This window comes from Cupressus sempervirens, chromosome 1 (genome assembly GCF_028749045.1).
Source record: "Cupressus sempervirens isolate cs-2001-9-10 chromosome 1, ASM2874904v1, whole genome shotgun sequence".
Taxonomy (NCBI): domain Eukaryota; kingdom Viridiplantae; phylum Streptophyta; class Pinopsida; order Cupressales; family Cupressaceae; genus Cupressus; species Cupressus sempervirens.
Genome location: NC_143118.1, coordinates 398,639,495 through 398,711,583, shown reverse-complemented (window position 1 = coordinate 398,711,583; position 72,089 = coordinate 398,639,495).

Genomic DNA, 72,089 nt, shown 5'->3' with positions numbered 1-72,089 from the left:
TTCTTCAACTACTATTTTCTTTTCTTCCTTTACTTTCTTTTTCATCTCATCTTCAAGAAATTTCTACTTGGCCTCTTCTATTTTTTTTCTCTTCTTCAAGTAACCTCTTCTCCTCTTCAATTTGTCTCAATTTATCTCCAATGTCATTGGTGTGAGGTTCATTTGTTTAAAATATTCAAATGTATTTTTATCATCAATGTTAATGGTAATATTGGTCTAATCTATTTGCATTATATCACTGCTCACTGACACTTCCGAGGTTTTGGGTGTTGCTGAAGATGTTGCTTTAGACTCTGTCATCATCTAACTTATAGCTGTTGTAGTCTTACTTCTTATCTTATCTTTTTCACCCACCATAAATAGAAATGGTCTTGATTTTTTTCTTAAGTAAGGTGCAATATTGTTTAACAATCTCTTAACTTCTTCTTTGTCATCAGTCTTTCATATTGTTCTCAACATAGACTTCCAAAGTTCTATGTCCTCTTGTCTAGCTAGTGCCTTCTTTTCTATTATTCTATCAGAGACCTTCTGGTTGACTATGCCCTCAATAAACTTTAAGTTTTAGATTATTGACTATAATGTATCTCATAGTAGATATATCAATTTGATCTTTCTCAAAGTTGTACAAATCATAGAATTTGTTCATCTAAACAAAGTTGCCTTCATTAGCAATAGTTGAGTTTATCTTCTCTATCTTTGGCTTCCAGGGTTGTCAAGATTTTCCTGTTGACTTCTTAGAAGTTGTTACTTTCTCTATCTATTTGAATTATTGTTCTTCTTCTTTTTCTTCATTAGATTCAATAATTTTCAACAATGTCTTTTGTCTCTTTCTTGGTCTAGTGGCTTATTGCTTGACCCTTTTAGTCTTTGTGGTCACAACTTCCACTAATCTCTCTAATTTTCTATTTGGTTCACTTGCCTAAATATTTGACACCGGTGCATAAGGAATTTTCTATTCCAAAGATGTCTTTGCAATAGATACTAACAAATTGTGTATATTTAGTATACCTTTCTTCGTGGTTTGCCTAACTGCTTGTGACTCACTCTCAATCATACCAGCCTTTGATAAATATTTCTTCATTATAGTTGAAATCTTCTTGTGAGATGCCTTAGACTCCAAGGATGCCTGATGAGCTAATTGAGTAATCTTGTCATAAGTTCCAAATCTATATTTAGCTTGGTCCTCTTATTTCAACAATAAATCAATATATCCAACTATTGTTTCATCACTCAATTCATAACCTAAGGGATCAATAAATGTTTCCTGAGGTTCTAATATTTGAATATAAGTAAAATCTATATCAACTATAACACAAATATCTTCCTTAAATCTATCTACAATCATAGGTACAATTCTAAATCTTTGCCTCATTTCATTCTGAAATGTTTTCATTATCAAGTTTCCACTATGCAATATCTTATCTACTAGATGTCTTCTACACACTTCTATGGTTTTCTCCATTGTACATCTCTCACTACTCATAATCTCTATGACTGATAAATATGGAAATCTTTTAATCACATGAAAAAATATGTGATTAATTAGTGACTGAAATCTAAACACACAATTCTTAGTCCTTTTGATCTTCTCTAGGTTCTCAAGAAGTTGCATTCTTAGTATTTCACTAACATTGACTTGTTCCTTCTCAATACATATATTTTAGGCTACATAGATGAATCTAGCTAATAATTCATCAATTTTTGAACTTGCACATATAGAGTAGGCAATGATTCTACTCAAGAATCTTCCATCATCTTACTTAATGGTGTTGATCACCATGGCCTTTCCATTATATACTACCTTTGTGTAGCTCTCAAGTTTCTTCATAACCAATGATTCTACTCAGGAATCTTACATCATCTTGCTTAATGGTGCTGATCACCATGGCCTTTCCATTATATATTGCCTTTGTGTAGCTCTCAACTTTCTTCTTAACCATTTTCTGGCCTATAGGTACACTACCTTGTTTACAAAGACTAGTTACCTTATGAATAAAGTCGGTTGAGATATCAACTACACTATCTTGCATCCATAGTTTCCAATCATGTATTCTACTTAGTATGATCTGTGTCCAATTCTTGGTAGAGATGATATTTGAATAGGTCTAGTTCCTTCAAGTGTTCAAATTCAGGTTTCACATTCATATTGTGATTAAAGATTAATTCCATATCCTTGTTCATATACTCACTCCCAATAAATTCAAACTTACTAGTAAGATAAATTTCTACGTCTTCCATATATACTAGATTGTTTGGAGTAATAGATAATGTTGAGTTAGGGTTTCCTTCTACGGGTTTTATGGAAAAAAACCTTCAATTTTGGTCTCTCATCATTCTCAACATTATAAACTACTGGGATATCCATGCTTCTATCAAATATAAATCTATATCGAATAAATTCTACCAAAAAATGATAAAATACCTCTTTTTAAAATAGGATTTGCTTTGAAATCACCTTGACAAGTCATTTTTGAGTGCTTTATGGTTCTGATGTATTCATAATGAACTAGTAATCGAGTTTCTACTCCATTTATTCTATCAACTTGAACTTGCATCAATTGCATACATTGCAAACACAAAAAAATTGTCAATCACATTTTGAAATCAAATAACTACTCAAGATATACTATCTAATCATTAGATGCTACTTGAGGTTTACTATAGCTCCCTCTCATCATGAAAATACTCCACAAAACTTCACTTCATGAAATTCTCTACAAAAACATAGTTTTCATCTTTTTCTACAGAATCAACTTTCTCTATGATAACAATAACTCTTAATTCATTTGTAACTAGTTTAAATAAGCTCCAAAATATAAGTGAGCTTAGGTACCTTCTAAAGTTATCTTGATACACCTTTTCCCAACTTCACTATCTCTAGTTTGATCTTTGAATGAAGTTTTTAAATTCTAGTATTGTAAACAAGCTTAATTCAACTTAGTTGAATCAAACTTGAGAATTGGCTTTTATCTTCCTATCTTATCATCTTCTAGCTTTTCTTCTGAGATGTATTATCCTTTTACAAATACCTCATTGAGTCCTTCTCAAAGTTCACTAACTACATTTCTTTGTTCCTCATTGTCTTTCTCAATTCCAAAGTTCCTCTCATGGCTCCTTCTATCATTTTTGACATTCCTTTCATCATTTCTTCTATTTATGAAGTTTCTTCCATAGTTCCTTCTATCTCTAAATTTTTTGTCCATTCTACAATACTTTGTTTTATGTCCAAAGTCATTACATAACTAACATACTAGAGTTCTACTTCTAGGACTCTACTAATCATCAAGTGCATGATAGTTTCAAGCTATGTGTCCAAAGTTGTTACACTTATAACACACTGTCTATCTTCTTTCCTCATAAGGGCTTCCTTCTTTTGATGTCCTTTCATTATATCTTCTTCTATCTGTAGGGTTAGTACTTCTAGACATTCTACTATTCCTTTTATCATTATCATATTTAGATTTCCTAAAATCAATTGCTTTATGACCCATACCATGACAATTATAATAATAAAAGTCCTTAACATGATTAAATAATTTATTTGTACAATCTCTTTTCATATGACCTATTTCATTACATGAAAAACACTTACCTCTAAATTCATACTTGGTTTCCTTAGAAGATTCCACTTGCTTTGGTTCATCCAATATTTCAACTTCCTTGTCTTCTTTAGGTTTATTAGAAGATTGACTGGATTTAATCTTATCATCAAATTTATTTTTTCCTTTTGGATCTGATCTAATCTCAAGTTTCTTTGCAGACATGTTAATTAGATAACCAAGACTAGTCTTATCATAAGTAGGTCTTTGTATTGACATTGAATCATCAAGATTTTATCTTCTAGAATAAAGCTTCTCAAGTTGTTGCTTGCACTAAGTTAATTCACCTTTCACAATAGCATTGTATTTGTAAAGTTCTTCATGATCTTGTTTCAACGTCTCAAGCTTAGATGTTTTTTTTGCTAGACTTGCCCTAAGATTTGAATTCTTAGTATTCAAATCATATTCAACTTTTCTAGGATCATTCCTCAAAGTTAACTTCATATTTGTAATTTTCAATTCATGCTTCAAGATCTTGTATTTTGTCTTCAACTTTGAATAATCATCATTACTAGTTTTAGATTTAGTAGATTCGAGCTTGCATTTGAGATGTTCAATCTTTTCTTTCAATTATCCAATGTATACTTTAGAGTTTTTATATTTGTCCTTTAGCTTATCTCTTTCTTTAGTAAGGAGATCAATTTGTTCAAGTGCCTCTTCAAGATTCTTCATCAATTGTCCCATATCCATAGGGATCTTGCTCAAGCTATTAAGACTCTTCTGAGTAATTGTGCTATGATACCAAATGTTAGAAATAGGGATTACTGAAGGGGGCGGGTGAATCATTAATCTATAAACTTTAGTTGTCAATTGGATATTATTTCTTACTTTAAACCATACATAAAAAAGTAATAAAGTAATGTTGAATAGTAATAGTAACCATGCACAAGGATAACTCATAACACCATTTTTTTTAACTACAGAAACCATAGCCAAGGGAAAACCCCAGTGGGGATGATACCCACTAGATAATATATTGATATATAAGTTCATTGTTAGAGGATAGATCTTATTAGTAGTCAATGAGAAAATTGAGTATAGAGAGTCCATGTTAGGAGACTTCAAATCCCTATTAGGAGATTCCAACCTTGTTAGGAGTTGTAGTACAATGTATGCAAGATGAGCCCACTACCCAAACATGCAATGTCAGTTAAAAGAAGAGCTCACTACTCAAACATGTAATTAGACTTCTAGAATATAGATTCTTTTTTAGTTCGATCTCATATCACAAAATATCTTCACAAAATTCTCATATATTGTTTTCACAAAAGTTTGCACACAATTGCTCAATGCAATTTCTCCAAGATAGCATGCACATCTTATCACAAGATGTCCTTTGCATAAATACTATGCCTTTTCATAAATTTCTGCTAGGTTGGATAAGACCATGATACACTTTTCCAACTTAGAGTAAACATCTAGGATGTTGGCCCTAATTGGACAAGTAATTATTTTGTAAACAAAATAATTTCTTTCCTTTAATTCCACTATCATGTTTCACTTCTAACACAAATATCTACTTTTGTGTAGTCTATATTGACCTCTCAAGCTATACACATCATCATCAACATGTATACTATCTCCATCTAATGTCGCTAGTCATAATATGACATTAGCAACAAGTTACAAACAAAATAATACACTTTTTTTTGAATTTTTCTTCCCGCCTGGCTCCCTGTGCCTGGCTTTAGCTTTGGCTTCAGCCCCTAGCTTCGACCAAGCTCCTACAGCTGGCTTCAACTTCTGCTTCTACCCTGGCTTCATTCTAGTTTTGGCTTTGGCTTTGGCCCCTGGCTTCATTTTGTCTAATGTGCCTTGCTCCTTCACCTGGATTTGACTTCAGACTCAGCCTCTGTGCCTAGGCTCGGGTTGGGCCTAAGTTCTGCTCTTGGGTCTGGATTTGGCTTCCTGTTTGGCTTTTTTGCCCAGCTTGTCCTGTTCTGTCTCCTGCATTGGGTTTTTTATGGCTACTTCAGTTTCTTCTCCTATTTTTGGCTTTGCGGCGATCGCTTTTGTTGATCGTTCAAGGGTTGCACCTAGAGTTGTGGGTGGTTCAGCCATTTCCTATGCTGATGTGGCTGCATTTGAGGCTGGTATTGGTGGTTGGTCAGTGCAGCCTGGGTTTCGTGATTCAGGGTTTTGTGCTGCTATGTCGATTGTGGTATGTAAACCAAAAAAGCTTCTTCTAAAATCTTCTTTAGTTGATAAGATTTCTATTAATTTGGATGATTTATTGGCTGCTACTGCTATCTTTCACTTTAAGGGTTTCTAGCCCTCTCTTTCGAATTTGCATGCATGGATATCCCGTGTTTGGGAACCATTCATTTCGAAGAGTGCCTAGATTTACCCTATGGCAAGGGGTTTTTTTGTTGTGAAATTTGATACTGCAGATGACAGAAATGCCATTCTTAGCAATAATTTCTCTTTGGATGGGAAGTTTCCCTTGATGGCAAAAATTTGGCACAAGGATTTCAACCCTTCAACTGAAACTTTTAATAAGACCCCTGTTTGGGTAAGGCTGCTGAACCTTCCCCTTTCTCTTTGGCTAGAACCTTTCTGGTTGGAGGTGGGGAATGTGCTTGGAGACTTTGTGAAATCTGATTCAGATACTGACGGCTTGTATCGATCAACTTTTGCTCGCATTCTTGTTGAGATCGACATTTCTAAGGGACTCTCTGATATGATTTTGGTGGATTCTCCTCTTGGTTCTTGGAATATTCTTCTAGACTATGAGGGTATCCCCTTTCATTGCAGGAATTGCCACTTGATTGGTCACCTGGCTTCCAGGTGCTCTTCAGGTAAATCTAGACAGAAATTGTCCCCTTCTTGGTGGAAGGGGGTCTCAGATGACCACTAAATGTATGTGAAGGCTATTGTGAACTCTTCTCAGTTTCCTTCTTCTCTTGGTATCTTGAAGATGGTTCCTCCTTCTTCCCCTTCCATGGTGACTGCTAGCCAGTCTTTGGCTTCTGTTCTTGCTCTTGGTTTTCCTACTGCTATCCATATTTCTGGGGTGGATTCTGCTTCTATTTCACTTCTGTCCCCCTCTAGCTCCTCCAATGGTGACAGAAGGTCCATCTCTAGACCCAGTTTCTAGATTGGACTCTGCTCCTGTCTCTGTTGATCTGCCCTTTCATGAATTCTTGTCTATGGATCCACTTTTGGCTCCCTCAGTTGTGGTTGCTGGTCTTTCTTCTGGTGTTTCCAATGTAGTTCCTCCTGTGATACCTTTGTTGGGTGCCACTATTCTGTCTCAGGTTTCTGCTATCACTTCTACTTCTTCGTCCTTTTCCCTAGCCTTTGGGGTTTTAGGTTCTGGCTATGATGGTGCTGATTTTTGGTGGCAAAAGGCTGCTAGTTTGGTGGAGGATGGATGGACTACAGTAAAAGGAAAAAAAGGAAAGCCACCCATTCCCTCTTTTGACATGGCACTGAGGTCTAACTTGAAGGGCTCAAAAGGGAAAGTCTGATTCACCTGGCTTTTGGCCAGTTGATCCTTGGCTCTTTTGGCCTTTTGCTCTTGGCAGTGTGTTTCATTTTGGGGTTTTAGGAGCCCGATAAAAACCTATTGTTGTGGTTGGTATTGTCTTGTTTTTGTTTTACCACAATGGTCACCTCTCGTTTGTTGACTCATATAGGGTTTTAGGCACCCTTCAAAACCTGGTTGTGTGGCTGATGTGTACTGTTTTATTTGTGATGCCACTCTGGTCACTTCTATTTTGTGACCCATTCTTCCTTAGGACTGTAGTTTTTTTGGTTTGGGATTCATTGAAAAATCTTGATTTGTAAAGGGTTTCAGGGTCCCTTCAAAGCTTGTTTATCTTATCAAAAACAAAAAAATACACTGTTGTATACCAAATTCATACTTAAATAATTTTCTAAGTACCAAAAGTTAAGTAACTTTATTTTTTAGGGTTTTTGTAAGAATGTACATCATGTTTTGCCATAAATGACAAAAATTACATATCTCCATTAGCCAATTGTCAACACATCTAAACATCATCCATTCATTCTTTCATCCATTAATAAAACATCCATCTACTTTCCTCCTTCCTTTTCTTTTTTCCTTCCTCTTGATGGGGTAATGACAAAGTTTTTTTTCTTGATTCTTTTCTTCAAGAGCTCCATATCTTAGAATTAGTATTAAATTAAAAAATGTAAAGATTAATAAAATATTATATATATCAAGTGGCTTTGTCACTGTTTTCTAAAAAAAAAAATTAATTAATTATGCTATTGCATACATTCATTAACACATAAGATTCATTAACATTAATTAACATGCATGTTGTAAATATTCAAGACTATGCTAGATTACTAAGAGGGGAGGGGTGAATCAGTAACCTCGAAATCTTTATCAATTATAGATCTTAATTGCAATATTCCAAATAACATTTAGTTCATCATATCTAATCTAATTGCATGCATGAGAAATTTAAAACATAAAAGAATTCATAACATTTGAACACAATAATTTTGTGACCCAAAAACCTTCCAAATAGAAAGTAAAATTGGGTTGGGGATGATACCCACAAGCTTTAGTGCTGGGGCATAAAGTTGGTTGGTTAAGGCTTACATTGATCACTTTTGATGATCTCTCTTGTTAGGAGCAATTAGGACTACTAGGTCCACTTTGTGAAAGGATTTACAAACATATAATGAAGTATGCACTTAGTAAAGATATTTATTAAAGACTATTAGGTCTACCTTGTTAAAGTATTTGAACTGGATTACCTGTTAGGGTGAAAAAATAGATCTCTAACTTGCAATTGGATTTGCTAATAGAGATTCCTTGATGTACTAATCACCTTCTATGATAGATATGTCTTTTTTGCTCCTTGAACTATTGTAGCCTTTGTAATTTTCTTTTTTTCTCTTCTAATTATTACATTACATTCCATGTATCTTACTTCTCATATTTGCATACACTCATACTCATACATTGGATGTGATCTAAAACATTACTTATATATCAATCCAATAAAACAATTACAAAGTTAGCTAACAATACAAGTTAACACAAATATTACAATGTCATCCCATATGAAGACACTTATGTTCTAAATACTAACTCGGTGAGGTTCTAATACTCGACATCCACTATCATTACTTGGCATTGTCATGCACTCGATAGAAGTAGAAGCTTGGTCCATACTAATCACCTTCAAGTAGTCTTGAACTCGAATTGTATTGGTGACTCATTAGATACTATGCAACTTGACAAACACTGAATTACTAGTTTACCTTGACTTCACTCAGTAAACACTAACTTTGCATATGGATTGGTTAACACTAGCTTCACATCACATAAGTTGCTAGCTCGATAGAAATTGCAAAGCTTGGTAACCACTAAAGTGCTCGAGTTGAACTGCTAGACTTCACACTACCTTATTCTGCTTGGTTTGAATTGTTGCACTTCAAACTAACTAAGTTCCCTTGGTAACTACTAGAATGCTCGATGACCACTAGGAATTAGTCCAAAAGACTTGATAGCAACTGTAGAACTCGATGGCTATTGAATTACATGGAAAACACTATAGATAGTTCAATAAGCTCGGTAGCCATACAAAATCTAAATAAATGTTGTCACTAATAAAAAACTTGACTGATATGTCAATAATCTCCCCCTTTGGCATTAGTGACAAAAACACTTATTAGCCAAAATTTATATACATCACCTTGTGATACTAGCTTGGTAGAATATACTATTTTGAGATTTTTCAAAATTTATCGTTGTAAGATATATATAGAGTATATCTACATCATAGCATATATCTCCCCCATACTATGTGATCCATTATGTAGCTTGTTATATATATTTTCTCCCTTTGTATGATTCTCCCCCATACATAGTATTTCTCCTCTATATGTCTCTCCCCCTTTTTGACAACAATGCCAAAGAAAAACTTCTCTATTGCAGATCACATGATAGAACTCTCTGTAGAAGTTCAAATTGCTCTATATATATGGAAGATTTTGCAGGAGAATTGGGATAAAACTCTAGCACTTATTCTTAGGGTACATTCAATTGTTGGAAATATTCAAGACTATGCTAGGTTATTGAGATGGGAGGGGTGAATCATTAACCTCAAAATCTTTATTAATTATGTTGGTAAATAGATTTGTCACAATAGAATTTGTCCAACAAAGTGTGTGGCAAACCATTCACAATAGTTGGATAGGCCCTTGGTATGCGACCTTCCTCTACGTTTAGAGGGGCAACTCCCTCGTATGATATAATTTTTAAAGGGTTTTCAAATAAAGAATCTAAAACTTGAAAGATCAAGAGAAAGCCATTTAGGATGAATGCACCACACACCCTCACAACCTTCTTGGGTAAACAAGAATGATAACAAAGGTGATCAAGAACTATGCTTGAAAGCAACCAATATTACCAAACACATTCATTATTCATAAACACTTGCACAATACCATGAGAATGTCTACTACAATGGATAACAATTTTGATTTTAGAATAAGAAACCCAAAGAACATCTCATTTCATTTCCTTGCACCAAGAAGATAAAAGAGATTTTTTTGATTTCAGAGATAAAAAGTGTACATACTTTCCAAAATTTATCTCTAGATCAAAATTTTAGCATAGTGTTCCCTTATTTTTAAAACCAAAAATTCCCCATTTACAAAGCCAATAGGTGTCCTTATATAGACATAGAGGTTAATAACTACCACTTCGTGGTTAATAACGACCTCCAAAATATGTGATTTTGGGAGGTTAATTAACCTTAAGAAAATTAACCTATACAAGGAAACTTGCAAAAACAAAACTTTAGCTAGAGTTCCTAAAGATGTTTACATATACAATCATTGATTCTTCTAGCTACTAACTTTGTCTATCTGGACACAATTGATCTATCTCAAAAAGCTCTGTAAGCATCTAGGATGATCATCATGGATTCATAGTTCAAAATGAACACATTTTCCATCCTGAGTTTGGTTGTGAAGTATCTATCTTGAATTTCTTCTGACTCTTGTCGATAGGCTAAAATGTTATAATCTCCTAGAGTGACTGCAACTAGGCGGAGCTTCATCATAGTTTTAGCATCTGATATACGGTTCTCTATTTCTAAATGAATCTGAACACTGAAAGAATCAAGGAGAAACTGAAAATCAACATGCTTAAGGTCACTTTCTAGCACCCCACCTGTGATAGTAGAGATTAATTCATCTGTACCTTTTATTTTCAGCTGCCCTAAAGAAGCTATTAGCTTTTCAAACTCAGTGATCCCTTTGCAGATGTTTATCACCTTCCTATGTTGGCATTATGTCAAACAAGTCAAGGGCAATCTCACTCCTCACTTGCATTCCTCATCACATATCCATGAATTTGAAAATGCTATTAGTGAAGTACAAATGTTAGTAAAAATGCTTCATAGATTTACAAGCAAATTTAACCCAACTTAATATTATTGTAGTCCATTTGTCTACTATAGAAGCAAAACAAATTACTCATTTCCTGGAGTTAGAGAAGTTGTCTAAGAATTTTGTGGAAGTTTTATTAGATGTCTAGGAATGGCTAAGTGTGATATAGAGTTATCAAGATAGCTATTTGAGTGGTTTGAAGAAAAGCAATGCTACTGCAACCTTGGTTTCCAAAGTCAAGGAAAACATCAATGATCTCACTGTGATGATTAGCGATGCTCTAGTTGTTTGTTTGCATTCTTAAAGAGCACAAACATATTTGAGTAACTTATCCCATTTGAAGTTTTAGTGAAGCACAAATGTTATATGCTTTCTTGTTCAAACACTCGAGCTAGACGTTCTCCATTTATATTGCAGATTGTGCCTACTCATGTGGAAAGGAGCAGACATTTCTCTCTATAGGCCATAGCAGTGATCATTGTCTTATTTTGGGGGACCTCAGATAGCGCTATTTATCATGATCTTTGGCACACGAGATTAATCCAAAACTTGTAACTTTGGGATTGTAACCACTATCAAGTAGTGAAGATTTCACATCTATATGATCAATGGGTATTGATGCAACAAGATGCAAGTATGATAAAGCCTCTGGAGTTTCAATAGCAATGCCGAGTTGTGTTTCCTAGTGAAAGTGGTGCTCATATTTGTCTCTATGAAGATGATCAAATAGAGTTTCATTTGAAATGTATTCATAAACTAATAAGGGAACTGGTGTCTCCATGCAACATCCAAACAATTTGATATTTTCAAGCACAATTCTGATATAGTTAAGCCACTTGCTTTAGCACTTCTATGGATTGAAGGCTCATATAGCTTATACACTAAGAGCTATCTTTACTGTGAGTGTGTTATCATCATAGAAAGGTAGCAAACAAGATATTCCTCCTCTTTGATAATGCCATCAAATCAAAACTGCAACTTTGTTTTAAAAGTTACATGTGACACAAGTTAATAACTACCTCATAGAGGTTAAGAAATACATGTTTTTGGAGAGGTTAATTAACCTACTCCAAAATGTGTGTTTTGAAAGTTATCATTAACCTATTTGAGAGGTTAAGAAAAATGCATTTTTGGAGAGGTTAATGGTTAATGATAAACTTGAAAAAGCGTATTTTGGGTCTCTCCACTAACCTGCAATAACTTGAGGCTCAAAAGTAAGATTTTAAAAATCTCAAGTGTTGTGCGGAGCTAGGAATGAGTCGGAGACATGAAGATCTAGAAAATCACTAATATTTAGAGATAAAATGACCAATTTAAAGCTTAAAACAAGGCAAGTTTCAAAAATTAACCGTGACTTATAAAATTGAAACAATTTTATAACCAAGCAAAAAATTACAAATCTTAATTGTAATATTCCAAATAACATTTAGTTCACCATATCTGATCCATTTGCATGCATGAGAAACTAAAAACATAAAAGAATTCATAACACTTGAACACAATAATTTGGTGACCCAAAAAATTTCCAAATAGAAAGTAAAACTGGGGTGGGGATGATACCCACAAACTTTAGTGCTGCAACATAAAGTTGGCTAGTTAAGGCTTACATTGATCACTTTTGATGATCTTCCCTATTAGGAGCAATTAGGATTGCTAGGTCCACCTTGTGAAAGGATTTACAAACATACAATGAAATATGCACTCAGTAAAGAGATTTATGAAAGACTATTAGGTCTACCTTGTTAAAGAATTTGAACTAGATCACCTATTAGGATGAAATAGTAGATCTTTATCTTGCAACTAGATTTGATAATATAGATTCCTTGATGTATTGATCACATTCTATGATAGATATGCCTTTGCTACTCCTTAAACTGTTGTAGCCTTTGTAATTCAATTTTCTACTCTTCTGATTATGACATTACATTCCATGCATCTTACTTCTCATATTCACATACACTCATACTCATATAGTGGTTGTGATATAAAACATTACTTATATATCAATCCAATAAAACAATTACAAAGTCGGCTAATAATACAAGTTAACATGAATATTACAAAGTTGGCCCATATGAAGACACTTGGGTTCTGAAGACTGACTCAGTGAGGTTTTGATACTCAACATCCACTGTCATTACTCAGCATCATCATGCACTCGATAGAAGTAGAAACTTGGTCCATACTAATCACCTTCAGGTAGTCTTGAACTCAATCTACACTAGTGACTCATTAGATACTATGCAACTCGACAAACACTAAATTACTAGTTTACCTTGACTTCACTTGGTAAACACTAACTTTGCATATGGTTCAATTAACACTATCTCTGCATCACATGAATTGCTAGCTCGGTAGAAAATGCAAAGCTTGGTAACCACTAAAGTGCTCGAGTTGAACTACTAGAGTTCACATGCCTGATTCTACTCAGTTTGAATGGCTACACTTCACACTAACTAAATTCCCTTGGTAACTACTAGAATGCTCAATGGCCACTAGGAATTAGTCCAAAAGACTCGGTAGCAACTGTAGAACTCGGTGGCTATTAAATTGCATGGAAAACACTATAGACTATTCAATAAGCTTGGTAGCCATACTAAAGCTAAATAAGTATTGTTAGTAATAAAAAAACTTGACTAATATGTCAACAATGCAATGATCATAAACATTCATTAACATATTATATAATTCATGAACATTCATTAAAACATAAAAAAGTCAATTCAAACATAAAAATCAATCATTATCTATTAACTTACACATCATATAACAACCATTTTTTGTTCTTCTTTGAGGTTTTTTTAGAATAGCACCTATAATCTATAAGAGGAACACCCATGTCATCAAATTCATGTCTCCTCTCAGTAATTCTTTCATGCTATGCTCATGACCTATGTTGTACATAGCAAGTCCTTTTCTCATGATGCAAAGAGGGGTCCTTTGCAATAACAAATAAAAGGGTTAAATTAAGAACATTTTAATACTATTGTTATAACCATTTGGCTACTTTAAAGAACATGTCATGGAACTCTTTACCTAATCTAGCCACATCATCTTTCCTGGTTCCCTTAACCTTAATGTGGTAATCATGAATAGTGACATATATGTCCTCTGTAGCTACAATACAAAATGTTACATTAATCCAAATATGACCCAAAATAGTTAAATTTTTGTTAAGTACACCAATTTCAACTTAATATGTTTACTTGTATTAATATATAAAAATCAATTACCAAATGTATACCTTGACCTTTGTGATACACATCCGAACCAACAACTTCCTCATGTTCAGATAGTGTACCAAGATTCCCACCAGGCTACATTCCAATGCCATGGCCATTGTTTTATTTATTTTTGATTGGTAAATGGCCTAATAATCATTAATTGTATTAATTAAAATTTAAAAAAAAAATATAGTATCTTCATTCAAATAGACACTGGTAGGAAAGAATGGAGAAGAAAACCTCCATTCTTTCTCGGGACCATAGTCTTTTATTATTACATGTTTAAAAGGGGAATACCCTAGTCTAAAAAATATTATTATTTTATTTATTTTTATTTACATTTGAACTGATAAGATTCACATTTGAATGTTGCTGAAAATATATATCTTTATAAAGGACACCTTTGCATTTCAAAGGCTTAGGAGGAAAAGACAAAGACCATATGATCTTCATTTCCTTGCAACCACTATTCTACTACAGTCCTGGATAATGAGATTACACCTTCCTTACCTGATGATAAATAATGAAACTCAAATATAACATTATTTCTATTTAAAAAATAAAAACATCAATTTAGTTAACCTTGTTTTCCTGATTGGATTTCCTTATATCTAATATGGGTAGCTTTATGATACAAATTTCTTGATATATTATAGAGTTGTTTGTATTCAAAAACCTAATTAACCTTTCTCATATGATCCACCTATGCTTAATATTTTATTTCTTAGACTATTTAGATTATTATTTAATACTCTTTCTGATTTTTGTCATCCCTCATTAACCAGTTGAGATTACAAAGACTATCTGTAAAACTAAGTTTTTCTTATTACTGGCGAATGACACAAAGGACATCAAAACAAGATTGGGCTCAAAACAAGAAGATAATCTATATAGATGCCTTTGATCTTAAAACATATGAAATAATCTATTTGTTAAAACTCTTTAACATTTTACTTTGAGATTATCTCCTTTCTTAAATTTAGTTTTGATAGATTCAATGCTTAACATTGAATGCTTATATTTTGATACTTATACCCATTATACCCAAATCTTAGTGACCAAATCTTATAGGATTGATTCATATTATGATTCTCAAAACTATACAAGGGTTCATTATATATATCTAAATGATAATTACCAATACAAGAAAAATAATCCATAAAAATTCAAAAATTGAAAGTACACAAAAAGTTTACTATATTGATATATGAGGAAATATATACAATCCTTCGAGGGATACAAAAGACAAAAACTATACAGGGAGACAAGCTTGTAAGATTTTGAAATTTGCAAAATGAGAAACCTTATCTATGGAGGAAGTGTAAGGCCCCTTCCCTAGTACCTTATTAAAAATCTTAATAACAGGAATAACATTAGATCTAGGAGGAATAAATGAGATAAGATGTTCTGTTCTATCTATTGTGAATATTAGTTTGTTACCACACACCTATTAGAACAATGGTAAGAAGTCTTGGAATCTAAGTATGCCTTGATTTATAATGAACCTAAAATCTTATAAGGGCTGATGTATATTGTAGTCCTTGTTGTGCTAAGTATCATGTTCAAATATCATTAGGTTGATAAGTTAAGACCCTATGGAATAAAAACTTGAGGTACCATAACTTAGAAGACTATGTCAATGGGTTCTTGATATTTAATGGCCTATTAGGATAATCAAATTGAATGGCTAGTATGGAAAGAGGAATTAACACCTACCCTTGTGGGTACTAACAATAGTTATAGACAAATTTTTTTATCAATTTAGATAAGGCCTACTTGGTAGAGCTCGACATGATGTAGATATAATAAGTCAAATGTCATACATATAGTATTGGGTGGATAGGTTACAATGAAGGATGTTTAACATGAAGATATAACATATTGACTAACAGTTATGATGGGTTTACCTAGTGATTGATTTTGAACCTATGTAGACATTATTATGAAAAAAACCTGATTTCCTGACACTAATGACTTTATAGGGACATATGCCTTATAATGTAATATCTCATTATGATAATGTGATACTATTAGCAATCAAACTATATTTAAGTGAATCAAAGGATATTAGTTGTGGTGTTTACATTTTAATGATTTTGACCTAAAATATGTGTTCAAAACTAATTTTCATGTTGAATGACTTAATAGTATAGATTCAACATTTCATCATTATGATAGGATATGGATTATGATGTGGTTTAGAATGTTAGTTGATCATTTAATGTTGATATGCACATTTTGATATTTTAAATGCTTTATATGAAAATGATTAGAAAATGAAAATTGATTATTATGAAATTGCCATGCACTTATATACATGTATTTTATATGATTTTATTTTCATCGAGCTATTGATGTTCAAGTTAGTGTGCAGGAAATTAAACCATGGAAATCTTTGGGGGAAGTAAGGTCCAAACATATGTGAACATGGTTTAGCCAGGGCGAATCTTTGGAAGATTCAAAAGCCTCGTTGTGATGTATTTTATTTCGTAAATTTAAGCTTATTTTCATGTGGAATGTTAAATCTCAAAAAATGTATTAGGGACATGTCATGATGATGTGGAATGTACTTATATGTGTCACTTGACATTTGTGGATTTTGTGTTAATGACATGTCATTTAGTGTTTTAATCATGGTGGCAATTTACCCTAAAGCTAATTATCCTATTAATGAGTAAGTAAACCCACTTGACAAGGGGTAGGATGGGTCACAATCAAGAAAATTCGAATTTGGACTTGGCTAGGGTTTTGAGGGGTCATTAGATGGTCCCAAGGTGCCTTTTATGATAAAATAAGTTACCCATATGATAGTATATTAAGTTAGGGACCTAATTTTGACCATGTGAATGCCTAGATAGCCTAGGGGGGCCCTTTACCCATGCATTCTTCCATCAATTTTAATTTGGAGTTATCACATGTGTTTTCTCCTATGTTCCCACTAAGTCAATTATAGAAAATTAAAGGGAGACAAGTATGTAAGAAGAAGTGGCTTGGTGTCTTTTCTAAAATAGTTAGTGGGAAGGTCTTATTAGAGAGCCATGGTCAAATTGGTAGGTTGTTCACCCACTCTCTAAGTTTAGAGACAGTTAGGGTTTTGGAGGGAGGCTAAGGGAGCTCTTCATCAATTGTCATTACCATTAGCTTGGACCAAGGTAGGTGTTCAAACCATGACCATTTTGTTTTAGTATTGCATAATGAATCTACAAGTAAGGAATGTTGTTATGCAATCATGAATTGTTGTTAAAATCTTTGTGTTGTGTTGTGATTGTGTAATGAGTTTCATGCATTCTCTTGGATTTCTTCCTTGATCTCTTGGTTTTTTTTTTGAATGTTGAATTTGTTCATGGGTGTGAGGAATTCACTCACACTTTTGGGAAGGGAAGAGAAGTCCAAGGTGAAGGGCATATTTGGGCTTGAAATATAGTTGAGGACATTTCTATCAGCTCCATTGTATGCCATTTTCATTCATATCTTGCTTTGGGGGTGATAAGGGATAAATGGTGGAGAAAGGAAGTTAATGAAGTATGGGTTTCAAGGGCACCATAGTTGTTGGTAGTATGTTTTGGAGGATGTTTGTGGAAGCCCCAAAAGGGCATGAAAGTTTTTTATGGTAGATATGCTATGATATGGCAAACCTCCTTTTGAAAAGCACACCTTCACCCTATGTTCAAGGTTCCATTGCTGAACCATTGTGAAATACCTTGGGATGGGATTGTTAAGTGGGGTAATGTGATGTTCTTGCATTTGTAAGATTGGAATGAAACTTGGTTTGGATCTTGTTTCCCCTACTAAGTGGGTGGCTTTATAGAAGCCTTGGATGGGAGGTCAGCCTCCATGGTTCCTAGTTTGTGTGTTCTTGCAGGTTTTGTGAAGATGACTCCTTGAAGATATTAGGGTTTTTAGCTTGACAATATTGAAAGATTCAAGTGTGTAGAGAGACCAACCTCCTCATATTATCAAAAAGAAAAATGTTGTGATGTAAAGTCCCTATTGTTTTTTCCATTGTGATGTAAAAAGAAATTCTCTTATTGTTGTATCTTGTTGAAATTTTGTAAGGCAGAGTTGGAAATTTGTATTAAGTTGATTATGGAAGGAAATATTCAGTTGTGAGTTTCACATCACAAGCATTGAAGTGATATGAAGGAGTTATGTAATAAGCCTCTTCTTCATATGCTGATTGTAAAATAATTGATATAATGCAATGCCCTACAAGGGATCCAAAAGAATTAACCTAAAGTTTTATTAAGTTTGCCAAACAAATTTTTTTTTTTAAACATGAAAGATAAACCATTCATATCAAACACATAGTAGTAGAAGCAATAACATACAATCAACTATAAGCATACATAACATGTTGCATTCCTTAAGGATCCCAAGACGTTGAGTCACATTTGATCTAATTAATACTAAGTCTAGCCACAACCACATCCACATGAATGAATAAATAGAAAGTCCAATGTCCATATTACACATTTGTTCTGAATGCCTCTTGGCAATTAAATTTGGAATGCTCAATCATCCACTGTACATGTCACAGGGTACAAAAGGCTTAAAAGAATATACATGTATAAAAATAAAGATACATCATCCTCATCGAATCTATGATACAAGTGCAATAAAGTAAATGAAACCAATAACATACATGATACATCCATTAATCAATAAATATATAACAACCATCATAAAAGATAACCATCAATCATAAACACAACACATAATTATCTAAATGCATGATTCCTCCCAATCGTAAATATCATCATTAGACCATCATGGGCCCTAGCCATCCCTCTGTGTGTAACATCTCAAATCACTGAAGAGATCATCGGTATTATCAAAGTAGGAATGTCACTCCTAAAACATACTACATATGCAAAAAGAAATCTAATCATACAAAGTAAAGCATAAGATAAGTAAACAACATCATCTATCATATGCTAATCATCAATATAAGGATACGTGTCCACCATCATAATCCATGAACATAATGAAGATAGATGCCAATAAAGAATGCATCAACCATGGTGTCTCAGATGGATCTCAAATGGTAAGAGTGAAAATACACTACCACCCGACCGTATGGGACCTAAATGGCCAACTCCCACCATGCTGAGGAGATGGTCTCAAGTCCCAAACAAGATATCAAATCACATAACACAAGAGAAAAAATCACATAACACAAGTACTCTTTAAGTACAGGAATCCTAAAAGTATACTAACTCAAAGGTTCCAACCTAAATCGACATCTAATCCCAAAGGCACAACAATGACATGTAGGAATCCTACTATGTAAGCAAGAAAGTTTCATCACATAGATCATGCTAGAGTTACCCTAGTAGTCTCTCAATAGACCCCGGCCCCCTAGTGATCTCTATGTGGCCACTAGTATCCTCTCATATTGACGAGGCATACTACGGAATGTAAGGTTGCAACTAAGCGTTCTCTCTACTCCCTTCCTAGTTTGTACTAGCACCCAAGGCATGGGCAAGAACATACAATTATCTTATTAGGTTCATTTAATCCCCATTTAGTGTAAATGTTTTCACTTATTAATAAAACTTACAATGAGTTGGCTTGGTAGCCACTTAGGGCCTCAGCCCCCATTGTCAGCCACTTCTCGACACTACAAGTAGATAACCTACCCTAAGCTCATGGAATCATAAATCTTAAAATCACCACATTCCTATACAAGCGACTAGAAAAATACCAAAATATAATCCATAATAAAAGCATCAAATCTCCATAAGCAACTAAAAAGCATCCATTAATAATCATGACCACAATAGTTCTCTATTGGCAACTGAAGGTATCACTAATAATCACAATATCCATTGGTTCTCAACAAGCAACCAAAAAGTATCTCAAAGTAATACTGATCAAAGACTCCAAAAATGGTCGAGTCAAGACATGTCACAAAATGACATCATCAAGATCAAAACAAACACTTCAGTCCCATTAAGGTGATTAGAAAGTAATCCAAGTATAACTGATCGTTGACTCAAAAATGGTTAGGTCAGTATCTCAAATACATACACCTCATCCAAACAAACATCTCGTAGAGCATACCATCACATTACCATGGTTGGGTTTTAAAAAGAATCGAGACCAAATAAGGTCAACATGCCATCACATCTCATAACCCCCGAGCCTATGGTAGACATCCCATAATTGGCCAACAATCTAATCAACCCCAAAATCCCAAATAGCATAAAGACATAAGATACAAATAAGTGTTTTAGTTTTCTTACGCAATCACAAGTAGTATGGGTAAGTATCCATAAGTAAACACATATGATATTAAACCATCGAACTAATCATCATCGACAACTGAAATCACTGAATAATCATCATGCATGAAATATAGAGTACCACATGATCTCATCATAAACTGAAATTTGAAGCAATCATATCAATTTAAACTCCATTGCATAACTTAATGACCAATTAAATTTAATTGATCAACATAACTATATTAATAACTCAATGACTATCAGATTCACTAAAGTTCTTGTTTTCAAATAGAGACCAACATGTGTCTATATCGAGTATAATGATTATTAGAGTTTGTTATCAATTGAAAAAAAACTCTCTTTTACCTTATAGATATCTCGTACATAAAACTAAGTAAATTAATGTTTAACCCCCAAAATAATTTGAAATCAATCTTTCTTAAAGCAACTAAGACCGAATGTTTGAATAACTTAAATCACTAGGATTATAATTAATATTCTCCTAATGATTTAATTTTGATCATGATTTAAAATGAATAATTTTCTTTTAAATACTCTTCTCTAATTTTGACCACAATTAAAATCCATATAAATTGATTTTTAACTCATTACAATACTACAATTATTAACTATTCTCAATTATATTTAATTTAATAACTATTTATACTATCATTCATTAATAATTTCTTAACAATTGTTAACAAATAATAATTATATAATTATATAATTATTAATTAATCTTATTAAAGATAATTTAAGATTAACAATTATACAACTCATACTAGAATCATCATTATAAAAATTTAATCAATATTAATATCTCTTTTCTTAAATATTAATTAACCAATTATTATCAATTAATAATTTATTTTTAGCTTTATTAATAACTTATAGTAACAAATACCAATTTAACAACCTTAAAAACTTGTTAATATTTTAATATATATATTAATTAGTATGTAATACATATTGATTAGCATATAATAAATTTAATACTAATTTAATAAACATGTTACATCACATTATATAAATTACCTCTGCGATTTTATTAAATCGCTTCACTGTACTCAATAAAATAAAAGTTATTATCAATACTGTTAACAACTATTAGCCATAGTTCTAAAATGCTAATTTAATAATACTATATCAGTATTTGAATTTCAATTATTGAAAGAGGCATTTGCTAAAAGTTTAAAGTGACTACCAATTGCTGCATGCATATATGGCTTTGAGTATTTACATTTGCAAGGCATATTGGAGGCCAATTAACTTTGGTAGGGAGGATACGTTGCAATCAAATGGGCTTTTGTGAAGTGCAATTATGTAGATTTAGGAGGATAGTGAGATCTGAAGCCAATGAGCTATTTCTAAAGGAAGAATGGGAAGAAGCCACAGCTCTGTATTCTCAATACATTGATCACTATGACGCCCAAACAAATATCTCAACAATGCAGAGCTGAATAAATTGGTGTGTCTAGCTCTTTCCAACAGGGCAGGGGCTCGAATCAGGCTTCGAGGTCTAGGAGATGCACTTCAAGATGTTAACAGAGCATTAGAGATAGATTCATGCCATACTAAGAGCCTTTATTGAAAGGGCAAAATCCTCATGAAGATGGAATGCCTCAGATCATAATATTAGTTGAGTAAGGATTATTCATATTGATCCTTGTTGGCTTCTCCACATTGTGCCATTGTGTTGATTGATTCATTGTTGAGCAGCCCCTTGTTACAGATCGTGTGGCCATGATGGACAAAGGATGTAATAGTGATGAGGATAGCATTTTGTTGAAAGGAAATAGACGAGTTGTAATTGTCAACAACACCAGCTGGACTCCAGAAGAAGATTTTGGCATGCTTTTAGAGGTAGCAATTATGTATGACAGGTGTGTTGCTGTTATTTTAAATGAATATGATTCTAAACACTGCACATGATTTAATAATCAACGCCGAGCTTTATAAGCCATGCCTGCAATTAAACCAAGGCTATGTGGTCTACAAAGGCATGCGGCAGTCTTATAAATATTTGCCCCCATCGCAGGTACTTTGCAACGTGTAGGTACCCGCAAGTACCCAATGCACTATGACCGCCTACCAACGTGTGAAGACAGTGGGGGGTATGGTACGAGCCTGTTCCTTCCCCAAACATAAAAACTTTACCATATATATATATATATTAAAATGAAAACGATTGTAATTTCACTGCAAACATTATTATTATACCACCTGATGCACATGTTATAAATTTGTTAGTTTAATAGAAGGCCGTGTAGTTCCTTTAAATCTTTCTCTCATGTCGTAGGTACTCTGCAATGCAGACCTGCAAAAGTTTAATGCCGCCGTCGGGTGAGAGGGGATAGGGGGTGGTTAAATCCCACTCCTCCCCAATAAATATATATTTTTAAAAAAAATTATTTATATTAACAAAATGTTTCCTAATAACGTTTGCTATTAGTTTATTATTATTATTTTAAAACATTTTCTACTGCAATGCCCGTATGCTGTACACAATACAGGTCATCATATACAGGTCATCATATACAGGTCATCATATGAGAGTAATTTGTGTTTGTATTAAATATGTTTAATTAATATATGGTATCGAACTCACTTGTGTTGAATTTTACTTTACTCTTATAAATATAAATTTTATCATTGCGTCAAGTCTATAATCAAATTTTCCAAAATAATAATCATTATCTATATATATATATATATATATATATATATATATATATATTTATAATATCATTCACTAATTTAATCTAATGGAGAGATTACAACTAACCATTCAAATTTAACTTAGAACCTCCATTTTAGATTCTATTCCATTTACAAATCCAACCTTGATCAAATCAAATGCTGAACTCTATTTTAACTCGAACCCAAATCTGAGTTTTAAACTAATTCATACATCAATAGAATAGAAGTTTTCTAATCTGAGTTTCCTTGGTTACTTCGCACAAAGATCGATTCAACATGCAAATATAAATTGTCTACAATTTTAAACATTCCTTGCAAGATTTGTCCTAGTCATCTAGCAAGCATGATGAAGATAGGAAAAGAAAGAGTGCAAATGGAATATGCAAAAATCACGAGTGCACCTAGATACTGATGCTAATCTTCTATGCCTTAGAAGTCCATAGAAAAATTCCTTCCTTCTCCAACATTCAACATTCCTCCAAGAATCAAACCAACCGAAACCTTCAAGTGACTAGAAGTGCTTGTAGAAGCATATGAGCATGTAGAAGCATATGAGCTTCTCAAATGCATGTAAGCTTGTCCAAACACACTAGGAGAGCCTCTTTATAAAGGCCTCTAAGATGCATCTAGAATGTGTCTAGAAAGAACTAGGAGATAAGCATGACAACTAAGCACATAACTTCCATGATAAGAAGATAAATATGATGAGGTCTCTAGAATGTTGTAGATAACATGTGCTTAAATAATATGCCAACTCCTAAGTGTAGACAACACGTGCATAATTAGAGTGCAAACTCTTATGTTGTCAACATGACAACTCACTAGAGTTCACATACTCCTATGTGAATAAATATTAAAATAATGCACATTAATTTATTTAATATTCACTTTATTTATTTTTATTTTTTAAATTAATTTATTAATTTTAAATCTCATGCACTCACTTTATTAAATCCACTTTTTTAAATCTTAATATATTTTAATCACATGCATGCATCACGTGATCTAGAATCTTTTAATAATTTTAATAAAATTTTCACCTTTAAATTTATTTTTGAAACTTGATTGATAAAATATATAATAATATTATTTAGCATTTATTTAAAAATGTACTCTAAATATATTAGTATTAAATTAAGTAAATATTATCACATTCTAAATCTAAATTTATAACTTTTATCTTCAAATTCAATTCTTTTTATTTAATTAATTTTTCAATTAATTAAATAAAATAAATATTAAAATATCATATTAATTTTCCATTAAATTAAAGCATTAATTAAATCTTTTAATTAGGTTTAATTAATAGAAAATTCGCTGAGAAAGAGTTCAACAGCAATAGCAAAATGCAAACTAGGGCAGGCACTACATATAAATATTTCATAACTATTGTGTGAAAATTTCTTATGGGTATAGTGGACTCAATTCAAAACATAGGTGATTGATTTATTAAATTATATGTTATAAAATGGAAGATGTTATTTTATTTTATAGTTCATTTCATGTGTTCATTTGAATTTAAAAGTTCTAATAGGTCCTTAGATGAACTAGATACTATGGTAATGTCCACTTGTAATCATGAATTAATAGGGTAGCCAAGAGCAATGATTGTCAACTCATTAACATGGGCTTCCAAAATGAGAAGAAAGATAAATGTATTAAACTTAGAATTGAACCCTCTTGTAGAAACATTTTTCTTCTTTGGAATTTGTATGAGAATGAGTAAATTAATCTCTGTCCATTATAGACTAATATAATATTCAATTAGAATATTCCTTAGGATCACTCTAGTTAGACAATTATGAGTATAAGATATAGTAAGTCAACACCATCTAATAAAGGAAGGAAATATAAGAAAATAAGCTAAAGTAAAATAAAACAAAAGCTAGTGCATAGTAAATCATGACTCAAGAAAAGGAAAGAATAAAATAATAATAACAAATAAAACATCTCATCATGGTGCATCGATCCAGTTGAAGGATTGACCGCGCGTGTGGAAGGGGGGGGAGTATGATGTAATGCCCCGCCAAGGGATCCAAAGAATTAACCTAGAATTTCATTAAGTTTGGTACCACATATAGATACCACATATAACTTATGCACCATAACGGAAACAATAACAATGTCCATCTAAAAGTAATCATAACATACACAACTGGTTACATTCTTTAAAGATCCCTTAACATTGAATTACATCTAAATCAACTAACATTATTGAATTCCATCAAATATAATAACCACATAAAATAATATTGATAAGTCTAATGTTCATACATTACATTTTCAAATGCTCAATCATCCACTGTACATGTCACAGGGTATGAAAAGCTTAAAAGAATATATATATATATATATATATGTGTGTGTGTGTGTGTGTGTGTGTGTGTGTGTGTGTGTGTGTGTGTGAAACAAGATACATCATCCTATTCTAATCCATGATACATCAAAGTAAAGATAATCACATGATACACATGATACATGATCATAGAAGATATACATCCATCATAAAGATCAAACATAATAAACTAAGTGCACGGTTCCTCCCAACCATAAATAGCATCATTAGACCATCGTGGATCCTAGCCATCCCTCCGTGCGTAACATTCCAAATCACCAAAGAGATCATCGGTATTAACATAGTAGGAATGTCACTCCTAGCATATACTATATCATATGCAGAAAGTAATCTAACATGCAAATGTAAGCATAAGATAACATCATCTAACATATGCTAATCATCAATGAAAGGATACATATCCACCATCATGAAGGACGCATCAGCCACGATGTCTCAATGAATCTCAAATGATAAGAGTGGAAAAAACACTACCACCCGATAGCGTGGTACCTAAGTGGTCCACTCCCACTGTGCTGAGGAGATAATCTCAAGTCTCAAACAGGCTATCCAATAACACATAGCATAAATCTCTATAAGTCCAGGAATTCTAAAAGTATACTAACTCAAAGGTTTCAAAAATGAAATCGACATCTAATCCTAGAGGCACACAAAGACATGTAGGAACCTACTATGCAAGAGAGAAAGTGTCATCGCATTATCACGTACAATTTACCCTGGCATTTAGTTAAACTCCACGGGTCCATACTAATCTCATGCGGCCACTAGTATCCTCTTATACTAACGAGGCATACTATGGAATGCAAGGTCGCAACCATGCATTCTCTCTACTCCCATCCTAGTCTATACAAGCACTCAAGGCATGGGCGAGAACTAAAACACTTATCTTTTTAGGTTCATTTAGTTAGTATTAGGTGTGAATGTTTTCACTTATTAATCCAACTTACAATGAGTTACCCTGGCAGCCTCTTAGGGCCCTGGCCCCCATTGCAAGCCACTTTCTGACACTACATGCAGATATCCTACCATAAGCTCATGGAATCATAAATATCAAAATCACAAAAGATAATCCATAATAAAAATTATCAAATATGCATAAAAGCATCAAATCTCCATGAGCAAGCATCCATAGAAAATCATGATCACAACAGCTCTCTATTGGCAACTGAAGTATCACTGATAATCAAAAGTATCCATTGGTTCTCAATAACCAAAATATATCTCAATTATACTGATCGAAGACTCCAAAAAGGTTGAGTCAAAACATGTCACAACATGACATCATCAAGAATAAATCCACATTTCAGTCCCATCATGGCGATTAGAAAATAACCAAGGATAACTGATCGATGAACTAAAAATGGTTAAGTCAAGTGTCTCATACATAAGAATCTCAACTATAACAATCAGTAATCACAAACATTACATAGAGCATTCCATCACATAACCATGGTTGGGTTTATAAAGATCAAGTTTAAAATATCATCATGACATCACAATCACATAATCCCCCAAGCCTCTGGTAGGCATCCTATAACTGGTTAAAACTAGTCAACCCAAAACCCAAAACAATAGCATAAAGAATACACAATGCAAACACATGTTTTGGTTTTGCTAAATTTACATGAATTTAAATGTAGAGGTCTCAGTTTATGTTTTCAAGTTTGGAGAATGAATGGAGGAACATTTTGTATGTTTTTCCATGTACTGTTTTGGATGCATAAAAGTTTTCCATAATAGGTCTAAAATCCATTTTCAAATTATAAGATTTTTTTGAAAACGTCCCCCACCAAACTGTCAATTAAATTTCATATACTTTATTTAATAATTTAAAACAATTAAATTAAATCTTAATAGTTGAAAATTATACAAGAGTTCACCATAAAAATGAACCTTTGATATAAATCATTTATCAATTAATAATTCAAATTTATTAATAACATATTTACATATTACATATTTATATATATAGATTTATATTTAAATATATATATATATATATACATACATATATAAATATATAAAAAATTATTAATATTACATTTTATAAAATCAAATTAATAATTTTGACTGATACAATATAACATATGAAAATTTAATAACAATGAAAATTGATTTCATATGAAATGACTGTCATAACACATATATATAATTATATGCCGCTGAAGGTATGCAGGACCCTGCGGTTGCAGGGCCTGCGACGTCAGCGTGTACTGTGTACCCTTGCCATCACAGTACTTGCGATAGTCGGTACACTACAACCATAGTGGGCATGGGGGCACGGGTCTCGTCCCCCCCCATTTTATGCATATTACTTTTTTTTAAATTGCATAAGCGATTTCAACTCGCCGATTATTATATGCGATTTCGATTTTAACAAAGTTTAACGTTTTTAAAACGTAATCGATCAATGGTATGATATTCAATTTTTAAATAAATAAATATATATACGTATATATACATATGTATGTATATATATATATATATATATGTGTGTGTGTGTGTGTGTGTGTGTGTGTGTGTGTGTGTACATGCAGAGATAATCAATATCACAACACATAAACATGTATACATATATGTGTGTGTGTGTGTGTGCAAATTCGAAAATATAAACAGTTTATTTAAAAATTCTAATTTTCAGAATTTTTCTATAAACTTAAATCTCAAATTTATCCAAATATTAATCTAATGGATTTGGCTATGAATCTAAACCCTAGCCCTGTGTTCTTTTCTGATTTATGCATAAAAGATTTTCAAATAAATTTTAACTACCCATATTGAGAATGCATACAATTAAAATAGGAAAATCCTCAGAAGACATATGGAAGACACGAAGAAGATAGGGAATGCAAGATGCAGAAATAGCATAAGTAAAATCACAAGAATCTACCTAGATTCTGATGCTAATTTGCTCTTCCTTAGAAAACCCGCAGAGCAAGCTCCTCCCTTCTTCAGAATTCTCGAGTCCTCCAATGCTCCAAATGCTCTCCAAACACTATGTCTAAACTTATAGGAATGCCTGAATATAAAGAGCTCTTAGGAAACACCTAGAATGCTTCTAGAAACAGCTAGAAGGTGTCACCAACTAAGCATGTATCTTTTCCAACCTTCTAGATGAATCATAAGGTTGTAGACACCATGTGCTTAATTGATGCACTAACCTCCGTGTTGTTGACATAAGAGAAATAGAAAGGTGCGTTAACTCCTAGGCAAGCTTATAACTCCAATTTATTTTTTATATAATTTCTATTTAAATTTTTATAACTTTCATTTTAATTTTTATAACTTTTATTATTATTATTATTTATTTATTACTTTTATTATTATTTATAATTATTATTAATTTTAATTTCTAATTATTTTTTTATTTAATCCTTTTTCCTCAATTAATTCACATTTAATTATTTATAATCAAAATATCAAAGACCATGATATTTTATATTAATCTTCTCAAATAATTAATTTATTAATTAAATCCATTTATTAAAACTTAATTAATAGAAAATTCACCATAGACCTCTAAGGTAAAATATAAAAACCCATCATAGAGCAATTCACACAAAATCAGTCTAAAGGGTTAAAAATCACAAAATATGTCATTCGACACATTCGGTGGGTAAAATATCCAGATACTTGTCCTACCTCACTAGGACAATTGGTTTAAGGGTTTGGGATTTGAACTTGAGAATTTATCTCCCTTCTCTTATCATTGAGATAGTATAATAGGGTACGCTCATCCTAGCAATTCAGAGAAGTCGATACTCGGTACCTACAATCCGCAAAAAAATCATGCATGTACATACAATATATATAATGCTAAGCTAAACAGACAATGGCAAGAAGTGGTGTATCATGTAGATCTCGACTAAGTAGGTGACTATGACTCCCTTCCTTAACCATATCAGAAACGCCATACAATATGAAAACACACACACCATACACATGCAAGTATGGGGTAAGTATCCATAATAAAACACATGAGCTAATAAACCATCTAACTAATCATCAACAATAACTGAAAGCAATATAATGATCATCATGCATACATGAAATGTAAAGTCTAAATGATCTCATCATGTAACCACTGAATCCATAACATAATGTCTGATAGTCTCAAAACAATACCACTAATCCATCAACATAAAACTAGTCTATCATAGTCTGATAATAACAACAACAATGTCCAAAAAAGATGTGAACGAGGGTAGGCACTACATATGACTTTTCTCTAACTTAAAAATGATATAAAGGCCTAGTAATATATGTAACTAACTTAAATCTTGGAAGTAGCACGTAGTTGAAGATAATCTTGGTGTAATCTCCAAGTGTATTTTGGATAGGGGGGAGTGGTCCCCATCCACTCCACTTTTTCCCATATGCTCACTTCCCAAGCTGAGTGCCTCACGCAAGAAGGATGAGGAGAAGTACATTTTGATTCAATCCCCACTTGAGTTTGTACAGTGCTAGGCTCAGGGAAAGGGAAAGCATCTAGGTGGGAAAGTGTTTGAATAGGGAGATGTTGCAGGGGATTTCGTTGGTCATAGGATTATGGAGTAGTTGGTGTTTAGAATAGTATAGGATAGTATAGTTGCAATTCAAGGTTAGGGAAATTTATGTATTTATATTAAATGATTTGGTACGTGTTGCTAGTACTTGGGGTAAGAATAGGCTAGTTGTTAGGCAGTGATTTGGGGTTAACACATTAATCTAGCGAATTTTATTTGATTTGCATTAGAAAAAACAAGAGACACAATGCGTCATAGTTCCTGCCTAACGCATTATGGTTGTAGAGGTGTAGATGAGTGAGAATCTAAATTAACATTATGAATGCATTAATTTTTTCTTAGAAATGCACTTCTGATCTGATAGGATTGCTCATATTTTGTTGTTAAATTCTTGTTCTAGAAATGTTCTTGTGATCTAATAGGATGGCTCATATTTTGTTGTTAAGTTCTCGTGCTATATTATTATATCTTTGGACATTTAAGCCCAAGAATAAGAGGCCAAAGTCCCCAATATGGCACTAAGTACTTAATATCATACTATGATCAATATATATGCTTTAGAAAAATTTGCACCTTCTACATTGACAACTTAAATTATGTGCAATGAGGAAAGATATCCATACCAATATTTGAATTATAGAACTTGAAGAAGTGATGAAGCATCTAGAGTATCACATTATATGTTTAAGCATACCATGCATGCTACTAGATAACCATAAGTAGTTGGAATAACTCTCCCAACTATGTATTATTCTCATCTTGATTATCAAATGGAACTTACGCTATTTTTATTTAATCATTAGCATTGGACAAAAACTAGGATAGAGAGATAGATATAGATAAATCGCAGTATACAACAATAACAACATAAACATATATGTAGAGGGAAAAATGATAGATAATATAGAGGAAGAGGAAGAGAGATAAAATAGTAAGATAGAGTGATACCAACATAAGTTGTGTGTGAGAGAGAAACAATTAAATATAATTAATTTTCTTAATAAAATAAATAGTCAAAATTAAATCATGGTTATAATAAAAAATTAAAATATATTATATTTTAATTAATGAAACTAAGAATTTAATTTTTATATTATAACTCACATTTCTATAAGAAAAAATGAAATGTATTGGATTATAAAAATATTTTATAAGTAAAAGTAATTGTTTAATTTTAAACAATTACTATTTAATGTTTTGTATTTACAATTTTTTCATAAAATTAAGTAATTTTTAATTATGAAATAATATCTATATAATTTAATATGTACATTTGCAAATAATAAATAGATGTAATACATATAAATTTGATGTTGATGAATAAATATGATAAAATAAATAAGAAATAAAATATAACTATTTTATTTTAATACATAGTTTATAAAAACCTAATAATAATTTATATATCTTTTAGAATTGAATTATTTATATTTTGTGGTTATTTCTTTAGTATGCTTTTTGATATAAAATATAATTATTAATTTAATATTAAAATATATATTTAGATTTTAAATGTATTTAAACTAAATGACAAATTATTTAAATAAAAAATATTAATAATAATAAATAATATAATTTAAAAATTGGGCACTAATCAACAATTAAAAACTATCCCCATCAACAAAATGGCGAGCAGAAAGCGAACAATGAAACCAGCGAATAGAAGAATCCCGACAAAAAACCCTAAGCCCATCCATTTGAACAAAGCAATAAAAAGCTCAGGGTTCCGTCAGCAATATTCAGATGGGTCTGGCTTGGCTCTGTGCTTCCCTCATGACTAGAGCAAGGAAGGAACCCTCGAAACTCATAATTCAGAGATGATCCCTACTTCTAATTTCTATTCACCTCTGGCATAAAGGCAATTAGAGGAGACAAAAATATCGACAGGGAAACCATGTCTTATCCAGAACAAAATCTTCTTTGTTACAAGTCTAGACAAGCAAATCAAAATTTTCAACTCTACAAAATACGCCAGGGAAAACCGCTACCTGCTTTGCCGAGGGATTGAGGATCCGCCCCTCCCTCATATTACAACTTGGCAATCTCCTTTACTACCCAACTCCTCTCCAGCCATGTCTCCACCCTACATTTTGTCGCACCGAAGAGCAAAGGATAACCACCATCCTAACCCTAAGTTTTCCTCTCCTGTCCTTCAACCCACAACTAACTTTAACGATAGGGTTCTCATAATCAGCGATCAAATTAGTGAAGAACAATGGATGGAATGCTAAGAGGTAGGACTATTCGCCTATTGGAATGGCCCTACTTCGAATATTTATAAATTGATCGACTGGCTTGAGGATTACTGTGACTCCCAGGTATGTATCTCTAAATTTTCTGATAATATGCTCTTCCTTAGCTGTTATGATGACTTAATTAAGAAAGATTTTATTAACAGCCTTGAATGTATGTTCAAAGGCCATGCAGTTTATTTTTTTTGAATGGATCCCTAACTATAATGAAAATAATCTAGATTTCCCAATACCTTCATGGTATGTTGTTTATTCATTACCTCCAGAATTAAAAAATATCAATACTTCAAAAAAAATGGGCAGATCTATAGGAAATCTAATAGGTGTGGATTTAGCATATGAAACTAGTAATAATGTGAAATTTCTAATTAGTGGCAAGGTCAATGACTCTAAGAAAAAACAATTAAAAACTATCACAAACAGATCTAAATACGATTTAGAGTTTATTAAGTATGAAGGGAAAATTTTGGATATCATCAAATTGGATGATGAAAGATATCAATCTTTCAACATGATGGATGTAACAACGAATCTTAGTAAGTCTCTTCCTTTACTTAGAAGAAGAAAACAGAAAATGCTCCAAGAAGATCTATCAGATGAGGAATGCTTTACAAGAGCTAGATCAAACTAGCTTGATTTGTATCCCTTCAAGGAATATCACAAGGAAAAGCAAAGGGAAAAGTGTCACAAAGATAGAGTAAAGAGTTTAAAATATATAGAAGACAACTTCCCTTCTTCGGATAAGAATTTAACTAGCAACAAGGATGAATTCATCCAAGAAATGGCTATCAAGGAAATTAATAACAAGAGTAATCAGTATGTCAATTCTTCCATCAAGCTCAGGTTATTGAGCACCATTGTGGACAACCGAAAAAAGAAGAAGAAAAGAAGATCAAATAAGAGTAAGAAATACAAAGACAGATCATTAGGGATATCTCAGGGTCAGGAGCATTCTAAAAATAGGTTAGATATGCCAGAGGACAATCCCATAGTCCAAAAGAGGATTATAGATTCTACCCATGAAAAGGGCCCAGAGTGCTTAAAAAATAGTGATCCTAACCTAGTCTTGCAACAAACAGATTCCCCAAAGGATTATCAAGGAAGTCAATTAGAGGAGCTTGAAAATTTGATGTTATTCACCAAATGCAGGATAAATAGCAATATATAGTTGCATAAGGATCCATCATCGCCACAATCAAATCTGCATTGGGAAATAGACAATAACGTAGTGTCCCCTGGTAAATCTAAAAAAATTTGGCAGACTTCAGTAGCCATCAATAGTTCTCCTTTCACTCCAGGCAATAATCTTCACCAAGAAGACACAGTCAGTGTATCAGTAGTTGAACCCCCAGTCAAAGAATTTCAAGAATTCTTGAACAAGGACTACTTTATAGAACCTACAAATGCTGAACCAGTTACAGAAGAGATAGAAAATCTAGAATTGGAACAACTTGCTAAGGAACTAGCCCAAGTATTCAGTCCAGACATTATTAAGGAATCCTCAATGAACCAAAAGGAAGAACTCATAAAGAGGGTTATCAAATTAGGAGGGGAAAACTACTCAGGTGAAGATCTTCGAAGAGATATATTAAAAATTTAAAGTGAAGATATAGCTTCAGCACTCTCTTATCAATCAAGGCTAGCTAAACAGATTCTGTCAAAAGTGGAGCTAAAGGACCAGGAACAGTCTCAATCAGGAAAAAATGATAGTGTGAAAATAGCGGAAGATAACTTGGATCAGCTAGGTATTTACATGTCTCAAGAAGGACCAAAATTTCCAAATTGCGGCAAAGTAAAAAGCAAAGGAGGGAGAAAATCTCTAAAGATACTTAAAGAAGTAGAGGGCCTCAACAAGGAACAACAGATGATTGACCAAATACTCCACAATGGGAAGGGGAAGTGCCTTCCTGATCAGGTATGAAGATCACTACTTGGAATGCTAGGGGTCTTAATGCCCCTAGCAAAAAAAGGTTATAAAAAAATAATCTAATTTTTTTTAACTCTGATATTGTCCTAATTCAAGAATCTAAATTAAATTCTATAGAAATAGATAAGTTAAGTAGGATGCTTGGAGTATGGCGGTCCATGTTTCAAAAATCTTTAGGGGCATCAGGGGGATTAGGAATCCTCTGGGACCTAAGAAAGGTTAGTTTCAGTACCCTCAATAGTTCTTATAGTTGGATGAGTGGTAAGGTTCAAAGTTTAAAATCAAACCTCAATTTCATTATCATTAATGTGTATGGTCCGATTAATAATACGAAAAAAAAAAAATCTAGGAAGAATTAGGTCAATTTTTGAATAGTTATTATAATGAATTCTTCCTATTAGGAGGAGACTTTAATACCATCCTTAACCTCAACGAAAAAATCGGTGGTATTCAGATGCTATCGCAAGCATCTAAAACATTTAGAGAATGGTGTTCCATTCATAATCTAATTGACATTCCCACTAATAATAGAACTTATACATGGAACAATAGAAGAAAGGACTTTTCCTACATAGCAGAGAAACTCGATAGATTTATGATTAAAGGGGAGCTAGATTCCATCAATCTTGACATTCAGTCCTCAATTTTACATATAGCTGGTTTAGATCATTTCCCGATTGAATTTGAATTCATAGAGCCCCTTAAACCGGCCAGAAACCCTTTCAAGTGTGAGAAAATGTGGTTCCTAGATCCAAACTTTCTCAGCAATGTAAGATCCTGGTGGGACCAAGAGAGCTTTACAGGGTCTAAAATGTTTGTCTTCGTCAACAAATAAAAAATGCTTAAAGATAATATCCTTAGGTGGAATAAAGAACATTTTAACAACATTTTCAAAGAAAAATTAGAAATAGAAAACTAACTTAAAAATCTTAACTCAGAAGTGATCAGCAAAGGTATGGATAATAAGAGCTATCTCCTTGAAAAAGAACTGCTAGCCAAACAAGAAGATATTCTATCTAAAGAAGAGATATATTGGAGGCAAAAATCAAGAGAAAGATGGTTGGCAGAAGGTGACCGCAATACTAAATTCTTTCATAACTCCACCATATATAATAGAGCAAAGAACAGAATCAAAAGGGTCAAAGATCAACAAGGAATCTAAACAGAAAAACCAGGAGAAATCGCGGACATCTTTGTTAGTCATTTCAAAAATTTATTAAATAATCATAAAGGTTCAAATTACTCAACACAAACAAGTCTATTGAAAGTCATTCCTAAAATTGTGGATCGCTAGGATAACATTAATCTGATCAAACCTATAACCTTAGAAGAAGTTAAGAATGTGGTCTTCAATATGAACCCAGATAAATCCCCAAGTCCTGATGGATTCCAAGCATTCTTTTTCCAAAAATCTTGGGACATCATAGGTGTTGACCTTTGGAAAGCAATTAAGGCATCCAGAAATGGAGGCTCTCTCCTTGCTGAAATTAATTACTCCTTCATTACTTTGATCCCTAAGAAGTTTGATCCTGATTCTCTAGGAGATTATAGACCAATAGCTTTATGCAACATAGTCTATAAAATTTTCTCCAAAATTATAGAAAATAGACTCAAAAAGATCCTCCCTAAGATTATTTTGGAAGAACAAACTGGTTTCATGCCGGGTAGATCCATTCTATACGGTATCATCACTATTCAAGAAACTATTCACTCTACAAGACTCAATAAGGATGCATGTATGCTATGAAACTAGATATTCAGAAAGCATATGATATGGTAGACTGGAGTTTTTTATGTAAAACATAGAAGCCTTTGGGTTCTCACACCAGTGGATTAATCTAATATTCAAGTTTATTTCAACTCCTAAAATTTCGGTGCTCATCAATGGAACTCTAGAAGGTTTCTTTGATATTTCTATAGGAATTAGACAAGGGGACCCTCTATCCCCCTCACTGTTCATTATTATGGTGAAAGCATTTGGAAGAGCGGTTCAGGACACATCCTACAATCAGCGAATCTCAGGCATCACAATCTCTAAAAATTTACCTAATATAACCCACCAATAGTTTTCTGATGACACTATTCTACCTGAGAAAAGTACAATTGCAGAAGCTCGATCTCTTAAAAGCATTATTAACCTATATATGGAAGCCTCAGGATAGAAGGTCAACAATCTCAAATCCAAAATTTTCTTTATTAATACCAAGAGAGAAATTGAGGAACAAATTTGTAGGTTCATGGGTTTTAAAAGAGGAACCTTCCCCTACAAATATCTTGGTATAGCCTTAGAAAAAGGTACTAAGTTGGGAAAAGTTTGGGATGATACTCTAAGGAAGTTAGATTCCAAGTTAGGTTCGTGGAAGGACAGATGGCTAACTAAGGCAGGCAAATGTACTAAAATTAGAGCAGTACTATCAACCATCCCTACCTACCCGCTTTCTTGCCTCCCTCTTTCTAAGAAGAATCTTAAGAAATTTGAAACTAAGATGAGAAATTTTCTTTGGAACGATAGGGATGGAGATAACAAGTGGGCTCACATCAAGTGGAAGCACATCAGTAAACCAAAAGATTTAGGGGGATTAGGGGTTAAGAATCTTCAATGGCAAAATGAAGCTTTAGGAGAAAAACTTATTTGGCATCTCTACAATGAATTTAATCTCAAATGGGCAAAGATACTCTATAATAAATATCTCATCGCAGAGGATCAGCTTTCAATTTTTAGAATTATCTCTCCTCCCAAAGGATTAGAATGTTGGAACTTCGTGATCAAATGATGTAGTCTGATTTGTAAATTTCTAACCTGGGATGTAGGCTCGGGTGATAAAGCCCTTTTCTAGGAGGACTCCTAGGATGGTAATCCTCCTCTCTCTCTTCATTTTGATAACCCAACCCTAATAAACAAACTAACGACCCTTTGGGGCAATAGGGTTAAAGATTACAAGACTCTGTCAGATAGAGAAGGTTCTCCAAAATGGTCTTGAAAATCACTCAAAGGACTAGGTTTTGAAAAAGAGATAAGTGAAAATTTTGATAAGCTATTGGATGGTAGAAAAGTTAAACAAACTAATAGAGACGATACTCTAATTTGGGCAGCTTCCAATGATGGACAATATTAGGTCAACAATGGCTATAGGGCTATTGTCAAAGCTCAGCAAACAGAATTTGTGGATATCCCATCACAACTATCTTGGGATTCCTCTTGTCTCCCAAAAGCTGGCTTCTTTCTTTGGCTAGCCATTCAAAAGAGGATCCTAACTATGGATAGATTACAAATCCTTGGTTTTCAAGGTCCCTCCAGGTGTACCCTATGTCACTGCAATATTGAAAATGCTGATCATCTTTTGTTTAACTGCTCCTATTCTCAAAGCTGTTGGGAATGGCTCAGATGGATGTTGGGCTGGTCTACACCTTTCCCAAAATCATTGACTGAGCTGCTTTTTGGCTGGCCTACAAAAATAGTTAAGGGTGTCTATAGTAAGCTGTGGAACATCTCCCCTTCTATCATTATTTGGGAAATCTGGAAAGAAAGGAATCAACGTATATTCCAGAGCTTGGAACTCAAACCAGCAGAGCTCATGATCAAAATTGAAGCTAGTATTGTAGAACTAGTCAACTCCCACTTAAATAAATTTAGGTTAGAAGAAGGTTCCTTTTCAAATTGGGATGGCCTTATGAAAAAATTCTGGTCTAACCTGATCAACCCTCCTCTTATCTGTATGAAGAAAAATATAGAGGCTAGGAAAATCTGTGATAGAGGGCCACACCACCCTACCAACTCATAACCAAGAGTGCAACAATATGGAGACGAAGAGAAATAAAAAAAAATGCTTCACAAGCAATTTTATTGTACTTGAAAATTCTTACAACACCCACAAGATGATATCATAGATATGACTTCTTCAAAAAGAAGTTTACAAATTCTTCAACATAAGAGAAATTCCAAATAAGAGTCTTCACACCAAGCTTCACCAAGAATTTCTACTTGAAGAGTTGCACCTTTAAAGCTTTCACACCTTGAAGTCTTCACGCCTTCTAGCTTCTACTTCTCAAGCTTCTACTTCTCACGCTTCTACTCCTCAAGCTTCTCCTTCTCAAGCTACTACTCCTCAAGCTTCTCCTTGAGCTTCTACTCCTCGAGCTTGATTTAGAAATGCTCATATGCCTTGCTTAAATAGGCACTTACCACCCCATGCATGACTTATCCACAACCTTCTAGAATTCCTCCACAACCTTCTAGAATTATAACTAAGCACCACCATGTGGCCCAATTAGAAAATTACATTTCCTTTATGGATCACAACAAATATTAAATGCAAGATTTAAGAAACTTTCCACAAGCTTCTAAGATGCCACCTACACACCTCGATTAATGTAATGACAACTATTTTTCTTATTTTTCTATTTATGCTACCTATGCACCTCGAAAATAAAAATCCTCTTTTCCTTTCTTTTCTCTTTTTTCCCTTTTTTTATTTTTTTATTATTTCTTCTTTAATTTTCGTCACTTTCTCTCTCTTCCACAATTTTTTTTTTTTTTTTTTCAAATAATTTTCCCATGCAAGATGCTCCTGCATCAGACTCCCCCGGTAGATAGAAAAGTGTGTCCTCACACTTTGATGCCAAAAAGAAAGGTCTACAACCATCTTCATCTTCACCAAAGGTTTCCACCTCAACAGGGACAAGGAAACCACCATGCAAATCTTCCACATCTGCATCCATATGTCAAACACCAACATCTCAACCATCCAATCAGCGTGCTCACTCCCAGAAACAAACTGAACATAATTCTTCATCAACAAAACCTCACTCACATCAGCAACTAGTGAATCCACACTTGTAGCAACAAACCCCACATCAACAACAACAAACTCCATATCAGCACCAACATGTAGATCACCATCAATACATGCCAAACTCTCAACACCAGAAACCTCATTGCTCACAACAAGATGCTCTACAATACATAACTCACCTCCAACAACTGGATCATCCATGACCACGTGCTCCACAATCTCCATGTCAGACTCAACCAAGTGATCATGAAAACCAACATCTGTCCCAACAACATTAGGAATATCTTTAGCAACAACCTCTAGTTGCTCTGCAGGTTCTGCATCAGGCTCCACAAACTGATTAGCAAAATCATCCTCTTCCGCCTTGACCTTCTTAGCTTGATCAGCCAATCTAGCATCCAACCGAGAAATCATCTTAGAAAAATTCCTCTCCACTATATCATGGATTTTGGCAATCATCTTAGGGTCCAATCCTCTTGGAGCCATCTCCCAAGATCTTCGTAAACCCTCTGCAACAAATCCTTCCTACGCTCCTTGTAACAACCAAATTGTTTGCAAGTCAGATCACAACCTGCCACCTCGCACGAACAATCAGGAACCACATCACAAGTCTAGGACAACGGATTTGCAATCCACAAGCTCTGATAAACTTTGCCCAACCAAGGTCCTGGTACAAACTGCCTCACACTTCAGCGATCTGCTTGTACACTCAGGATCTCCTGCTCTGATACCACTTGATAGAGGGCCACACCACCCTACCAACTCATAACCAAGAGTGCAACAATATGGAGACGAAGAGAAATAAAAAAACATGCTTCACAAGCAATTTTATTGTACTTGAAAATTCTTACAACACCCACAAGATGATATCATATATATGACTTCTTCAAAAAGAAGTTTAAAAATTCTTCAACATAAGAGAAATTCCAAATAAGAGTCTTCACACCAAGCTTCACCAAGAATTTCTACTTGAAGAGTTGCACCTTTAAAGCTTTCACACCTTGAAGTCTTCACGCCTTCTAGCTTCTACTTCTCAAGCTTCTACTTCTCGCACTTCTACTCCTCAAGCTTCTCCTTCTCAAGCTACTACTCCTCAAGCTTCTCCTTGAGCTTCTACTCCTCGAGCTTGATTTAGAAATGCTCATATTCCTTGCTCAAATAGGCACTTACCACCCCATGCATGACTTATCCACAACCTTCTAGAATTCCTCCACAACCTTCTAGAATTATAACTAAGCACCACCATGTGGCCCAATTAGAAAATTACATTTCCTTTATGGATCACAACAAATATTAAATGCAATATTTAAGAAACTTTCCACAAGCTTCTAAGATGCCACCTACACACCTCAATTAATGTAATGACAACTATTTTTCTTATTTTTCTATTTATGCCACCTATGCACCTCGAAAATAAAAATCCTCTTTTCCTTTCTTTTCTCTTTTTTCCCTTTTTTTATTTTTTTATTATTTCTTCTTTAATTTTCGTCACTTTCTCTCTCTTCCACAATTTTTTTTTTTTTTTTTTTCAAATAATTTTCCCATGCAAGATGCTCCTGCATCAATCTGCAAATGGGAGCCACCACCATTTGGATGGGTCAAATTGAATTTCAATGGAGCCACACGAGGTAACCCAGGTGTAGCGGGTATTGGCTATATCATAAACAATGAGGCAAGATCTTGGATAGCTAAAAAATCAATTTCTATCCAACCTACCTCAAATAACATAGTAGAACTAGAGGCCCTTCATCAAGGGATTCAGTTATGCCTTAAGCTTAATTTATCCAAAGTTATCATTGAAGGCGACTCTCAAATTATCCTTAACACTGTTAGAAAAAGATCCACCCCCAACCGGGTCCTAAAATCACATTTAGAAGAGATTCTCTCCCTTTGGGATAAGCTGGAAGATTATAGGATCTATCATATATTCAGGGAAGGTAATACATTGGCGGATAAACTAGCAAATTTAGGAGCAGACAGAGTCAACTCTCTCCTAGTCAATAATAATTCTCTAACTCATTTTAATAACTAATCAAATTGAGTATATTCTTTAGTATGTTTAGTTTAATTATATTGTCCAAGTAGGATATAGTTATCTTCTTATTTAGTGACTTCACTAAATAAGAAGTTCTGGCCTCATTGTCCTTTAATTATATTCTCTCGGTAGATTTTCATGAGTTTTTTTGAGTGTGTGAAGTATATAGTCTACAGGTTTTAGGTACTTTCCACATCATTATTTCATAATCCGCAGTTTGTAGTAAGATTGCAATCTTGTTTAATGATTTCCCTCTTAGATGACATTATGCGCCTTAAGTACTTAGCTTAGGCTAGCTTTGGTTATTTCATTCCCTCTAGTTTATGTCTAGAAGTTTCCCTTCGATATCCATAAGAGAAATCCTCTGAGATATCCATCCCCAATTTCTCAGTTTAAACATGGAATCCAACATTTATCTATTCCAAACCCATGAAAGTCAAACTATGGCATTTTGTGGATCGGTGAAACCGTATATTATATCTGAGGGATGAAATAACATGTTTTTCTATCTACAGAGCTCTGGGAGAGGAAGTGTTTGACTATCAATATACTTGGAGGACCAATAGTGACATTATCAGGTCCTTTATCGGATGCTTGGTAAGAGCTAAAGTAGTAGTGAATGACATTGTCAAGCTCTGTCGTGACCTATTTGTCCCATCATGGAGAAAGGGTCTGGAAGAAGCTGTGTTTAGCATCGATGAAAAATGGAGGATTCCCCTCCCAAAAAGGTATATGAGTCTCCCTGTAGGGCATTCAGACTTAATTACTGCTCCTCGCTGCCAGTCCCTGATCATCCGGGATAACCTAGCCTTCTATAGAGAATGGCCCAAAATGGAGGCCAATCTGCATTTTCTCCTTTGTTGTCGAGGGATCATTTTAGAAGAAAATAAAGATTGGCTCCTCGACTATCTTCACTGATTCAATGCCTATATCAAGCCGGGGGTGTCTTTCAACAATCTGGATGATCTCGTGTTCAGTACCCCAAATGCAGAGAAATCAAGTAGGGTGAAGCATGACTTCGTGTTTCCTCCCAATTTTCGAGTGGAGCATCCAAATGACATGGCAGATGTGATCTTTTTTTTTTGGAAGGAAAAGGTCCGGTTAGTTAGATTCAAGTTTTTGGTCATAATTAGCCCTATAGATTTCTTTAGCGTGTAGTATGATAGTGATTTTGTTATTACGCTTAATATAGCTTAGTTGAGTGTCCTTCAATTTTTAGCAAAAATGTTTAGTCTGTAAATCGGTATGCTACATATAAAATGTGGATCTGTAAATTGGTGATAAGTTCTTTGCTGCAAATGATGTGATAATACATTATTAAATATGATATAAGGTTATTCAGATGAAGTTTTGTGTATTTATTAATCTTAAAATGCTTTTAGGATCCTATCTAAATAGAGATGGATTTAATTCCTTACTTGTGATTCAAGTCAATATAGGGCAGTGTGAAGCCCAATGTTCTCTGTTTCTATTTAGTTAATAACTTTCTCAGCTGTATATGAGATATTCTATGGTACGAATAATCCATGAAATTCCCAAAAATTATACACTCAGAGCTTTAATAAATGTTTAATAACAGCTTTGGTTTTAGCTATAGTTTGTGACAATTCTTATGAGGATATCATGAACCAAATGGTGATTTGTATTTAGAGATTACATAGATCTGGTACTTGGTAACTTTTTAGCTTCCTCAGAATTGAGTATCGATTTCCATCCTTAGGAAACTCTTTGAATTGCATCCTGGGTGTAGTATCATTGCTTGGAATTCTATGTAATTCAGTAGTAAGTAGTAAATCTGCAATATGGGTCAAACTCTGTTTCCCAATCAAGACTAATTTTAAGCCGATCGGTTTTTCCTGACTTATTTTTTGATAAGTCTTTCTCCTCAATTTGGCCACTGGTGCCAACTCCAATAATGACTAGTTAGCATGTAGCCTCTCATTATGGGCCCTTTAAATCTATTAAATAATTAAGAAAACCTCCTCTATAAGCTTTAGCTAGGCAATCTCATAGAAAAGGCTCTTCTCTGTTATAGTTGGTTAAGTTAGAATTTTCTTTGAGTTTAGTAATGATTTTAGTAAAGCAATCATGGCTCAGGACTCCTTTCTTAAACTTGTTATGATGTGGAATTTGGCTCATATTGTTGATGATTATGAATACTTTCAGATTTTTTCATTATGGTCTAGCAGAGTTAACTACTATTCCTTTTATAGTTTAGTTCGCTACCTTTGTTTCTCTCCTTTCCTTCTTAACTATTTTTAGTCAGTGTACATGTTTTAGCTCTTGATGTAGGAGCATCCAGAGGTACAAGGGCAATCCTGTGTCACCCAAAAAAATGTACTTAGACTTAGTTTCTATTTCATGTCTTTATATTTTTGGATACCCATTTGGCTCAAATAAAGGTTCCAACTCTCATAGTTCAACTATCAGTGCGTTTGAAAATCCCAAAAAAATAGGAGCATGTATTTGGGCCATCATTTCGGTAAACTAGAAGGTGTGAATTGGCCAGATGAATGTAATCATGATTTAGAGCATTCCAGAAAAAGAATCAGGTCACTAGGCCCCACGGTTTGAAAGTTATTGTAGTTTTTCGAGTTTTGGAGACCTCCTAAGAATGCTTCAAAGTCAGGTTTGGGGCATTAAATGACCTTGAAAAGGGTCAAAAAACAGGGGACAAGCAAAGCTTGTCAATAGGGCTATAGAGCACTTCGAGAGCTTTTCAAAAATGTAAACCGTTCGTCAATCGGAGCTACGGTTCAAAAGTTATGCCTCCTAGAAGTTCGGTTACCATTTCTGGATTCTTCTAGATTTGCACCGACTTCTAACGCAGCTTTCAGAACCTTCTATTTCGTCGGTGGATGCCTACTAGAACTTTTTAGAATGTACTCCTAGTCCTTAACCCTCCGGGGTCTATTTAAGGAGATTTCTAGCATTGTAAAAGGCAGTTCGGAGTGGAGTTTGAAGGAAGGTGCTAAAAGGAGAAATATTCTCCAAATTTATGCTATTGTAAGCCCTTAGGGCATGTTCTGAAGTTTATTTTCTCTGTACTATTTGTACTAGCTTATTTTCTCAGTTAATATAATTTTCCTTTTCTGTTGTGTCCATTCTATTCTTGGGTTGTGTCCCCATCAAGTGGTATCAAAGCGGGTTTTCCTGAGTGTGTAGACAGAGCACCGACTGTGAGGCAGTTTGCACTAGGACTGTGTGGTTGTGAGTTTGAGTTAGAAGATGCCTCCATGAAGAGAGCATGGCAGAAGGGCCAGAGCTATTGATCCCGAGGAGGTTAGAGCCCTCCAAAGGCAGGTACAAGCATTGCAAGAGGAGCTTCGTAGAGGAGCAAATGTTGCCGCAGGTTACAATAGTGAGGATGACAATGAAGAGGAAGTAATGGGACCAGAAGAGGAAGTTGACGGGGAAGTTCTGAATCCTATAGAGGAAAGGATTTTTAGGGCCATTACTAAGTTTGGGAAAAGACCTACAATTGAAGTGGGTATATTTTCAATAAATTTGAAACCAGATGAGTTGATCGATTGGATCAATGAACTGGAAGAATACTTTGAGTATGAGGATATAAGGGACCCAGATAGGGTTAAGTTTCCAAAGGCCAAACTGAAAGGCCATGCCAAAATTTGGTGGCAAGAGGTTCAACTGGAAAGACTTAGAAGAGGAAAGGAGAAGATCACAAGATGGGATCGCATGGTGGACAAATTGAAGAAGCAGTTCATTCCTGTGGACTACAAGCTTGATCTGTTTAAGAAGATGCATGGGTTAAAGCAAGCAGGAAGATCAGTCCAAGAATATACAGAGGAGTTTTACCAACTCTTGATTAGAGCAAGGCATGCAGAAGCAAATAAGGAGAAGGTTGCTCATTATATCAGTGGGTTGCGACCTAGCATCCAGGAGGAATTAAGTCTGGTAAGAATGACCAGCGTTGAAGAGGCATACCAGTTTGCCCTACGAGTTGAAGAGAAGCTGAATAAAAGGTTTGAAGGAAGACAAAGAGGGTGCGGTCAAGGAGGAAGGGGAAGCGGTAGATCATCTGGAGGCCGCAATGAAACCCAAAAGAAAAATGAAGATGTGGGTACTAGCAGAAACTAGAGGAATGAGGGTTTCAACCGCTCCCATGATCAAGACTTTGGAAATCAAAGAGGAAGAGGTAGAGGATGTAGACAAGGAAGAGGAGGCTTTTGTGGTACCTATTTCCATTGCAATGAAGAAGGTCATCATGCCTTTTAATGCCCTCAACGACAAGGAAGGACAGATAGGAGAGCTGAGGGCCAAGCTAGGGTTGCTCATGTGGATGAGGATGCACAATCATCAAATTCAGAGGATGCAGAAAGAGGAGAGACCTTGGTAAATGAAAGAGTCCTACTAAGTGGTGAGAATGAACTAGGACAACAAAGGAGTTTGTTTCGTACCAGATGCAAGCGTGAGGATAAATGTTGTGACGTGATCATTGATGGTGGTAACACTGATAACCTGGTATTAGAAGAGATGGTCTCTAAGCTAAAGCTCAAGAGGGAGAAACATCCTCAACCCTATCAGATTGCTTGGGTAAAAGATGATCATAAGGTCCTCGTAAGTGAACAATGTTTAGTAATATTCAAAATTGGGAGTTACCATGATGAAGTTCTCTGTGATGTTATTTCGATGGATGTTTTCCATCTATTGTTGGGTAGACCATGGCAGTTTGATAGACATGCAATACATGATGGACATGCAAACACATACTCTCTGACAAAGGATGGAGTTCGCCACAAATTGAAGCCTATGAAAAAGGAAGATGAAAAGGTATGTAGCAGTGCTAGGATTTGTCTTGTTGATGGAAGTTTTTAGATGGCATGAAACATCAACATATGTGCTATGCTTTGATTCCTAGGAAAGATAAAGAAGATAGCAGTGAAATACCATTTGGAGTTTCAGATTTACTAGGGGAATTTGGAGATATTATCTCTGATAATGTTCCAGATGGATTGCCACTAGTAAGGCAAATCAGTCATCAGATAGATCTGATTCTAGGAGCTAGTTTTCCGAACAAGGCTACTCACAGGATGACTCCTACTGAAATAGAGGAGCTAAATAGACAGGTTCAGGAGCTGTTGAGGAAGGGCTTGATTTGAGAGAGCCTGAGTCCATTGCAGTACCTGCAGTACTCGCACCAAAGAAGGATGGAGAATGGAGGATTTGTACAGATTCTCGAGCTATAAATAGGATCACCATCAAGTACTGGTTTCCTTTGCCAAGGATGGATGATATTATGGACTGCTTGTGTGGAGCTCAGTACTTCACAAAGATAGATCTGAAGAGTGGTTATCATCAGATATGGATTCAAGAAGGAGATGAGTGGAAAACAACCTTCAAGACCAAGGAGGGTCTTTATGAGTGGTTAGTCATGCACTTTGGATTGATGAACGCCCAAAGCACCTTCATGCGGCTCATGAATGAGGTACTTAAGAAGTTCTTGGGAAAATTTGTTATTGTCTATTTGGATGATATTTTAATTTTCAGCAAGACTTTGGAAGACCATTTACTGCATATTCGTAGTGTCCTTGAAAGGCTAAGGGAAGAGAAACTATTAATTAATCTAAAGAAGTGTGTCTTTGCAAAAAGGGAGTTAGTCTATTTGGGATTTGTTATATCACCTGAAGGTCTCAAAATGGATCCAGAGAAGGTAAAAGCTATCTTGGAATGGCCTAATCCAAGGACTGCTACTAAGGTAAGATCATTTCATGGTCTGGTTAGTTTTTACAGGAAGTTTATTAAGAATTTTAGTGGCATATGTGCACCCCTAACTGATACAATAAGAGGGGATAGAAAAGAGTTCAAATGGACTACAACAGCTGCGAGAAGTTTTGAATTGCTGAAGAAGAAGGTAACAGAACAACCTATGTTGGCACTTCTAGATTTTAGAAAAGTGTTCCAGGTGGATTGTGATGCTAGTGGTAGCGCTATTGGGGCTGTATTAAGCCAAGAAGGTAAGCCTATTGCATATTTTAGTGAAAAATTGAATGATGCAAAGAAGAAGTATTCTGTTTATGATCGAGAGTTCTATGCAATAGTTTAGGCCTTAAAGAAATGGAGGCATTATTTATTGCCAAAGGAATTTGTTTTGTATACTGATCATCAGGCATTACAGTACCTAAATAGCCAAGGTAAATTGAATCAGAGGCATATGAAGTGGGTAGAATTCTTGCAGAGTTATACATTTGTGTTGAAGCATAGAAGTGGAAAATCAAATAGGGTTGCAGATGCACTAAGTAGGAGATAGTTGTTGCTTACAACAGTGTAGGTTGAAGTAGTTGGGTTTGATGAACTCAAGAATTTGTACCCCGAGGATCCTGATTTTTCTAAAGAATGGAAAGCTTGTAAAGAACCTGTTGCTGTAGATAGAACCAAGTGGTTAGAATATTTGATTCAGGATGGCATGTTGTTCAAAGGTAGTCAATTGTGCATTCCAAGGAGTTCCATGAGGGAAAATCTGATTAAGGAGAAACACAGTGGAGGGATGGCAGGACATTTTGGTTGAGATAAGACCATTGCCATTCTTAGAGAACATTATTTTTGGCCTCAAATTTTACAGGATGTGAAGAAGTTTGTACAGAGTTGCCAGGTTTGTCAAGTTGCCAAGGGGTTTAGTCAAAATACTGGCCTATATCAGCCATTGCCTGTTCCATCAAGGCCATGGGAGGACATAAGTATGGATTTTGTTCTTGGATTGCCAAGGACACAAAGGGGTAATGACTCAGTATTCATGGTGGTTGATAGGTTCTCAAAAATGGCACATTTCATTCCATGCCACAAAACTCATGATGCTGTCCATATTGTAGACTTGTTTTTCAAAGAGGTGGTAAGACTACATGGTCTTCCAAGGAGTATAGTTTCTGACAGAGATACTAAATTTGTGGGGTATTTCTGGAGGACATTGTGGAAGAAGTTGAGAACAAACCTAAAATTTAGTTCCACGCATCACCCATAGACTGATGGTCAAACAGAAGTGGTAAATAGAAGTTTGGGCAATTTGCTGAGATGTTTAGTTGGGGATAAGCCCAAGGGATGGGATTTGATTCTACCATAGGTAGAGTTTGCTTATAATAACTCTGTAAATAGGAGTACTGGAAAATCACCATTCCAAATTGTATATGGGAATAGCCCAAGGACTGCACTAGAGCTGAGGAAGATAGAACAAGGGGAGAGGACAAGTGCTGAAGCTGAGGAATTTGTAGAACATATCAAGCGTCTACATGAGGAGGTTCAGGCACACATAACCAAGATGAATCAAGAGTATAAAGCTAGGGCTGATCAAAGGAGAAGACATAAGGAATTCCAAGTAGGAGATTTAGTCATGGTATACTTACGAAAAGAAAGATTTCCAGCCGGTACTTACAACAAGCTGAAAATGAAGAAATGTGGCCTCTGCAAAATTTTGAAGAAACATGACTCAGGAAATGCATATGAAGTGGAGTTGCCAGATGGTATTCAGATTTCTCCCATTTTCAACATTGCAAATTTAACAGAGTATCATGATGATGGTGCAGATGAGGAGCTAGTGTTAGAGCCATGTCCAATTCCTGCTTCTAAGAAGGAGGAGATAGAAGACATTCTAGATCATCGTGTGGGTAGGAGTACCAGAAATAGGCAGTATGAAGAGTATTTGGTCAAATGTAAAGGATGACCAATCGAGGACTCAACTTGGATTTTAGCAGCCGAGGTTTCCCATTTGGGATTTCCTCTACCATCCATAAAGTGATAGGGTCACTTTTCAATCTACCCTGGGTGTCTGATGTAGGAGCATCCAGAGGTATAAGGGCAATCCTGTGTCACCCAAAAAAATGTACTTAGACTTAGTTTCTGTTTCATGTCTTTACATTTTTGGATACCCATTTGGCTCAAATAAAGGTTCCAACTCTCATAGTTCAACTATCAGTGCGTTTGAAAATCCTGAAAAAATAGGAGCATGTATTTGGGCCATCATTTTGGTAAACTAGAAGGTATGAATTGACCAGATGAATGTAATCATGATTTAGAGCATTCCAGAAAAAGAATCAGGTCAATAGGCCCCACGGTTTGAAAGTTATTGCAGTTTTTTGAGTTTTGGAGACCTCCTAAGAATGCTTCAAAGTCAGGTTTGGGGCATTAAATGACCTTGAAAAGGGTCAAAAAATGGGTGATGAGCAAAGCTGGTCCATAGGTCTATAGAGCACTTTGAGAGCTTTCCAAAAATGTAAACAGTTTGTCAATCGGAGCTACGGTTCAAAAGTTATGCCTCTTGGAAGTTCGGTTACCATTTCTGGATTCTTCTAGATTTGCACCGACTTCTAACGCAGCTTCCAAAACCTTCTATTTTGTCGGTGGATGCCTACTAGCACTTTCTAGAATGTACTCCTAGTCCTTAACCCTCCGGGGTCTATTTAAGGAGATTTCTAGCATTGTAAAAGGCAGTTCGGAGTGAAGTTTGAGGGGAGGTGCTAAAAGGAGAAATATTCTCCAGATTTATGCTATTGTAAGCCCTTAGGGCATGTTCTGAAGTTTATTTTCTCTGTACTATTTGTACTAGCTTATTTTTTCAGTTAATATAATTTCCATTTTCTGTTGTGTCCATTCTGTTCTTGGGTTGTATCCCCATCAGCTCTTTATGTTGATACGTATCTATGTGTTTTTCTTTTTCTCATTAACGACTAACCCTTTGTTCGAATATCTAGTATAAAAAATGGTTGAATGCAGGAAGTAAAATGAGAGATTATAATCAATCCCTTGATCGCTATCTTAGAATCACTCGGTAGAAATTATGGATTTCTTAAGTTGTAAATTATCAGGGGTATCCCCCAGATTACATGTAATTATTAGGAAAACAATTTCACTAGGGTATGCCCCTTTTAAAGTTGTAATAATTTATGACTTTTGTCTCGGGTAAGATTGGAGGTTTTCTTCTCCGTTCTTTCCTACTAGTGCCCGTTTGAACGGAGATATCCTTTGTAATTACTTTTAAATTAATAATATAGATCAAGGCTTTGGCTGTTTACCGATATATATATATATATATATATATATATATATATATAATATTTAAAAATTGTAACACTGAACACTATTATAAAATATAATTAAAAAATAATATTGTTTAATTTATTTTTATAAAAGTAAAATAATAGTAATAATTTAACTACTTTTAATAAAAAAGAATTTTAAAAAAAAATTAGAAATTCAAATACGAAGATATAACATATTGAGATTATATTAAAAAGACATATTTATTAGTTTTATATATATATATATATATATATATATATATATATATATATATATATATATATATATATATATATAATTTAAACTTATGCATTACATGAAGTTTTAGGAACAAGTTATATCAAATAGTCAAAAATAAACATCAATGTAAAACTAATAATAAATATATTTAAAATAAGAAATAAGAAATATTTAATAGATTGTGATAATTAATATTGATTAGACATGTTGTGTGAGGTGAAAGATAAAATAATTGAAAAAATAAAATCTTATCAACTTGTCACAAATGTGAAAAAGATAAAGTAATAATTAATACATTCATTAATGGAAGATTAAGTTGTTAGAAAATATTTGTATTTTTTGTTGAAGAAAATTAATTTTCTCCCCCACAAAAAATAGTATGGACCAATAGAATAGATGAAAGTGTGATTTATAAGTTAATGAAAAATTAGAAAAAGATATAAACATTTGAAATGTCATATAATCTTTTAAATTCTTGGATTTGATTGGTGAGTATTAATGTTATATTTGGATTGACATGAATGCATAAGTATTCCTGCCTTGGCAGGAACTAAAAATAGTTTTCCTCATTTGGATATTAACCAATGTTGATTAGTTGGTGAATGATAATGTTTGTAACACTTTCTCCATGGAGATTTTTTTATAAAAAAAATATAAATAAAATTAATTAAATTAAAAGTAATATAAAATAAAATACATTGATAATAGTCAAGAAATAAATCAAAATTGTAAACTTCATCGGGGTGGTCATAGCTAGTAGTAACTCAAGAATATTATATAAATGAGAAAGAATATCTCTCTCTCTCTCTCTCTCTCTCTCTCTCACACACACACACACACACACACACACACACACACACACACACACACACACATGATAACCTAATAATTGGGACATATATGCACATCTATAAGTTACATGTTTCCTAGTTGGGAAATCTTTATGACAACTTGGTGTCTCACACAACATTTATATTTCAAGTTAAGATATGGACCTTAAAACTAATCCACTCAAATATCTTTAGGACATATATTTTTCTTGAACCTTAACGAATGTAGCCTCGTGATTATCTTATTGACCCCCATAAATATTTTAAAAATAACAAAAATAAAAATTAGAGCTTGAATTAAATGAATTCTCTCATAGCAACTAAGCATTTTAAATCTCAAACCTTTAACTTGGAATTACTATCATTCCAACCATGCTAACTTGAGATCTAGTTGTAGTATTAATATTCCTTAAGATAGTTAGGCAATACCTTCAACACCATGACCAAGCTAGTAATATCATAAGAAATAGGAGTTGCTAGGTTTTCAAAATGTTGAATGGTTATATATAGTACTCATATGTCTATAGATGTTTCAAAACAAAAAATAAATAAATAAATAAAATTTTTGGTTGTGTTTTGCCTCATAAATTCAAGGCATGATAGGAAGATTCCTAACTTCCACTTAACATATTCCTCCTTGAGATAACTCTAGAACCCAAGGTGACAAGACAAAATGGAGGACACCAAAACAAGTATGAAAAACCCCTTATGCCTAGGGAGCTTAGAAGAAACCTTCTTGCTACTTAACCAAAATACTCCTGCTTGTTGATATATGATTGTTTTGAAGTGAAGAACCTATAATAGAACAATCATTATTTTGTCAATGATGTCAAACCTACTACCTACTAGTGAGACAATTGCTTTTAGGTCTAAAAGTTATCATTTAGCTGATTGATGAAGAAGAATTGAAAAGAGGAGATAATAATAGCACCTAGAAAAATGTTCAATTATTTGGTATGTAAAAGAAGCACTAAGTTAAAGTAAGGCATTGATACTATAGTGTATTTTTTATCTACTTAAGTTTGAAATAAAAGATTACTCAAGTTAAGATTGGAAGAAGATCAAGTAAGAAAAGAGTCTGCTAAGCCTTGCCGAGGAGTTAGTCCAAGCTGAGAAAAAATTACTAGAAGCTAAGCGAAAAATAAGAGGTGTTGAGCAAAGATGAAAAATAGTACAAGACGAGTGATTGTTAGTATATGCTAGTAAATTTTAGTTGTTGTCGAGCATCATTAAACTTTAGTGTTTTCCAAGTGAACTAGTGTTGGCCAAGTGATAGAATAGTATAGATGTTGAGTGGCAGTAAATGTGTTAAATTCAAGATTTGACAAATCTGAGCCGACTATTTCATTTTCTTGAATTGTGTGAAGTGTGTGAAATATAACTATGACGAGGTAATGGAATAGAATTCAAGGTAGACCATTTTGTGGAAAATTTAAGGAAGATTGTAGAAAAGGTTTCTAGAGGAACCAAGTGGAAAAGTGGGTAGATTCATTGTATCCTACCTAATCCTACCTAACCCTAAAATGGACAATTGTGGCTAAGTGAAAAAATATCTAAATTCTCTATTTATAGAGATATCTAGTTAGAAGCAAAGGTTGTCATGTACAAGAACCTAAGAAAGATAAGGAGTCTAGGGTATTGCTTCATTTAGTGGCCAAATAGAAGTGACTACAGTTGGCATGCAAATTAAGAAGACTTAATAATATGAATGCTTGAATGGTGAACAAGATATCAGAACTGAAGTATATGAATGCCAAGTAGAATGGAGGACTGAAACAAAGATCTACAATCTATAAATGAGTTGTAATTTGTTATCAGATCAAACCTTACTATTAATTTCTAATCATTATATTAGTCTAGGATAAATTCTTTGGATTAAGGTTGATCTAATAGTCATTTGTAAATCCTCTAACCAGGTGAGATTCTAATGGAATGGTCTAAAGTCCTCTAACAAGGCTCACTCCTAATAGGGTGATATAAATCCTTTAAATAGGTCACATTTAATAGTGGGTATTGTAAACTTTAATAGGGTTAGCCTTTCATACGAAAACACTTCAGAAGAGTGAGAATTAGTAACATATTACTGGTGGTTTTCTCAAATTGGGGTTTCACATAAAATCCTTGTGTAAAAACTGTGTGAATGTTCTTATGTTGTTTCATGTTAACATTTCTGCAAAGTTGTTTTGACCTAGGATAATAACCTAGAAAGTTTAAGTATATTTGTATGATCTAATGGATGCATGCATGATAAGGTTTTATGGGTGTGAGTCTGCTAAGCATTGAAAATATTTATTTGTACATCTTTACCTTGGATAAATGATTCAACCCCACTCCGCCTCTTGGTTATTCTAAATTGTTCCAACAATTGGTATAAGAGTAATGGCGCTTAAATGAGGATTGGTTTGAAGGTACTAGAAGAAAAAGATCAAGATGTCTAAAAGAGAGGTACTTATGCTTAACAAGGACAACTTCCTTGCATGAAAAAGTCTAATGAAGCTACACCTAGGAGGTCTTGGTTGCATGCCTAAAATGTGGGCACACTTCTATAAGTCATTATATCCAAGATTGCTAAAAAATGAGGTCTTGAATGGTGGCTCATAGCTCTCTATTCATGGAGTGTAAGGGTTTGTAATGGAGGTCCTCAGTTTGACCTAGTTTGTGCCCATGTAAGTACACCATAAAACAAGAGATTTAAGGATCCAAAATGCATGCAAATGGAGATGAAAACTAATATATATGGTAACAATGCAAAATAATGCAGAAAAAGAAACCTAATCTACGAAACAAAATAACAATGCAATAGAAATCTATGAAAACAAATATGGATCTAAGCTAATATGCAAATGCAAGGATGAAATTTCATGATGGAAGAAATGGATGCATGAGAGAAGAAGAAAAGACGATAGAAGTTCTCCACAAAATGCTTTACTATTCAAACTCTTTCAAAAATCCCTCTCCGAACCTGTAGCATAACAATAACATAATAATGGATCCCAAAAATGAGGAGAGGGATCTCCCTTATAAAGAAAAATGTGGAGGTGGGAAGCTTCTCACAACCAATATGGGATAATAGAGTTTGATCCATGTGAGACAAAATTCCACCAATGAGGAAAGAGAAGAATTAAATGAGGGAAGGGAAAAGGAATTTATATTAATTTTTATGTATTTTATTTCCTTTTTCATGTGGGATTCATTTAATTAAAAAGGAGCAAGTTCTTTTAATTAAATAGGAAATATTAAATTAAATTAAAAGAGAGTTTTTTCTCTTAATTAATTAAATGTGGATGAATTTAATTAAAAGAGATGTTTTCTTTTAATTAAATGGGGACTTATTTTATTTAATTGAAAGGGAGATTTTCTTTATATTAAATAAGACTTAGGATAAAATGATCAACCTTAGAAAAATAAATAATCAAATTTGATCAAGGAAATTGATTTGAATTGATTTAATAAAATATTGCAAACCATTGATTCAAGAAATTAATAAATTGAATAATGGGGGCCCATAGTCTAGGCAACCATTTTAGGATGCATACATTTGCCCCTCTTTGACTAATGAGTGATTGATTTGGGAACACATGTAGTCAAAGAAAGAAATTGAAGTGTGAGATTGATTTGGGAACACAAAACAACCTAGATGTGTGGTCAATTTGGGAACACATCAGGACAAAGAATACAAATAAATTTTGACTTTAAAAAATTTGAGGATAAAATAAATAAAACTAAATCAAGGATTGAAGTTGATAAGTACTGCCCCCTCATGGTCGAAATCAAAATGAGATAGAGGAGAAATAGAAAATTGATAAATTGATCAAATCGAACAAAAGATGAAGTTCTTGATGTAAGATGAAAGAGATAAGAATCACAGAACCAAGGTTGACCATCAAGCATGAAATATTATGCCCCAAAAGTGATTTAGAAGAAAAGAAGTGGGGTAAAAACAAATAGAAGATAGAAGTTTGGAAGATATGGAAAGAAATAGAAAGAAGAATGTGAAATTTTCCATAAGTAATAGAATGCTCCAAAATCAATCAACTATTTAAGATAGAAATTTCAATTGAGATGATGAAAGAAGATAATGAAATGAAGATCAAAACATGACCATAGTTGATTAAAATTCCACAATAAAGATGAAGGGAAAACCCTCTCAAACTCATAATGAAGCCTAAAAATGCAAACTAACATGAAGTCTAATAATGCAAGCTACATGAAAATGCAAAGGTGCACTTACAAAAGAGCAACTATAACATACGATTTTATGTTCATCATTCATTAGAGAATGTAAAAGAACTTATTTTCATCATTGGGCCATTATTAATGGACATCAAAAAATCACACAATCATCACTAGTCACAAGTGCAACTATGATGATGCAGGAGCATCCAGAGGTATAAGGGCAATCCTGAGTCACCCAAAAAAAAATGTACTTAGACTTAGTTTCTATTTCATGTGTTTTCATTTTTGGACACCCATTTGGGTCAAATAAAGGTTCCAACTCTCACAGTTCAACTATCAGCGTGCTAAAAAATCTCGAAAAAATAGGAGCATACAATTGGGCCATCATTTTGGTGACCTAGAAGGTGTGAATTGGCTAGATGAATGTAATTGTAACTTAGAGCATTTTAGAAAAATAATTAGGTCAAAAGGCCCCACGGTTTGAAATTTATTGCAGTTTTTTGAGTTTTGGAGACCTCCTAAGAATGCTTCAAAGTCAGGTTAGGGGCATTAAATGACCTCGAAAAGGGCCAAAAAATGGGGGACAAGCAAAGCTTGTCCATAGAGCTATAGAGTGCTTTGAGAGCTTTCCGAAAATGTAAACGATTTGTCAATCAGAGCTACGGTTCAAAGTTATGCCTCCTGAAAGTTCAGTTACCATTTCTGGATTCTTCTAGATTTGTGCCGACTTCTAACGTAGCTTTTGGAACCTTCTATTTGGTCGGTGGATGCCTACTAGCACTTTCTAGAAGGTACTCCTAGTCCTTAACCCTCTGGGGTCTATTTAAGGGGATTTTTTGGCATTGTAAAAGGCGGTTCGGAGTGGAGTTTGAGAGGAGGTACTGAAAGGAGAAATTATCTCTAGATTTATGCTATTGTAAGCCCTTAGGGCATGTTTTGAAGTTTATTTTCTCTGTACTATTTGTACTAGCTTATTTTCTCAGTTAATACAATTTTCCTTTTCTGTTGTGTCCATTATGTTCTTGGGTTGTGTCCCCATCATATGAATATATGAATGTGATTTATATCAAATTGGAATGTGGAAAGATTCTAACATAAGCATCAAAGACATAAATTTCAAGATGAGTTTGATGTTATCTTACCCAATTTTATGTAGCAAAACCATGCTCACATCAAGGCATAGATGTTAGGATGACTGGTTGTACAAAAATCGTCAAGGATGATGTCTCAAATCTCCTTGGTTGTACAAAAATAGTCAAGGATGATGCCTCAAATCTCCTAAGTGTTTCAAGGGGACAACAAGAGACACTCTAAATTTCAAGACCACACCCACAAGCATAAAAAAAATAAAAAAATGTCCCATGCCCCAAGTATGCATCCCAAAGAGACTTATCAAACAAGGACACTCAACAAAAATCAATACCAATTAGCACACAAAGAAAAGATCATGAGATAAGTCAAGCATTAAGTGTTGTGTTTAAAATCTAAGTATGTTAATTGATATTGAGTTCTGAGGATAAGGATCAAATTCTTACAAGAAGGCAAGCTCACATGACAAAATTGAGTAAGACCAAATTGATAAGTGTTGAAAAACACTCAATGTCAATGGTTGTATTAAAAAATATAGTTGGGGTGGTGTTGAAAAACACCAATTGTGATGTGTCCCAAAGACTAATGCAACCAAGAGACCAAAGCTAACATAGTTATGCCCTGTAGACAAAGACCAATTCCAAACCAAGACAACAAGGACAAGGCATGATGGAGAAAGGCTAAGTGCCAAGGACATGCGTTAAAAAATAGGGGTGCAAAGGCCTCAAGTAGCAGCTATTTCTAAGTTTTCACCACTTGGAAAAAAAAATTTCAGGACTTTGTATATATATATATATATACATATACATATACATATACATATATATATACACATATATATATACATACATATATATACATATATACATATACATATATACATATATATATATGTATATATATATATGTATATATGTATATATATATATACATATATACATATATATATATACATATATATATATATGTATATATGTATATGTATATATGTATATATATATATATATGTATGTATATATATGTATGTATATATGTATATATATATATATATATATATATATATATATATATATATATATATATATATATATATATATGTATATATATATATATAATTTGCTACCAAGGTACCCATTTTCTAGGTTTTCACTAAGGCACTTTTTCTTTTCTTTTCTTTTTTTAATTTTTTGATTTTTTTTGTATTTTTAGAATATATAATTTTTTTGGAGATACATCAAAGCACCTATTGCTAAGATGATCATTTTTTGAGGACTTTTTTTAATTTTTAGAATTTTCACAATATATCATTTTTTTTGAATTTTTGAAATATATGATTTTTTTTGTATTTTTCAGGATCAATAAATATTTAAAAATAATATACAATGCCCCTAGACAAGAACAAGGACCAAACTCTCAAGAAAGAAAACATTGTTTAATTCCAATGTCTAGCAAGGTGGAGGACAAGAGTGATTAGCAAGCTAGTGGAAGAAATGAAAGACAAGAGAATGAAGGAGAATAAAGGGAAGAAATCATCAATGGAAAAACTCCTTGCTAGTACCCAAGCTAGGGGAAAATTTTCATGTAAAGCACATTTGGACAAGAAATGAAAGGCCAACATAAGATAATTCATGAAAACATAATGTAAAAGTGGGAAAAATGCAATCCAAAGGAATATATGTGTCAAGAGGCTTCATAGCATCATATTTTACTCTTTTTTATTAGATCAAAACCAAAGGGGCAAACAGGAAAAGGATAGAAAAATACTAGAATGTATGGAGGAAAATAGATATGAAAGCTAAACATGGAAGGAATGAAAACAAGATCATCATAAGATAGCTCACAAGATAGCCAAATGTTTGTGTATAGGTCAACATTGTCAAGATCAAAGAGAGAAGATGGAATGGATGAAAGATGTAGAAGAACTACACATGATGCTTGATTGTCAAGTTTTCATCATGGTACTTATCCAAGGTGCCACAAAGGAGTGGTTTTCACCGTAGGATGAATTTATTTCTCTTTACTTTTGCTACTAAGGTGCCTAATTACCAGGTTTTCACCGAGGCACATTTTCAAATTTTTAATTTTTTTCTTTCTTTTTCTTTCCAAAATTTTTGAATTTTTTGGAAGAAATTAAGATTTTTATACAATTCTCCTTGAAACTTTGAACCATGACATGCAAAGGAGTTGAAATGATATTCTCAAAGATGATAATAAGGAAAAGAAGATGGAAGATAAAAATGGAGGGTATGGCTTTATGCAAAGCGAGCGAGATTGGAAGATGGAAATGAAGGAAAGATCAATGTCAACACACACCTTAAAGGGTGATGAGAGGATGGAGAAAACATGAATGAAGGAATACGTGAAGGAATGTGGTGAGTGAATAGAAGAGGTTGCAGTTTAGGCACATGGAATGGAAGAATGCTTTTGGAAGAAGATGAAGTGGAATTCTTTGGAAGCTTGAATGCCAACTTCAATTGTTGTTCAACATTAGACTCTCTCAAGAGAGACTTTGGAATCCATATAGTCATTGGCCTCTTTTCATTTCTTTTTGATGATTTAGAGATAATATCTTCAATGATCGATTTTGGAACCCATACTTGTCTTATAATTTTTTTCTTAGATATCTCTTTTGACTTTATGCCTCTATGTCGATTAGAGGAGACATGGTGGTGTTATTTTTTATATAGATTCTTTAATTGTTTATTTTTCTTATATTGAACATTCAGGGTAGTTCCAAAAGAATTGGGACATGTGGAAGAAGAAGGATGATATGACTAGTTTAGATGAGTGGGTGGATGAAAAGAATTGAAGGATATGCATCTACATTGATCTTGAGGAAAGATAGGAGAGGGAGGGATGTAAGGACCCAAGATGGATGATGAATTAGGAGATTTGGGAGAGGAAAGTGAAGAGACATAAGGACCCAAGATAGAAGGAAGATGTGAAGCATTTAGTATCAGTGGGGGAGGTCCAAGGATGGATTTGGAAGATGCAAAAGAGTAATCAATAAGTTCATCAACATCTATATGAAAATCAAGGACATCAACATCTTTAGAGTGAGCATTAGGATTTTCAATAGGATCATGAACATCTTGAATAGGAGCAAATTGTTTGATAGGAGTACTTGAAGCTTAGACGAGTAGAAAGTGGAAGGGAACATAGAGTGGTAGAATAAGAAGATGGAAGACTTTGATCTTGACAAGCATCTTTGGATAGCATAAGCGTAGAGTTTTCTATTAGAAGTAACAACACTATTTTCAATAATCTTAATGGAAGTATCATCTTTGGAAATCTTATGTTATAATTGCTCTATTGCAAGTACATCATTGCATTTTTATGTAGCTTGCATTATTAGACTTCATGTTAGTTTTCATTTTTAGATTGCATTATGAGTTTGAGAGGGTTCTCCCTTCATCTTTCTTGTGGACTTTTAATTAACTGTGGTTGCATTTTGATCTTAATTTCCTTATCTTCTTTCGTGATCTCAATCAAAATTTCTATCTTAAATAGTTGATTGATTTTGGGGGTTTTTATTTTCTTCTTTCTATTTCTTTTCATCTCTTCCAAACTTTTATCTTTCATTTTCTTTTACCCCACTTCTTTTCTTCTAATTCAACTTTGGGGCATCATATTTCATGCTTGATGATCTATCTTGGTTCTGTGATTCTTATATCTTTCATCTTACATCAAGAACATATCTATTGTTAGATTTGATCAAATTTATCAACTTGTTGTTTCTCCTCTATCTCATTTCAATTTTGATCATGAGGGGGCAATACCTATCAACTTTAATCCTTGATTCAGTTTTATCAATTTTATCCTCAACTTTTTCAAGTCAAAATTTATTTGTATTCTTTGTCCTGATGTGTTCCCAAATTGATCACACATCTGGGTTGTTTTGTGATCTCAAATCAATCTCACACTTCAATTTCTTTCTTTGACTACATATGTTCCCAAATCAATCACAGATTAATCAAAGAGGGGCAAATGTATGCACCCTAAAATGGTCGCCTAGACTATGGGCCCCCATTATTCAATTTATCAATTTATCAATTTCCTGAATCAATAGTTTGCAATATTTTATTAAATCAATTCAAATCAATTTCCTTGATCAAATTTGATTATTTATTTTTCTAAGGTTGATCATTTTATCCTAAGTCTTGTTTAATTAAAATAAAATCTCTCTTTTAATTAAATAAAATACGTCCTCATTTAATTAAAAAAAAACCTCTCTTTTAATTAAATTCATCCACATTTAATCAATTAAGAGAAAAACCCCTCTTTTAATTTAATTAAATATTTCTTATTTAATTAAAAAAATTTGCTCCCTTTTAATTAAATAAATCCCACATGAAAAAGGAAATGATATAAATATAAATTAAATAAATTCTTTTTTTCCTTCCCTCATTTAATTCTTCTCCTCTTTTATCATTGGTGGAATTTTGTCTCATATGATCAAACTCTATTATCCCATATTGGTTGTGAGAAGCTTCCCACCTCCACATTTTTCTTTATAAAGGAGAGCCCTCTCCTCATTTTTGACATCTATTATTATGATATTGTTATGCTATAGGTTTGGAGAGCAATTTTTGAAGGAGTTTGAATACTAAAGCTTTTTGTGGAGAATTTCTATCTTCTTGTCTTCTTCTCTCATGCATCCATGGCTTCCATATTTGTTTTCATAGATTAATAATGCATTGTTATTTTCTTTCATAGATTAGGTTCTCTTTCTTGCATTGCTTTGCATTGTCATCATTTAGATTAGTTTGCATTTTCATTTGCATGCATATTTGAATCCTTGAATCTCTTGTTTCATAGTGTACTTGCATAGGCACAAACTAGGTCAAACTGAGGGCCTCCATTATAAACCCTTGCACTCCATGAATAGAGAGCTATGAGCTGCCATTCAAGACCTCATTCTTGAGCAATCTTAGATATAATGACTCATAGAAAACCTTAGAAAAATAAATAATCAAATTTGATCAAGAAAATTGATTTGAATTGATTTAATAAAATATTAAAAACCATTGGTTTAGGAAATTGATGAACTGATAAATTGAATAATGGGGGCCCATAGTCTAGGTGACCATTTTAGGGTGCATACATTGGTGACCATGCACAATCTACCATGATTATTGAGAATGTTGACCTTGCTGGAGCCCTAATCGCTGATGGCATGAAAAAGAAGAAAGAATAAAATTAGGCAATGTTAGAGATTGCCTCTACCTCAAGTTATTCTAAGTTTGATGACATCAAGGATTGTGATACTACAAAGAAGATGTGGGATGTTCTTTACACTATTTATGGAGGAGATAAAAATGTTTTGAGACCCAAATCTAAAAGTCTAAGAGGTAAGTTTGATGACATGAGGATGCAAGATAGTGAGAACATTGTTAAATATTTCTCTAGAATAAAATAAGTTGTTAATGCTATAAGAGGAGCTAATGGTATCACTAATGATGATATTGTATTGAGAAAAGTATTTAGGACACTACTATTAGAGTTTCTTCTATACAATAACTAAGATGTATACCTAATACTAATTTGTCTCTTGAAGGTTTGGTAGGTAGGCTCACTACCTTTGAACTCTCTAATTATGATAACATCAAATCTAAAAATGTTGAATATGCTTTCAAAGGTATACTATCATTAAAGAAACCTAAAGAGAAGAAGAAAAAGATAAAATATGTTTATAGTGAAAGTGATATAGATGAGATGCATGTAGAATAGCTTGGAGCATTGCTAGCAAGGATATTTCATAGAGGCAAAGACAAATTCAAAGGTAAATTACCTATCATGTGTTTTAATTGCAATGAGGTTGGTCATATTGCTACTAGATGTCTAGAAAAGAAGAACAATAGAAGTGGAGACAAATACAAAAGTAAAAGAGATGAGAAAAAAAAAAGATTATAAAGACAAAGGAAATAGGTCTTGCTATATTGTTGAAGAGGAAACCAAAGGTGGATTTGATGACCATGATGATGAAGTGGTGTATATTGCAATGAAGGATGATTATGATGAGGATGAAACAACTATACTAGTGTCTTATGTGAACAAGAGGGACAAATGGATCATTGATAGTGGGTGTTCATATCAAATGACTAGAGATAAAAGTAAGTTCATTACTCTTGATTATTATGATGGAAATAGTGTAAGGTTTGGTAATAATGCACTCTATTTGATAAAAGGTAAAGGATCTATCAAACTCATAAAAAAGATTATGTGTGACAATGCTTATTATGTAGAAGGACTTAACTATAACTTGTTGAGTGTGACAACTAAATAGTTTAGGTTGCAAAGTTGAGTTTGAGAACAAGATAGAAAAGATCTATGATACTAATGAAAAACTAATTGGGAAAGGTGATCAGACTAGAGGTAATCTATTTTATCTTGATATGAATGATGCTACTTATCTTGTTGTGGAATTTGATGATTTGTGGTTATGACACAAGAGGTTATGTCATGTTAACTTTGATAACTCAGTCAATATCAGTAACATGAAAAGAGTTAGAGGTTTTCCTAAACTGAAGAAACCTCACAATATGATATGTAAATAATGTCAATTAGGAAAAATGACAAAATCTAGTTTTAAAAGTAAGACTTACACCACTAAAGAAATTTTGGAGATTGTTCATACTAATTTATGTGGACCAATTAATGTGCAAAGCTACAAAGGTGACAAGTACATTATCCTATTTGTTGATAATTATTCTAGGATGATGATAGTTATGTTTCTAAAATAGAAATATGATGCTTTCAAAATGTTGAAGTGGTACTTAGCTAGAGTTAAAAAGGAGATAGGAAAAAGCTTGAAATGCCTAAGATTTGACAGAGGATGAGAATTTACATCAAATGAGTTTGAAATGTTTTATAATGATAGAGGAATTGAAAGACATACTTATGCACCTATGATCCCTCCATAAAATGGGATTGATGAAAGGAGGAACACATCTATAATGGATTGTGCTAGGACATATATGATGGAGAAGAATGTTGCTTTGAAATACTGGAGAGAGGTTGTAAGTACAACTGTCTATACCTTGAACCATGTGCAAGTAAAGAAATGTACTCATTCAACACCTTTTGAATTATGGTATGGATACTTACCCAATGTAAAATATTTTAAGGTATTTGGGAGCAAGTGCTACATTCTTAAGGATTTTAGGAATGGTAAATTAGATCCTAAAAGTGAAGAAGGTATATTCTTTGGCTATTCCATAAGAATTAAAGCTTATAAGTGTTAAAATACTAATACTAAAAAAGTTGTGGAAAGTGAAAATGTGAAGTTTGATGAATATACAGATGTACATGAAGTTGAACCTATGAAGGAACCTGAAGAGTAAAAATCATTCATATACTTTTATGAAGGTATGGTTGCTAATGAAGATGTTGTAAACCAAGTTGTAAATCAACAACAATTTTTAGTGTTTGTCAAGTCATGTAGAATGAATGCCAAGTTGCATTTAGGAACTGAGTTACAGTCAAGAATCGAGTTACAAATAGAAGCTGAGGCACATTCTAATTCTAAGATAAGTGTACATGAAAGAGATGTTAAATTATCTAAAATAGAATTACATAGTGATTCTAAAGTTGACAGACCTAATGAGGAAAGAAGAGCAAAACCAAGATTGTCAAAGTATGTCCAAAGATACAACCCTACTGAAAAATCATTGGAGATAAAGATGCTAAACCAATGAAAAGGAATAGGATGAGAAGTGATACTAGCTTCTTGAGCATGCATGAGCCTAAGATAGTGAAAGATGCCTTAGAAAATGAGGATTGGAGTAAAGCCATGAAAGAAGAGATTGATCAAATTGAGAAGAACAAAACATGGACTCTAGTTCCTAGACTAGAGGGGAAGATTGTGATTAGAACCAAGTGGGTATATAGAAATAAGTTATATGAGAATGGTGAAGTCACAAGGAATAAGGAAAGATTAGTTATCAAGGGGTATGCACAAGAAGAAGGAATAGACTATGGAGAAACATTTTCCCCTATTGCAAGATTGGAAGGAGTAAGAACTTTTCTTGCTTACTTTGTGTACAAAGGTTTCAAAGTTTATCAAATGGATGTGAAGTCAGTATTTCTAAATGGCATATTAGAAGAATAGGTTTATATAGAATAGGCAAAATGATTTTTTGGTGCTAACAACAAGAACATTGTATGTAGATTACAAAATTTTTTATATGATTTAAAGCAATCCCCAAGAGCATGGTATGAAAGGCTTCAAAATTACCTTGTGAAGATTGGTTTTAAGAGGACTAATGATAACAACAATATATAGTTGAAGACAAAAGGAGGTAAAGGTATTTTACTAGCTGAAATTTTTGTTGATGATATCATATTTAAAGGTCAAGATACATTATGTAATGCTTTTGTAAATTAAATGAAGAAAGAATTTGAGATGTCTATGTTTGGAGAGATCGAGTTCTTTTTTGGTTTGTAAGTATATCAGATGAAATATGGTATATACATCACTTAGTCTAAGTATGTGAAATAAATATTGAAAACTTTGTTTTGCATCTCTTGGTCTTCATCCTAATGATGGATTGTGTAGTGTGATTTGAAACATTGATGGTTAAAATCTTAACATAATTGAATCTAGAAACATATCAATACAGGACACAAATTGTCAAAGAATGATGATTTTGCTAATATGAATCAAACATTGTACAGGTCTATGGTTGGAAAATTGCAATATGTAGTGCATAGAAGACCTAACATTGCATTATCTATTGGGATTGTTGCAAGATTCTCTACAAATCTTAAGGAGAATCATTTGATGGTTGTTAAGAGAATTATGAGATATCTGAAAGGAATAGAAGAATATAGTCTATACTACAAGGAAAATGAAACATTTGAGTTAAGAGGCTACACAAATGTTGATTAGGCTGGAAACATTGATGACAAAAAAGGCACAAGTGGTGGACCATTTTTCTTAGGAAAGACGCTGGTTACCTAGACTAGCAAGAAACAAAACTACATATTTCAATCTACTGCTAAAGTTGAATGAATATGTGGTTGCTACAATAAATTGGACAAATGTGGTATGGATCAGACAACTATTCTAAGGTATGAAAGAGGAAATCACTGAACCCATCATACTTTATTATGGTAATACAAGTGCTATAAACATATCAAAGAACCCCGTGATGCACACAAAGACTAAGCACATTACAATCAAGTACCATTATTTGAGAGAGTTAGTTCAAGACAAAGAAGTGATGATGGAATATGTGAATACAAAAGAATAAATAGCTAATATATTCAAAAAATATTTACCTAAGGATTCTCATGAGTATCTAAGAGGTAAATTAGGGGTGATATCCCTATCTAAAGCTACTTAAGAAGCATAAGTAGTGCCCTGCATCAACTAAGTTGAATGATGTATCTTAAAACTTGATGCAGTGGATATTACTTTAGAAGCTACCTAAATTAATGAAGGAGCTGAATTAGAAGATTTGTAGTCACATGAAAGGTGATAGAGGGAGAACTTGGAATTGATTATATCTAGATACATAGATGACAAGTCTTTGGCATTGTTGTCAAAGAGGGATAAATAACTATATAGAAAAGACATACCTAGTAAGAGGGAGATATAGGTAATAAGGGAGAAAATAAGTACAAATGGAACTTGACAAAGCTCACATTAACCTACATAGAGGAAGGACATAGACTACACTAATAGAGGGATAAATTTCAATGATTTATTTTCTTTTTGGTATTGTTGTTGGTACTCATTTGCCATTAATACCAAAGAGGGAGATTGTTGATATAAGATTGTTTTCAAGTGAAGAACCTATAATGGAGCAATCATTATTTTGTCAATGATGTGAAACTAGTTACCTGCTGGTGAGACAGTTGCTTTTTGGTCTAAAATCTATTATTTAGTTGATTGATGAAGAAGATTTGAAAATAGGGGATAACAATAACACCTAGAGAAAGTTTGAGTTATTTGGTATGTAAAAGAAGCACTAAGACCAAGTAAGACATTGAAACTATAGTGTATTGTTTATCTACTTAAGTCTAAAATGAAAGATTACTCAAGTTAAGACTGGAAGAAGATCAAATAAGAAAAGAGTCCACTAAGCCTTGTTGAGTAGTTAGTGTAAGCTGAGAAGAAATCAATGGAAGCTGAGTGAAAAATAAGAGGTGTCAAACAAAGATGAAAAATAGTGCAAGCAGAGTGATTGTTAGTAAATGTTGAGTGAAGTTTATTTGGTGCCAAGCATCTGTAAACTTTAGTATTTTCGAAGTGAACTAGTGTTGGCTGAGTGATAGAACAATATAGATACCAAGTGACAACATATTGATGTTGAGTGCTAGTAAATGTGTTAAATCAAAGATTTGGTGAATCTGAGCCAAATATTTTGTTTTCTTGAATTGTGTGAAGCATGTGGAAAATAACTATGATGAGTTGGTAGCACAAAATTCAAGGTAGACCATTTTGGGGTGAATTCAAAGAAAATTGTAAAAAAACTTCTAGAGGAACCAAATGGAAAAGTGGGTAGGTTCATTGTATCCTTCCTAATCCTACCTAACCCTAAAATGGATGAGTGTGGTTAAGTGGAAAAATATTTGAATTTTCTATTTATAGAGATAGTTGGTTATAAGAAAAGGTTGTCATGTGTGAGAACTTAAGGAAGACAAGGAGTCTATGGTATTTCTTCATTTAATGGTTGAACAAAAGTGACTATAGTTGGCATGAAAAGAAAGAAGGCTAACTAATATAAATGCTTGAAGGGTGAACAAGCTATAAGAGCTGAAGTGTATGAATGCCAAGAAGAATGGAGCATTGAAATAGAGTTTTATAATCTACAAGAGAGTTGTAATTTATTATCAAATTAAGCCTTACTGTTACTTTCTAATCATTTTATTAGTCTAGGGTAAACCCATTAGATTAAGGTTGGCCTAACTATCATTTATAAACCCTCTAACCAAGTGACATTCTAATGGAATAGTCTAAAGTCCTCTAACAAGGCTCACTCCTAACAAGGTGATTGAAATCCTTTAACCAAGTCACATTAAATAGTGTGTATTGTAACCTTTAAAAAGGTTGGCCTTTCATAGGGAATCACTTCAAAAGAGTGAGAATTAGTATCATGTTACTAGTGGTTTTTTTCAAATAAGGTTTCCACATAAAATCCTTCTATCAAAATTGTGTGAATTTTCTAATGTTTTTTCATGTTTACATTTCTGCAAACTTGTTTTGACTTAGGATAGTATCCTACAAAGTTTAAGTATTGTATGATCTAATGGATGCATGTATGATACAGTTTTATGGATATGGGTCTAAAGCATTGAGAGTTTTATTTATACATCTAGAGCTTGGATAACTAATTCAACCCCCTCTCAGTTATTCTAAATAATTCCAACACCTACTAAGCTATAAACAATGTCCTTATGATCCTAAAAAAAAAAAGATAGGGATTTACCAAAATAAAATCTACACCTTCCAACATAATTTAATACTAGAGAACATAAAGGCTACAATATATATTATACCTACTACCAAAATAACACTAAACTTCATCGTCCTTCTTCAAACATATGATAATGATTTTTAAAGCTTCCTTTAAATTGGTAACCTAGCTACCTAGAGGGAAAAAATTCGTGGTTCTTTCTTTTCTTAACTTGAAAAGATTTGGATAAATGAACTCTATATTACTAATATATCCAAATCCACCCTAGGTTTAATCTATGTAGATTTCAAATTTAGATAATTCTATAATCATTCTAAATTCTTTTCCTCCATGATCCCTCTCTAGAAAAGTAGAAAGAAGATGTTGGCTTCCATCTTAGGTCATTCCTGAAAAAATAGAACATTATCCCTAATAGATAGGATAGGATGTTTAAATACATTTGTTAATCCTAAACTTCCTAAAGCATGATTCATCTAGACCACAGGAAGGGGAATCATCAACTAATGGTTTATTCTAAGGACTACATTATCCAAACCATCCAGCCATGTAGGGTCAAAAATGCTATGGTAGAGATTGATAAACTTTGTATGATCAATGCTTTCCCTTAACAAACATGCAATGAAGGACCCAATGATTGAGATGTTAGTACACTAGGTGAAATCATAATTGAAGATATGCTCATCTAAAACCCTAATAACCACTACCTTAGACAAATCATTCATAGAACTAAGGATCCTATTCCACCTTTAGGTTTAACATTACCCATAAATGACATGGTTCAAGTTTCTAGGGCATGAAATAAAACTACATCCATCTCCATTTGACATAGAGACAAAGCACAAAAAACAAGGGATGCAAGTAGCAGAATGAGAACAAACATCAAATAAAAATAAGTAATAAATAAAAAGTTTTAGACCAAAATAAAAATGGGGGAATACCTATTTTATAGAGGAAGCCTTGATCGAAGGCTCTAGATCCTATTAGAAAAATTGGGATGAAATTTTCATGATTAAACACCAATTGTCAAAGCCATGATTGCTATTCTAAATATTCGTTATCGATACATATTCATTGTTGTCCTCTATAAATATTTGAATAGTTAATTGGTCATTAAATTTTTTTTAAATAATTAATTAATATTAGATGGATGGATGAGATTAGAAGTGAGAGATAGAGAAAAGAGAACTAAGGGTAAGATTAAAATACAAATTCTTCTATTTAATAGTTTTGATGTATTAAAATGTCCTCTCCATCTGCTCCCTTATTTGTAAGAAGATCTTCCCATTTGTTTCCTTCTTTGAATATATGATGAATTTTAGTTTCTTCTAATAAGTCTAATAATGTTAATACTTCTTCAAGTGTTGAATTCAAAACCCAATTTGGAATATTCCTTTTCCTTAAGGCATTAAGCATAATTTGGGAGTCCCTCTATATTATAAATTTCTTGATTCTAAAATTTAAGCTAAGTTGAAGCTCTTCTTAGAGGGCTTCTAAATCTTCTAAATTGTTTTTGATGATACCCATAGGCTTGGCTCTTTTAATGACCCATTTTCTAGAACCTAAATTGATGATGCATCCTATTCCATCTTTTCTAGGGTTTCCCTTAGATGCTCCATCAAAATTCAATTTATACCATCCTTTTGGTGAAGGCTCCCATTTACATTTCATCTTAGCTTTCAGATTCTATTTTTTCTATACTAGTGATGGGTTGGTAAGTTTTTTCCAATTTTGCTTCATTTCTCCATCCCATACTATGAAAGTTCCTTCCTCTTTTTCTACTCTTCTAAAATCTTTTTTCACGACTTCTATTATACAAGCTTCTATTTTGTTAAGTAATGATGGAATGTTATGTTTCAATTCATAGAAAATCCTCTTGTTCCTTTCTTTCCAGATCTCCCACATAAGGATGGAAGAGCTAATGTTCCAAAGTTTTCCATAAATTTTAAAAGAACCTCCATCAAGTGATCCTAACAATAGACTCTCAAGACTCCCAGGTAGGGGTGAGGTCCAATTAAGCTTTTTTCAAAGCCAATCCCAACATTCTTTTGCATACAAAAATTGGAATAATAGTTGTTCTAAAGTTTCATTTTCTTGTTTACATAAATAACACCTTGATAGTCCCTTAATTTCTATCTTCCTTAATCTATCTTCTTTTAGTATCCTCTTTTGAATTTCTTCCTAGAGGAAGATTCTTGCCTTTGGTAGGCATGCTGAATCCCAACACAATTTGAGAGGCATATTAATAGCTTCCCATCTTTGTAATTGAATTATTAGGTTATATCCTCTTTTAACAATATATCTTCCATCTTTGAAGGCTCCCCAAATAACTTTGTCACTCCTATCTTTATGATTAACCTTTTGATAGGTAAGAGCTTCTTGAAAAATCATTTTTCCCTCAGGTTCCAGACTAAATTTTCCATATATTTCCATTCCCATAAACCTTTCTCATTTATCTCTTGGTTTTTTTTATAATTTCTTAGCTTAGAACCCCATAAGTTTACTAAAGTGTTTTTAACAATGATAGGGATATTAAGGCTATCTAGGGGGGGAAGTCCATCCCATGAGTCTTCCTAGAATATCACTTTGTCACCTTTACCTATATCCTAGGCTACATATTTACTAATAAGTGATTGACATTTTACTATAAATTTCTATCTTTTTTATCCTTTACGTAAATTTTGAATTCTAAAAAGGGATGTTGAATCCTCTTCATTTAAGTATTTTTTGTAAAATATTTTTGCCCATTTCTATTCTCGTTCTTGATATATCCACCATACCATCTTTGCTTCTAAAGCTCTATTTTCCCAATTAAGGTTTTTTTATCACTAAGCCCCCTAACTCTTTGAGTTTACAAATATTTTACCATTTTATTAATATCATTTTCTTTTGTTCATCTAAATAGTTCCAAAAGAAACTTCTAAGTTTTCCTTGTAGACTTTTATTCAGTTTAGACAGTGAGAGACATGACATTTGATAAGTGGGAATTATTGATAGAATTGCTTTAGTTTTTGTCACTTTTCCTACCTTAGTTAACCATTTTCCTTTCCAACTACCTATTTTCTTGTTAGTTCTTTCTAAAATACTATTCCATCCTTTATTGAATCCTATTCCTTTTTCTAATTCTATACCTAGGCATTTGCATGGAAACAATCCTTTTTAATATCCCATAAGGTTACAAATCTAAGTTTCAATTTTAGGTTTTGTGTTTATGAATAAAATTTCATATTTTTTAGCAGTTTCTTTTTGACTTGACACTTCCACATACCAGTGTATTATGCTATTAAAGATTTGGGCTTCTACCAAAGAGCTTTCTCTTGGCAGTATTGTGTCATCAACAAACTGTTGGTGTGTTATATTAGGGATATTTTCTACAATAGTTATACCTTTTATTTTACTTTCTATCTCAACTCTTTTTATTGATCTCCCAAAAGCTTTAGCCTTAATGATGAAAAGAAATCGTGATATGGGATCTCCTTGTCTAATACCTCTTGAGATATTGAAGAAGCCTTCTGGGGTTCCATTAATGAGGAGTGAAATTTTAGGAGTTGAGATAAATTTGAAAATAGTGTTAATCCATTGGTGTAAAAACCCAAAAGCTTCTAATGTTTTACATAAGAATCTCTAGTCCACCATATCATATGATTTCTATATATCTAGTTTCATATACATGCCTACCTCTTTGTTTCTAGTTGCTAAATGAATCATTTCTTGAATGATGATTATACCATCTAAAATGGATCTTTCAGGTATAAAACATGTTTGTTCCTTTGATATGAGTTTGGGAAGGATCAATCTGAGATGATCTGTTAAAGCTTTTGAGAAGATTTTATATATAGTATTGCATAGAGCTATCAATCTAAAGTCCCCAAGAACTTTTGTAGAAGCTTTTCTGGGAATAAGAGTAAAGAAGGTATGATTGATCTCTATTAATAATGATCCACCATTTCTGGATGCTTCTATGGATTCCCATAGTTCTATCCCAATTATATCCCAACATTTTTGGTAAAATAAAGCATGAAAGCCATCTAACCCTGACAATTTATCAAGGTTAAGACTAAAAAGTGCATAATTGATATCTTCTAGGGATAGGGGTTTGTTAAGTAATTTATTATCTTCTATTGTTACTAGCTTTGGAATTTTTTCTAACATCTTTTCTTGAGCTTCCATATTAGAGAAGTCATAGTTATTTAGTAGATTTTTGAAATAATCCACAAATACTTTTTCTATGTTTACCATATTTTCAGTTATGTTTCCTACTCTATCCTTTATCTTTGTAATTTTGTTTCAAGCTCTATGAAAAAGTGAT